This window comes from Anomaloglossus baeobatrachus, chromosome 5 (genome assembly GCF_048569485.1).
Source record: "Anomaloglossus baeobatrachus isolate aAnoBae1 chromosome 5, aAnoBae1.hap1, whole genome shotgun sequence".
Classification (NCBI taxonomy): Eukaryota; Metazoa; Chordata; class Amphibia; order Anura; family Aromobatidae; genus Anomaloglossus; species Anomaloglossus baeobatrachus.
The window spans coordinates 556,344,184-556,416,272 of record NC_134357.1 but is presented as its reverse complement, the minus strand read 5'-3'; the positions used below and the strand labels follow the sequence as shown (position 1 = coordinate 556,416,272).

At 46.5% G+C, this 72,089-nt stretch overlaps 2 protein-coding genes across 3 annotated transcripts; one reads left to right on the top strand and one right to left on the bottom strand.

Annotated features, from left to right (window-relative positions):
• Positions 1-24,991: 24,991 nt before the first annotated feature.
• Positions 24,992-36,087, bottom strand: LOC142312303 (uncharacterized). 2 transcript variants are annotated; one of them, XR_012754354.1, is made up of 2 exons: positions 35,911-36,087; positions 24,992-25,292 (listed from the first exon to the last, which is right to left on the bottom strand). XR_012754354.1 is itself a non-coding variant. In XM_075351235.1 (2 exons), exons 1-2 carry the CDS (start codon positions 36,032-36,034, stop codon positions 32,023-32,025), a joined length of 702 nt encoding a protein of 233 aa, XP_075207350.1. In that variant the 5' UTR covers positions 36,035-36,087; the 3' UTR covers positions 30,741-32,022. The 2 variants fall into 2 exon arrangements, 1 of the variants encoding a protein (XP_075207350.1); XM_075351235.1 differs by lacking the exon at positions 24,992-25,292 and adding an exon at positions 30,741-32,600.
• Positions 36,088-38,648: 2,561 nt separating this feature from the next.
• On the top strand, positions 38,649-61,588 carry LOC142312996 (uncharacterized). Its single transcript, XM_075351984.1, has 5 exons — positions 38,649-38,903; positions 38,985-39,108; positions 39,192-39,289; positions 39,489-39,579; positions 60,687-61,588. The coding sequence occupies exons 1-5, from the start codon at positions 38,649-38,651 to the stop codon at positions 61,586-61,588; spliced, it is 1,470 nt and encodes a 489-aa protein (XP_075208099.1).
• The last annotated feature ends 10,501 nt before the right edge of the window (positions 61,589-72,089 follow it).

The following is a 72,089-nucleotide window of genomic DNA, read 5'->3' as shown; positions in this document are numbered from 1 at the left end:
CAAGGGTTTACCTTCACAATTCCAGTGGCGGTAGAAAAGCAGTTCTAATCCACTTTTTTAATACACATGTATCATGAGATGCACGCTCCAAAGTAAGCCAATATCCAAGAAAATCCACAACAGGGAAAGAAAGGGCGGCTTGATTTCATTGTCCGTAAAAAACTTAACATTTTTTCCAAAAGGGTGTGCATAAAATAGGTAGTGGCGAGACCGGGTGTGGGGTCCACGAAGACTACGGCCATTTCATGCTCAGCATGTGCTTCTACGGGCCCATCAGGAGCTGCCAAATAGCTAATAGGTGGGTTGGGTTTTGATAGTGATTTCCGCCCCCCTGCTGTCCCTCCTCCTCTATATTTTATTTATGCTAATTCTATTATAGAAGAATTTTACTAATATGTTCATTAAGATGGCTCCGCAGTTGGCGTCTGCGCATAGCGCTTATCTCCGGCACCATATTTGTGAAGATAGTGTAGACAATCAAGTCTAAAAGATTTAGCAGCAAAAATGTTTTCTATAAAAAAGCACTGTAAGAGGTACTTTGCACACTGCGACATCGCTAGCCGATGCTAGCAATGCCAAGCGCGATAGTACCCGCCCCCATCGCACATGCGATATCATGGTGATAGCTGGCGTAGCGAACATTATCACTACGGCAGCTTCACATGCACTTACCTGCCCTGTGATGTCGCTCTGGCCGGCGAACTGAATCCTTACTAAGGGGGCGGGTCGTGCGGCATCATAGCGACGTCACATGGCAGGCGGCTAATAGAAGCGGAGGGGCGGAAATGAGTGGGACGTAAACATCCCGCCCACCTCCTTCCCTCCGCATTGGCGGCGGGAGCCGCGGGACGCAGGTAGGAGATGTTCCTCGCTCCTGCAGCTTCACACACAGCAATGTATGCTGCCACAGGAATGAGGAACAACATCGTAACATCAGTCGTTCCGAAATTATGGAAATTACCGACGCTACACAGATCGCCGATTTACTACGCTTTGCGATCGTAAATCGGCGCATCTAGGCTTTACATGTTGCGACATCGTTACTGGCGTTGGATGTGCGTCACTATCGATTTGACCCCGACGATATCACAGTAGCGATGTCGCAACGTGCAGAGTACCCCTAAGGGTATGTTCACAAAGGACTTTTTTGGTAAGTTATTGCTGTGTTTTTTATCTGCAAATTTGTCTTGGTTTTATGCAAATCCATGCTAATAAAACACTGCTTTTTACAGTATCAGTAAAGTCTATGATATTTCTGAAATCTCATGCACACAAACACCTGCAGATTTTTTTCCTGTTTTGTCAAATAATCAATTAGTCAAATATCTGCATTTTTGCTGCAGATTTCAAAGAATGAGCATATCAATTCTTTGCAGTGTTTTTGCAACGTTTTTTCATTGATACAACCCAATTAGAGAAAAACGCACAAGAAATGCACCAAAAACGCACATGACTGAAATGAGATTTCCTGCCACAAGATCAGGTTTTGGTCAGGAAAAACCTTACCAAAAAATCCCTGTGTGAACATAGCCTTAAGATCTAAGGAGTACTGGCCAGGATATAGACAGAATGCAAGGTAATATAATTATACCCAGGTAAATAGCTGATGTTACAGTTCGCGTATTCGCCTATCCCTAATCATGGATTCTTTTCAAGAAGGGGTGGAATCAGAATTAATTTGGATAAGAGGATTAGAATAGAAAAGGATAATATGGATAATTTAAATGCACTAGAAAGAAAAGCATTGAGGGATTTAAGAGAGAATGAAGGCCCAGTCACACACAATGACCAGCGATCTTGACCACGATACGATCTGATAAGGATCGCTGGTAAGTCGCTGGTGAGATGCCACACAGTCAGACCTACCAACGACGCAGTAATGATGAGCGACCTGTATAACAATCTCGGCGGATCGTTCTATATGTATAACGACTCTGTTAGGAGGTCGTTGGTAGGCGTCAAACACAGCGATGCGTCCTGCCCAGCAGGACATCGCCTTTGAAGAAAATGGTCCGGACCATTCGGCAACGACTAGCAATCTCACAGCAGGGGCCTGATCGCTGGTAGATGTCACACATAACGAGATCGCTGGCAAGATCATTGCTGCGTCACAGAAACTGTGACTCAGCAACGATCTTGTTAGCAATCTCGTTGTGCGTGATGGGGCCTTAAGGATTTACTCATTAGAAAATCTGATAAAGGATGATCCACTGTTGTATCAAATTCAGAATTATATAGAATATTAAATTTGAAGGATATTGAGAATAAGGAGATGTATCTTGAATTGCTCTCAGACCCCACTGAGAGATTTAAGAAAGAATTATCCATGTTACTTAATGAAGGTCTATATACAAAAGCAATAGATAAAAAATGATGTGATTATATTTTGGTAGAATATCCAATTGTTCCTGTATATCACTTCCTTCCGAAAATTCACAAGGACATCTTCCCCTTACCCTTTAGACCCATTGTGGCAGGGATAGGGGAGGGTATTGATCATTATCTCTAGCCCTTAATCAAATATATTCCCAGTTATATCCGAGATAGAAGTCCACTGCTCCGCTACTTGAAAATCTTATATGGAATAAGGAGTTTTTTTGGATCACGTGTGATAGGTTTATATCCATCGATACCGCATGATGTGGCAATCACCAGTTTAATATATTTTCTAGATATATATAGCAATTACGATGTTGTGGTTAAAGATTTTCTGATGGCATCAGTTATGTACCTTCTCAGCCATAATTCTTTTTCTTTTAATGGATGGTTCTATTTACAATTAAAAGGAGTTAGCATGGGTGCAATTTTCTCACCATCCTTGGCGAATATCATGATGGCGGTATGGGAAGAAAAAGTTTTATACAGTTCCACCAGCCCATTTTTTGATTCTTTATTTTGGATTGGGGAGGTACATTGATGATTTAGTAATAATTTGGAAGGGAACTGAATTGGAAGCTAACACATTTTTTTAATACATTGATATTAATAACCTTCAACCTAAAATTTACAAAAAAATATTCATAAAACAGAAATTAACTTTTTAGACATTAAACTTTCTGATTTAACAAGAAAAAATGAGTTATTTCGAGCAATTAGAATAATTTATTATAAATAGTGGAAAAGTACATATATAGAGAGGACATTTAAAGCAAAAGATTAGGGAATATACACCGGGGTCCCATAAACCACACTTACAGACATAGTACAGTTATTATGATGAGGTTTTCAAAAGCCCAAATCATTAGAGACATACAGTACAGACCAAACGTTTGGACACACCTTCTCATTCAAACAGTTTTCTTTATTTTCATGACTCTGAAAATTGTAGATTCACATTGAATGCATCAAAACTAGAAATTAACACATGTGGAATAAAATACTTAACAAAAAAGTGTGAAACAACTGAAAATATGTCTTATATTGTAGGTTCTTCAAAGTAGCCACCTTTTGCTTTTATTTCTGATTTGCACACTCTTGGCATTCTCTTGACGAGCTTCAAGAGGTAGTCACCGGAAATGGTTTTCCAACAGTCTTGAAGGAGTTCCCAGAGATGCTTAGCCCTTTGCCTTCACTCTGCGGTTCAGCTCACCCCAAATCATCTCAATTTGGTTCAGGTCTGGTGACTGTGGAGGCCCGGTCATCTGGCATAGCACCCCATCACTCTCCTTCTTAGTCAAATAGCCCTTACACAGCCTGGAGGTGTGTTTGGGTTCATTTTCCTGTTGAAAAATAAATTATGGTCCAACTAAACGCAAACCGGATGGAATAGCATGCCGCTGCAAGATGCTGTGGTAGCCATACTGGTTCAGTATGCCTTCAATTTTGAATAAATCCTAAACAGTGTCACCAGCAAAGAACCTCCACACCACCACACCTCCTCCTCCATTCTTCACTGTGGGAACCAGGCATGTAGAGTCCATCCGTTCACCTTTTCTGCGTCGCACAAAGACACGGTGGTTGGATCCAAAGATCTCAAATTTGGACTCATTAAACCAAAGCACAGATTTCCACTGGTCTAATTTCCATTCCTTGTGTTCTTTAGCTCAAACAAGTATCTTCTGCTTGTTGCCTGTCCTTAGCAGTGGTTTCCTAGCAGCTATTTTACCATGAGGGCCTGCTGCACAAAGTCTCCTCTTAACAGTTGTTCTAGAGATGTCTGCTGCTAGAACTATGTGTGGCATTGACCTGGTCTCTAATCTGAGCTGCTGTTAATCTGTGATTTCTGAGGCTGGGGACTCGGATAAACTTATCCTCCGCAGCAGAGGTGACTCTTGGTCTTCGTTTCCTGGGGCGGTCATCATGTGAGCCAGTTTCTTTTAGCGTTTGATGGTTTTTGCCTCTGCACTTTGGGATACTTTCAAAGTTTTCCCAATTTTTTGGACTGACTGACCTTTGTTTCTTAAAGTAATGATGGCCCCTCGTTTTTCTTTACTTAGCTGCTTTTTTCTTGCCATAATACAAATTCTAACAGTCTATTCAGTAGGACTATCATCTGTGTATCCACCAGACTTCTGCACAACACAACTGATGATCCCAACCCCATTTATAAGGCAAGAAATCCCACTTATTAAACCTGACAGGGCAGACCTGTGAAGTGAAAACCATTACCGGTGACTACCTCTTGAAGCTCATGAAGAGAAGGCCAAGAGTGTGTAAACAAGTAATCAAAGCAAAAGGTGGCTACTTTGAAAAACCTAAAATATAAGGCATATTTTCAGTAGTTTCACACTTTTTTGTTAAGTATTTCATTCCACATGTGTTAATTCCTAGTTTTGATGCTTTCAATGTGAATATACAATTTTCAGAGTGCTGAAAATAAAGAAACCTGTTTGAATGAGAAGGTGTGTCCAAACTTTTGTTCTGTACTGTAGGTAAGGCACCAATTATAGATTGTAATAAAGTTTGGCATGGAGACAGGCTGTAAGTCCTATAGCAGCATAATAACATGTATCGCAATAGCCCTATCCAATATCTATTAGAGAGCCTAATGATGGCCCTTACCTATATCAAAGGTGGTTCAGGTGAGCCAGCCAGACCAGAGGTCTCTAATGATTTGGGCTTTTGAAAACCTCATCATAATAACTGTACTATGTCTGTAAGTGTAGTTTATGGGACCCCGGTGTATATTCCCTAATCTTTTGCTTTAAATGTTTTCTCTATATATGTACTTCTCTACTATTTATAATAAATTATTCTAATTGTACGAAATAGCTCCTTTTTTCTTTGTTAAATCATATGTTTTTGGAGTGTGCAGTCTCTTGGCCATACTGGAGGGTTAATTCATACCCTTTACCAGTATGACCTATACGAGACTTTAAGGTATAACCATTAGGCTACTTGTTTGAACATTAAACTTTCTATAGTAAATAATAAAGTGACTATTGCACCTTATCGCAAGCCTCTTGCTAGTAACAGTACTCTCAATGCTAAATCCTGTCATCCCAGACAAGTAGTGAGGAATATACCTGTCGGTGAATTTATACACACAAAAATAAATAGTACGCAATTACAGTCATACAATAATGAAATTCACAAGATTAGCTCTAGATTAAGAAAATGGAATTATCCTATATGGCCTATAAATAGAGCAAAACATATAGTGGATGGTACAGGTAGAAATGAATTATTAAAATAAAAAGTAGAGGAATTCATACCAATAATAATAAAATCATTATTACTTTTTCTACGCAATATAGCGAACAATTTGAGTCAATCAAAAATATATTTTAAAAAATGATCATTACTTGATTAAGACCCTAAAATTAAAGAAATATTGAAAAACAATGAAATTAGATATGTTGCAAAAATAGCACTCACACTACATACTATCCCATCACCGAGTATGTTTATATCACAACAACAAAAAACTAAATCAAAAACATGGTTGGAACTCCCAGGTTTTTTCAAATGTGGAGCATCCCGCTGCAAATGCTGTAGTTGTGTATCTAAAAGTAAAGTTTTGTCTTCGTCAGTTAATGGAGATAAATATATTCATTCTTTTTATTAACTGTAATACAGAATACGTGATATACCTGATCGAGTGTGTAGTCTGTCATCTACAGTATGTGGGATGCACAATAGGTGCCCTTAAAAGAATCCGCAAACATCTATCAGACATACCTAGTACACAATTGATAGGTATATCTGCGGTTTCCAGACACTTCGCTACGGTGCACAAGGGGGTTGTCTCTTCATTTTAAATTAATGGGAAAAGAAAAAGTTCACAAACCAGCCAAAGGGGTAACCACAGAAAAAAAACTTTAAATCACAAGAGTAAATGGATCTTCATGTTAGAAACGTGGACCCCTGCTGGTCTGAACAGCAGGCAAGAATTAATAAAATGTTGTTACTGAGGTGTTTTTGTTTTTTTTTGGGGGGGGGGGGTCTCTTTTCTTAATGTTTATGCCTATATCCCATCTATAGTATATAAAATGTGTGGTTTTTGAAGTGATTTGTGGGTAATTATACTACTTATACCTCTTTGAATATAATGTTAGAATGTTTGCGATATAGATACAATCATTGCGGTTTCTGTGAATTTGTGATAATTTTGAAATTCTCTCTACTTATGGATTGATCAATATTTATTTGGTTATGTATATTTAAAATATTGCTAGAAAAGAATTATGCGATTGATTAAATCATAAATAATGTGGTATATCTGTGGTTTCGTTACATTGTTTATTTGCAATCTAATTGTGGTCTCTCCCACTTCGGATGGTGAATCTAATTAGTATGCTAATTGTGGGAGTGCCTACATGGTAGATATTTTCTTTTAAAAGTCTTTTTGTAACAATAGTTATTAGACCAGAAGAAGGCATTGCTGCCGAAACGCGTTGTTTTCACATGTAACCATCTATGAAGTTAATATGACAATGCCGGTATGATGAATAATTTTTAAAAAGATAACTATTAAAAGTTACATTTTATTGCTGCCACTGATTTCCAGCGGATTTTTTTCTTCATGTGGATCATTATACTGTGCGGCTGGCTATCCTATATCCTGCTTGGACCCGGTGGAGGAGATTACAAAGATTTATTCAGGCATATCTTTGTCATGTATATATACACCTCAAAAAGACTCCCTAAGGCGAGGAAGGCAAAAGACTTGCCTTTAAGAGTCAAAACACCGTATAAAAATAAAAAGATATTTTATTCACAAAGTGATTTAAAATTTACAATTAAAAACAATATGGAAGTAAAAAATTTAAAAAATGTAAATAGGGTGAATCTGTGGGACGGTTTATGCGAAAAGAATACCAGAGGGAATACTATAAAAAGGTAAATGGGCTATAGAATATCAAATAACAAAGCTCATAAATAGTCTAAAAAATTGCCATTATACTGTATATCACAGCTTATTCTTAATTAACCCCTTCAGCCCCTGGGCACTTTCCGTTTTTGCGTTTTTGTTTTTTGCTCCTTTTTTTCCGAGAGCCGTAACTTTTTTATTATTCCGTCAATCTTGCCATATGAGGGCTTGTTTTTTTGCGGGACGAGTTTTACTTTTAAATGAAACCATAGGTTTTACCATATATTGTACAGGAAAACAGCAAAAAAATTCCAAGTGTGGAAAAACTGCAAAAAAAGTGTGGTCACACAATAATTTTTGGGATGTTTTATTCACCGTGTTCACTATATGATAAAACTGATGTATCTATGTGATGCCTCAGGTCGGTGCGAGTTTGTAGACACCAAACATGTATAGGTTTACTTGTTTCTAAGGGGTTAAAAAAAAATAACAAGTTTGTGCAATAAAAGTGGCGCACGTTTTGCGCCATGTTCCAAAACACGTAGCGTTCTTATTTTTTGGGATCTATGGCTCAGTGATGGCTTATTTTTTGCGTCTTGAGCTGACGTTTATAATGGTACCATTTTTACGCAGATTCTACGTTTTGATCGCCTGTTATTGCATTTTGCGTAAAACTTGCGGCGACCAAAAAACGTAATTTTGGCGTTTGGAATTTTTTTGCCACTACGCCGTTTACCAATCAGATAAAATGATTTTATATTTTGATAGATCGGGCATTTCTTAACGCGGCGATACCAAATATGTGTATATTTATTTATTTTTTAACCCTTTAATTTTCAATGGGGGGAAAGGGGGGTGATTTGAACTTTTAGGTTTTTTGTTTTTTTTTTATTTTTTAAAACTTTTTTTTTATTTTACTAGTCCCCCTAGGGGGCTATAGCGATCAGCAATCCGATCGCTATTATCTATCTGCTGATCACAGCAATACAGCTGTAAACAGCAGATTCAGTCACTTTGTTTTTCCCTCTGCTCTCGGCCGAGGGAAAACGAAAGTGAAACCTCGTAGCTGCAGGCGTCATCACATGACCCTGTGCTACGATGGCAACCACCGATAGTCACGTGATAACACACGTGACTTCTGGTGGGGGCGGCGGTAAGTAAAAAACATGGCCGCGCGCATTTAGATCTTGCTGCCAGACTTTGGCAGCAAGATTGAAGGGGTTAATGGCAGCTAGCAGGCACACATGTCAGCTGTTGAAAACAGCTGATATGTGTGCCGATCCACGCCGCTTGCCCGCGGCAGGGGGCGGGGCTTAACGGGACACGATCCTGGACGGATAGATCCGTCCAAGGTCGTGAAGGGGTTAATATCTATGGGGGTAATGAAAATGAAGATAAATAGTGTTTCTAAAAAAGAATATAAATAGTCTTAATCCAGTTTAATTCTTATATTTATACCAAAATAAAGTGCCTAGTGCTTAATAAATATGAGAAGTGATGCTGTATCTTAGAATAGATATTATACCAGTGTAATCAGTGCAAATTGGGAGCATGTGAAATGCAAACTAGCTAGAAGCCTGGCTAATGCAAGTTGAAAGCATACAAATGAAAGCTAGCTGAAGGTATAACTAATGCAAATTAGAAGTATGGAAATAAAAGCCAGAATATAAGATACCTTGCTGTATAGTCCTTAGAATTTGCCTGCCGCTGCCCGATGCGCATTTCATCCTGCGTTGGACTCTCTCAAGAGAGGGTGATAGCAAGAGGTATATATTTTTGAGGTTTAAATATTTGCATGCAAACATTTAAGTTTTTTTTGGTTATTGATACCTTTGTCATGGTAAGCTTTTCTATATTATCTTTTGTTTTTCAACAAAAAAAATATTTTAAACTCAGAAATGTTGGTCTACTGAAATGTATGTACAGTAAATGCCTCAATACTTGGTTGGTGCTCCTTTTGCATGAATTACTGCATCAATGCAGCGTGGCATGGAGGCGATCAGCCTGTGGCACTGCTGAGGTGTTATGGAAGCCCAGGTTGCTTTGATAGCAGCCTTCAGCTTGTCTGCATTGTTGGGTCTGGTGACTCTCATCCTCTTCTTGACAATTCATTGATTCTCTATGGGGTTTAGATCAGGTGAGTTTGCTGGCCAATCAAGCACAGGGATACTGTGGTTATTAAACCAGATATTGGTACTTTTGGCAGTGTGGACAGGTGACAAGTCTTATTGGGAAATGAAATTTTCATCTCCATAAAGCTTGTCGGCAGAGGGAAGCATGAGGCGCTCTAAAATTTCCCAATAGAGAGCTGTGCTGACTTTGGTCTTGATAAAACACAGTGGGCCTACACCAGCAGATGACATGGCTCCCCAAACCATTACTGATTGTGGAAACTTCACACTAGCCCTCAAGCAGCTTGGATTGTGGCCTCTCCACTCTTCCTCCAGACTGTGGGACCTTGATTTTCAAATGAAATGCAAAATTTACTTTTATCTGAAAACAACAACTTGGACCACTGAGCAACAGTCCAGTTCTTTTTCTCCTTGGCAAAGGTAAGATGCTTCTGGTGTTGTCTATTGGTCATGAGTGGCTTGGCACAAGGAATGCAGCAGTTGTAGCCGCATTCCTTGTCCTCGATATATCTGTGGGTGGTGGCTCTTGAAGCACTGACTCCAGCAGTCCACTCTTTGTGAATTTCCCCCAAAATTTTTGAATGGCTTTTTCTTAACAATCCTATCACGGCTGCGGTTATATTGGTTGCTTGTGCACCTTTTTCTACCACACTTTTCCTTCCACTCAACCTTCCATTAATATGCTTGGATACAGCACTCTGTGAGCACCCACTTCTTTAGCAATGACCTTTTGTGGCTTACCCTCCTTGTGGAGTCTGCCAATGACTGCCTTCTGGAATCTGTCAAGTCAGCAGTCTTCCTCATGATTGTGTAGCCTACTGAACCAGACATACCAGACCCTTTCCATACCCGGGATGGATATTGCGCCTTAAATGAGTTACAGTACCCTGTGGCGACCAAAAACCTCAGGGGCGCCACAAATCAGCTAGCAGATCAAGCAGCCAAACAAGCAGCCATTTATGACATTCAAGAGGAAGTAGGAATCCATGTCATGACAAGACAGCAAAAGAAAGATGAACAGAACAAACAAGAAGATGTCTGAGGCATCAATTCAAGATCTTCCAAGACAAGGCTTTACCTGAAGAAAAAACTCAATGGAAAGAGAAAGGTGCCGAGCAAGACACAGACAGGATTTGGAGAAAAGGAAAGAAAGTCTGCCTACCAAGGAGTCTGTGTCATGCGGTATCACAGTGGGCTCATGGGATTACCCAGCGAGGAAGGAATCACACACTTTCGGCAATCACAGGTCTCTGGCACCAGGGATATCTTCAATCATTAACCAACTTGAAAAGGACTGTCAGATCTGTTAGACGTGTAATTCGGGAGGATCAGTGAAGACACCGGCTAAACATCTGGTCAAACCACTATACCCATTCCAAAAGATCCAAACTGACTATGTGCAGTTACCCAAGGCCGGGGAAAAATGAATATGTACTAGTGGTAACAGATATGTTCTCAGCATGGCCCGAGGCCTACCCCGTCTCCAACATTACAGCCAAATCAACTATCAAGAAATTGCTTACAGACTAACAGCCCCATCACACGCAACGACTTATCTAACGATATATCGCCGGGGTCACGGATTCCGTGACGCACATCTGGCATCGTTAGCGTCGTCGTTGCGTGTGACACCAACGAACGGCCGTTAACGATCAAAAATACTCACCTTATCGTTGATCGTTGACACGTCGTTCACTTTCAAAATATCATTGATTTTAGAGGTCGCAGGTTGTTCGTCGTTCCCGAGGCAGCACACATCGCTATGTGTGACACCGCGGGAGCGACGAACATCTCCTTACCTGTGTCCACTGGCAATGCGGAAGGAAGGAGGTGGGTGGGCTGTTACGGCCACTCATCTCCACCCCTCCGCTTCTATTGGGCGGCCGCTTAGTGACGCCCCTGTGACGCCGCATGAACCGCCCCCTCGGAAAGGAGGTCTGTTTGGCGGCAACAGCGACGTCGCTAAGCAGGTAAGTCCGTGTGATGGCTCCTAACGATTTTGTGCGCCACGGGCAGCGACTTGCCCGTGACACACAAACGACGGGGGCATGGACAGTCGTTTAATGGGGCCTTTAGTCTGCCGCTTTGGAATCCCAGAAGTGATGGAGAGTGATCAAAGCCCTGCCTCTACAGAAGATGTGACCAGAGAACTCTGGTCCCTAGTGGGAGCACACTTAGGTCTTCACACACCCTACCACCCCCAGAGTAGTGGCAAAATTGAAAGACTCAATGGGACCCTGAAGAATAAGATCCTAAAAGACAGCCAGGAACTGTCTCTTCCCTGGCCTGAGATGTTGCCCATAGCCCTGTACTCAGACAGAAACACCCTGCGCCAATCTACAGGGCTAACTCCCTATGAGATTCTGTTTGGGGGGCCTCCAAGGCTAGGACAGTGTACCCTGGCCAAGGTTCTTATGCCATTTCACATAGCCTCTGAGGGAGCAGGAGCCTCATGATCTACGGGTATAAATAGAAATAGAAGGGAAGTAGAAAATAATGAGAATCCTCTGGTCCTAAGAAATCCGAGTACAAAGGGGAGTGCTCCAAAAGGGATCATTAATCTCAATCCAGTGAAGACTCCACTACCCTCCCCGCTTGGGATTAGTCCAATTCAAAGGTAATTCAGGTAGGGATAGACTTAGGGAATCAGATAAAGTAGTTTAGGGGGGACTGTGAGAATATAAAATATTTTTCTATATGCTTTTCTACTGTGAGTACAATATATATATATATATAGTATTTTTTTTTCTATATGCTTTCTGTAACCATGTTTTCTTTTGTATATGAGTAGCAAGATGCAGTTTAAAAGCCTGCAGCTGATGTTTGATACAAGGAAGTGTCTGTAATCTGATTACTGCAGCATATTAGGAAAAGTATGTGTATACCAAGGTCACCAGCTGAAGACTGATACAAAGGAACAGAATGCAGATGTGGATAATAAAAGACTGACTGTGCAGCTATGTGCCAAAAACTCTGCGTGATAAAGACTCTTGAGTTATAGAGAGCAGAAGAGGAAGTTCCCAAATATGGATATACACTTCATATTATTATTATTATTTATTATTATAGCGCCATTTATTCCATGGCGCTTTACAAGTAAAAGAGGGTATACGTACAACAATCATTAACAATACGAAACAGACTGGTACAGGAGGAGAGATGACCCTGCCCGCGAGGGCTCAGAGTCTACAGGGAATGGGTGAGGATACAATAGGTGAGGACAGAGCTGGTTGCGCACTGGTGTACTGGACTGAGGGCTATTGTAGGTTGTAGGCTTGTTGGAAGCGATGGGTCTTCAGGTTCCTTTTGAAGCTTTCCATGGGAGAAATCGTGTACGCGATTGTGGGAAGAGGAGATAAGAGAGGAGTAGAGAAGGAGATCTTGTGAGGATCTGAGGTTGCGTGCAGGTAGGTACCGGGAGACTAGGTCACAGATGTAGGGAGGAGACAGGTTGTGGGTGGCTTTGTATGTCATGGTTAATGTTTTGAACTGGAGTCGTTGGGCGATGGGAAGCCAGTGAAGGGATTGACAGAGTGGCGAGGCTGGGGAATAGCAAGGGGAGCGGTGGATTAAGCGGGCCGCATAGTTCAGGATAGATTGCAGGTGTGCAAGAGTGTTGGAAGGGAGGCCAGAGAGCAGGAGGTTGCAGTAGTCGAGGCTGGAGATGATGAGAGCATGCACTAATGTTTTTGCTTTGGTTAAGGAAAGCACGGATCCGCTCATATGATTTTGCATGTGCTTCTAGTTTTACCAATGGCATACTGTTGGGAGTTTTTCTAAGAAACCAACCCGCCATTGAGATCTACAAAGACTTGTGTAATAAAAAAAAAAATAATGCACTCGGGTGTGCACCTCCTCATACTACTGAACGAGGAGCTTATACCAGCGACGTATTGTTTGGTCTGAACTCCTCCTTGCTAGCATTCAGTAACGCTTGATTTGAGATTTCAGCAGACATTCGCCGTTATAAAGGAGATTTCCGAAAGTTGTGGAATTTCTCCTTGACAGAAATAAACGCGGCTTTGCTCTGTACACGTCCTACACATGCAGCTCGGCTCCGTACACGTCCTACACACGCGGCTCTGCTCCGTACACATCCTACACAATGGCTCCACTCTGTACACGTGCTACACATGCGGCTCAGCTCTGTACACGTGCTACACATGCAGCTCGGCTCCGTACACGTCCTACACACGCGGCTCTGCTCCGTACACATCCTACACAATGGCTCCGCTCTGTACACATCCTACACAATGGCTCCGCTCTGTACACGTGCTACACATGCGGCTCCGCTCCGTACACATACTACACACGCAACTCCACTCTGTATACATCATACACACACAGTTCCGCACTGCACACGTTGTACACATGTCTCCGCTCACGTCAAACACTCGGCTCTGCTCTGTACATGTCGTACACGTAACTCTCCACCTCTGAACACTTTGTACACTTGCGGCTCTGTTCCTAACACGTTGTGCACACGCGGCTCTGCTACATCCACACTGTAAATCCCTCCTGACTCCACACATAACCTTCACCTCATCCAGCACCATGACACCCAGCACAGCAGAGTCCTGCATACACTGAGGAGCTGACCATGTGACCCTGACTCCTCCCCTCCATGTGACATCATCACAGGTCCTGGAAGCACAGAGCAGCCATATATCTAGTGTGGGTTGAGCCTAGAATGTACAGGCTGTAGTCATGCCCAGGAAGGAGCCTGTACATTCTAGCTGACTCACTACTGAAGAAGCTAGAATGTACGGGCTCCTTCCTGGGCCTGACTGCAGCCTGTACATTCTAGCTGTTTCACTACTGAAGACACTAGAATGTACAGGCTCCTTCCAGGTGTATATTACTGAGGATTTCAGATATACAGGCTCCTTCCCGGACCTGACTGCAGCCCGTACATTGCAATACACTCTTTACTGAAGAAACTAGAATGTACAGGCTCCTTCCAGGTGTATATTATTATTATTTATTATTATAGCACCATTTATTCCATGGCCATTTACACGTGGAAAGGGTATACATAAAAACAAGCACAATAATCATGAACATTACAAGACACAGACAGGTACAGGAGGAGAGAGCACCCTGCCTGCGAGGGCTCACAGTCTAATTACTGAGAATTTCAGATATATAGGCTCCTTCCAGGTCCTGACTGCAGCCTCCTGTACATTCCAGCTAATTCACTACTGAAGACGCTAGAATGTGCAGGCTCCTTCCAGGTGTATATTACTGAGGATTTCAGATATACAGGCTCCTTCCCAGACCTTACTGCAGCCCGTACATTGCAATACACTCTTTACTGAAGAAACTAGAATGTACAGGCTCCTTCCAGGTGTATATTATTATTATTTATTATTATAGCACCATTTATTCCATGGCCATTTACACGTGGAAAGGGTATACATAAAAACAAGCACTATAATCATGAACATTACAAGACACAGACTGGTACAGGAGGAGAGAGCACCCTGCCTGCGAGGGTTCACAGTCTAATTACTGAGGATTTCAGATATATGGGCTCCTTCCTGGGCCTGACTGCAGCCTGTACATTCTAGCTGTTTCACTACTGAAGACGCTAGAATGTACAGACTCCTTCCAGGTGTATATTACTGAGGATATCAGATATACAGGCTCCTTCCCGGACCTTACTGCAGCCCATACATTATAATACGCTCTTTACTGAAGAAACTAAAATGTACAGGCTCCGTCCAGGTGTATATTATTATTATTTATTATTATAGCACCATTTATTCCATGGCCATTTACATGTGGAAAGGGTATACATAAAAACAAGCACAATAATCATGAACATTACAAGACACAGACAGGTACAGGAGGAGAGAGCACCCTGCCTGTGAGGGTTCACAGTCTAATTACTGAGAATTTCAGATATATGGGCTCCTTCCAGGTCCTGACTGCAGCCCGTACATTCTAGCTGACTCACTACTGAAGAAGCTAGAATGTACGGGCTCCTTCCTGGGCCTGACTGCAGCCTGTACATTCTAGCTGTTTCACTACAGAATACGCTAGAATGTACAGGCTCCTTCCTGGGCCTGACTGCAGCCTGTACATTCTAGCTGTTTCACTACTGAAGACACTAGAATGTACAGGCTCCTTCCAGGTGTATATTACTGAGGATTTCAGATATACAGGCTCCTTCCCTGACCTTACTGCAGCCCGTACATTGCAATACACTCTTTACTGAAAAAACTAAAGTGTACAGGCTCCTTCCAGGTGTATATTATTATCATTTATTATTATAGCACCATTTATTCCATGGCCATTTACATGTGGAAAGGGTATACATAAAAACAAGCACTATAATCATGAACATTACAAGACACAGACTGGTACAGGAGGAGAGAGCACCCTGCCTGTGAGGGTTCACAGTCTAATTACTGAGAATTTCAGATATATGGGCTCCTTCCTGGGCCTGACTGCAGCCTGTACATTCTAGCTGTTTCACTATTGAAGACACTAGAATGTACGGGCTTCTTCCAGGTGTATATTACTGAGGATTTCAGATATATAGGCTCCTTCCAGGTCCTGACTGCAGCCTCCTGTACATTCCAGCTAATTCACTACTGAATACACTAGAATGTATACAGTGCCTACAAGTAGTATTCAACCCCCTGCAGATTTAGCAGGTTTGATAAGATGCAAATAAGTTAGAGCCTTCAAACTTCAAACAAGAGCAGGATTTATTAACAGATGCATAAATCTTACAAATCAACAAGTTATGTTGCTCAGTTAAATTTTAATAAATTTTCAACATAAAAGTGCGGTCAATTATTATTCAACCCCTAGGTTTAATATTTTGTGGAATAACCCTTGTTTGCAATTACAGCTAATAATCGTCTTTTATAAGACCTGATCAGGCCGGCACAGGTCTCTGGAGTTATCTTGGCCCACTCCTCCATGCAGATCTTCTCCAAGTTATCTAGGTTCTTTGGGTGTCTCATGTGGACTTTAATCTTGAGCTCCTTCCACAAGTTTTCAATTGGGTTAAGGTCAGGAGACTGACTAGGCCACTGCAACACCTTGATTTTTTTTTTCTCTTGAACCAGGCCTTGGTTTTCTTGGCTGTGTGCTTTGGGTCGTTGTCTTGTTGGAAGATGAAATGACAACCCATCTTAAGATCCTTGATGGAGGAGCGGAGGTTCTTGGCCAAAATCTCCAGGTAGGCAGTGCTATCCATCTTCCCATGGATGTGGACCAGATGGCCAGGCCCCTTGGCTGAGAAACAGCCCCACAGCATGATGCTGCCACCACCATGCTTGACTGTAGGGATGGTATTCTTGGAGTTGTATGCAGTGCCATCCAGTCTCCAAACGTCACGTGTGTGGTTGGCACCAAAGAGCTCGATCTTGGTCTCATCAGACCAGAGAACCTTGAATCAGTCTGTCTCAGAGTCCTCCAAGTGATCATGAGCAAACTGTAGACGAGCCTTGACATGACGCTTTGAAAGTAAAGGTACCTTACGGGCTCGTCTGGAACAGAGACCATTGCGGTGGAGTACGTTACTTATGGTATTGACTGAAACCAATGTCCCCACTGCCATGAGATCTTCCCGGAGCTCCTTCCTTGTTGTCCTTGGGTTAGCCTTGACTCTTCGGACAAGCCTGGCCTCGGCACGGGATGAAACTTTCAAAGGCTGTCCAGGCCGTGGAAGGCTAACAGTAGTTCCATAAGCCTTCCACTTCCGGATGATGCTCCCAACAGTGGAGACAGGTAGGCCCAACTTCTATCTATCTTTCTAGTTTTACACTGTATGTAACCCTTACGTGTTTTTGTGGTCTGCAAAAAAAAAGGCACACAGACCGTATATGGAATGGAACGGAAGGAATGCGCTTGTCACATGGATTTTCCAATGGATGCATCCGTTGAAACACAGGACCGTCGTTTGCAGACTGCAAAAACGGGACGGTCGTGTGAATGTACAGTACCCTAAGGTCCGGGTATTGGACTTGCTGCTCCATAACCTCCATTTTGTTGGACTGGATACAAAATTTTGGTTAGGGTTGTTGTCTTGTTGAAACACCCATTTCAAGGGAATTTGCTCTTCAGTGTAAGGCAACATGACCTCTTCAAGTATTGGGATATATGTAAACTGGTCCATGACCCCTGGTATGCGGTAAATAGGCCAGTATCATAGTAAGAGGAACATGCCCATATCATGATGCTTGCACCACCATGCTTCACTGTCTTCAGCGTGACCTTTATACGCAGAGATAAATCTTTGTCAGATCTGTGGTTGCAGTGAAATCATGGACATATTGTTCCATTCGTACACAGCCACAAACCTGGCACTGATTGTCCACAATTTCACTGCAACCACAGATCTGCCGCAGATTTATCTCTGTGTGTAAAGTGGCCTTTAGAGTTTGGGTGTCGTCTGACAAACTATCTGTGGCCCTTCGAGCAAAAAAGAACAATTTTACTTTCATCAGTCCACAAGATGTTTCTCCATTTCCCTTTATGCCAGTTGAGGTGCTCTTTGGCAAATTGTATCCACTTCAGTATATGTCTTTTTTTTTTAACAGTGGGACTTTGCAGGGGTGGCACACCTCAAAATTCCTGGCGTCACGAACAGGATATAAGCAGGACCCACTTACCTGGGTGATATGCGCCTTGACAACCGAAAACCGCACGTTTCCTGCCAATTCCGCCATCTTTTTGCCCCAAAACGCCATCTTCCCCTCGAAAGAGCGCAAAGCAGAAGCCCTGCCCTTCGTCCTGAGTGAGAGGCCGGAACCGGAAGTTTCCAGAGGGCCACAACATCGAGAAGAGTGCTGAGTGAAAACCAAGGGGGCGTGACGGCATGTAGCAGCAGCGGAAGAGAAGCAGGGACTCCAGTACTCTGCCATAACGTTCCTGGACAGCGCTGAGGCAAGATGGCGGAGCAGAGCTGGTCACCGGAACGTGTTGTTCCCGGGACCGCGACTTGGATCGAAGAAGAGATGGAGCAGCTGTGCAGGAGAATGCGGATGCAGTTCCTGTTTATACTGGACCACTTGAGGGAAAAGATGAGGAGCTTGGCGATGGCGGTGCGAGCCCATGCGATTGAGATCCCACGTGAAGAGAGGGTAAGCAGTTACCCAGTCCCTGTTGATTACCCCAATCCGGCCAATGCAGCTGTGGTATCCGGACCGCCCCCAATCCCCGTCCTCTGTGGACGCTGAGCTACTTACTTCCACCCCGGCAGCGCAATCATCAGCTCCTATATACGAAACTCCTGCTGCGGGAAACACGGTTCTGTCCCTTGACCAAGTCACGACAGCGGTCACCCTGACACCGGCCAGACCAGACCCGGCCGCGTTACCGGGACCGTCTTCAGAGGTGGAGCAACCGGACTCTGCAACCCCGGCTGCAGAGCAGTGGGTTCTACTGTTTAACAAGGCGGAAGTGGAGCCTGGAGAGCTACCGGTTCCACCGCCACGTGACATCTCTACGGCTGTTGGGGCCGCAAGAGTGCACCTGAAGCCAGAGCCAGCTAGGGAGCAGAGGCCGGATGCTGACGCCCCCTACTGGGAGCGAGCACCACTTTAGCCAATTGTCAACAAGCAGCCCCTGGAGATTGTGGCTCTGGACCATGTCAAATTGACCCCCAGCAGGAGTGGATAAACGTATGCACTCTTAGATAGTAGACCATTGCTCACGGTTCTTGGTGGTGGTACCCGTTAAAGATTTGACTGCCAGCACCGCGTTCCAGGCACACTTCTGTAGGCCGCATGGGTACCCCGATCGAGTCCTTAAGGATCAAGGCCTTGCATTCAAGGTGGAAATCTTCCAGGAGTTCTGCAGTCTGTACGGGTGCAAAAAGATACGCACCACACCCTATCATGCGCAGACGAATGGGATGTGTGAGAAGATGAACCACCTAGTGATCAATCTGTTGAAAACCCTTCCTCTTGAGCAGCGGAACCAGTGGCCTGAAAAACTACCAGACCTTGTGGACATCTATAACAACATCCCGGTGGGATCCACCAAAAGTACCCCAGCTTATCTGATGAGAGCTAGACCTGGAAGACTTCTTGTGGACTTGGAGATGGAGGTCGAATTGCCCGAAACCCACGTGCCCGGAGCGGATTGGGACTTGCGTCGCCAGATCCAGTACAAACAGATTCAGAAGTCTGTTGACAAGAGTTTGAATCAAACCCGGGAACGGCAAGAAAGAAACTTTAACAAGCAAGCAAAAGCAGCCACCTTCGCCCGTGGCGAGATTGTATTAAAAAGGAACAGAAAGCTGCACAAACTAGATGATCAGTGGGAAAAGGAGCCATATGTGATAGAGCCATCCAACTTTGATAACCAGAAGACCTACCTAATCAGCAAGGATCAAGGAAGGACCACATCTACGGTATCCCGAGACCATCTGAAGAAGTGCCCAGATCCCTTAAGGGTGGCAGATGAAACTCAGCCTCAAGTGGTGGAAGGAAAGAAGAGGATGATACGTACCATCCTAGGTGACTTTCCGGAAGATTGGCCTATGCAGAATGGAGCAGTAGTAGTCCCTGTGTTAACATTCCCACAACCCGTGGAAGAACTAGAACAGGAAAGGCTTACTGACACTGCACCCACTCCAGCACCTAGAGTAGCGCCTGTACCCTTGCCACGCACACGTAGGGTCCTACCAGCTACACCCAACACTGAGGGCGAGGAACCTGTAGAGGAGTATTGTCGTGCCACCAGGTGGGGGGGATGAGGGTGTAGAATTGAGGCGGTCAACCCGTGCTAACTTTGGTCAGCCCCCACGGAGGCATCGTGAAGAATGCTAGAAGTACCAGTAATGTTTAATGTAACAGAAATTGCTAGGTATCGGTGTTTTGTTATTTTACTAAGTTTTTTATTTTTCATGTAGAGATTTTTAGAAAATGAGTGTCTAATCAACAGGGTCTAAATGAAGAGAGTGAAAGTTACCTGATTTGCGAGAAGATTGGCTATAATGTGTACAACCGGTACATGGACTTCGTTAATTATATATAGTAAAAATGGACCACGGTCACAGGACTGGTTGTGACCAACACGAACTTGTGTTTTTGTAAATAGTTGCACCTCCTGTGCCCACCAGAGTCGTCTATTACAACGCCCGTGACCTTAACCTGGTCACGGACCCACAATAGGTTTGCAGGGGGTCAGGTTGTTTGGTTGGCGAGTTAATGGGATTCTGGACATTGGGCCTGGACTGTTGCAGGAAGAGGCTGCAACAGGGCAGGTTGAGCCTCCTCTACTACTGAAACCGGTAGTGTTCCACCGTTGGAGAGATTAACTCACAGTTTCCCGTAACGTTTAAGTAACCAGCCTCCCTAATGAGGGATGTATTGTGTAAATAAAAATGTTTCTTTTTTCTACTTCAGTTTAAAAAAAAAAAAAATAAATCTCTGATGTACTGTAGCTCGAGGACGAGCTACGTTTAACCAAGGGGGAATGTGACGCCCTGGCCAATCAGGTCGTCACAGGGTATTGTGCAATCTGCCCTTCTGTGCAATATCCACCTCCTCCTTGGTTATGGGTCTCTAACCAATGGTGTTGCCAAAACCAGCTAATCAAAATCCTAGGAACACTCTGCACCACACCCACCAGTGGACAGCATGACAAGAGGCACAGTATTGTCGTGGAGGAAAGTCGGCGGTCTTTTACCATTCCTGGGCTGGGACCCCTGCACAACGGGGTACGTGGACCCTAGGTCAGGGAGTAACTTCAGGCAACCTGACAATTCACCCGACGAGAACGGAGCCTTCAAGATCCGCTCTCCATCCGCTCCAAAATTGGCGTACTAGCGCAACGAGGGGGATAGGACTTTCCACTAAAACGGTGCAGGAAATCCCAAGCGTGAACCCTGAGAGCAAGCTCCCTCAGTTAGTCACACTGGGGAGCAGGTCACAGATCATCAGGCAACACCAGCAGAAACAGGACCCAAACGTGCTCCCCCCTCAGCGGCATCCAGAACTTTAGTCTACTAAGTTGTCGGTGTCAGCTTTATGGCCTGAGTGAGTACGCAAGTGCCCCCTACCTCCCCAACGGCACGTCCCGCCACCACAGAGTCCCGGGCATTCCCCCTACCCGTGGAGGGTTTAAACACCTGGCTGCCCACTCCATCGCCACCGGGTACTCCCAGCTGCAGTGGTGGTACTCCACCTTACCACACACCACGGGTGGCGTCACGAACTTTAAATACACCACCCCCTTTATTCGAGCGGCCGCGCGACCCCCAGGTCCGGACGCCCTCGTGCCACCGCGAATCCGAGCAGCCCGGCTGCTGACGTGGGGGCAGCTCAGTCTCCATCTGCCTCATTATAGTGAATTTTCAGTCAGGGGTTCTGTCTGAGGCCCGTGTTTCAGAGATTTTCACGGATTCTCCTGCTTAAGAGCTCAGCTCTGAGTTCAGGATAAATGTGTGCAGAGGCCTTTTGCAATCTTCGGGAGGAACAATGAACAAATCCACAGTAGGTCAATAATTTCTTTCTTTAGTTTTTACACAGTTCACTGTGCGGTATACATGATTAGACGTTGCAATTACACCAGTTATCGGATTTATATTGTGTGTCTTTAGATTTGGGTGAGAACCCCTTTTCTTAAAGAAAAAAAGAAAAATCCATTTTGCATCAAACTATTTTGAGAGCTTTCATTATTCTTTATGTCTATTAAAAGTCATCTAAGGCTGGTTTCACACTACGTCTTTTTAACATCCGTTGAAAACGTTTTTTTAACGGAAGTACGGATCCTGTGCAAATCCGTTTTGTGTTTAATGCATTTTCAATGGACTCGCGTCCACTTCCGTTTGCATTCGTTTGCGTCCGTTAGACGCAGGATCCGTCATTGTGCGTTAATTTAACATGTTTCAAAAACGCAACATGTAGCGTTTTTTGGCTTTGTCAAATTAACGTATGTCACAGGATCCTTGACATTGCGCCGCGAGCTGCAATGCATGTCAATGAGTGCTGGATCCTGCCTACGTAAAGTCGTACAGTTGCGTTATAACAGGATCCTGATTCTGTACTGAGCATGCCCGGTACAGGGTCGGTCTCTCTCTCTCTCTCTCTCTCGTGCACGCAGCCCGGCTCTGCTATGTGTGCACGCAGCCCGGCTCTGCTATGTGTGCACGCAGCCCGGCTCTGCTATGTGTGCACGCAGCCCGGCTCTGCTATGTGTGCACGCAGCCCGGCTCCTAGCAGCTGTAGACACTCGTAACCAAGGTAAATATCGGGTATCCAAGGCCAATGTTTACCTTGGTTACCAGCGTATGCAGCTGTCAGAAGCCTCCTCCCAGTCTAGCTCCCCTCAATCCCGATCACATGACTCCTTTGCCCGCCCCTAACATCCAGTGCAGGATCCTGCAAAATAACATATGCGTTTGCATACGTTATTTGCTGTAAAAGCAGGATCCGTACTTCCGCTAAAAAAACGTTTTCAGCGGATGTTAAAAAGACGTAGTGTGAAACTAGCCTAAGTGCTGTTTTCTGAAGCACTAGTTTACATTTTTATTGTAAACATTTACATGCACATACCATTTTTTAATTGCTTTATATTAAGATTTTTGTAGTAGGCAGAATGAACAAAAAAAAAAAAAACCAAAACATTAATTCAGGACTTTCACACCGTTCCGCGTGTGTTACAAGTAAGATGGCTTTATTCTCATGATTAAAGGGATACCGGGTTTGTATTGTTTTTGGTGATTTCGCACAATAAAATATACCAATATAAAAATAATTATTTTGTTCTATTCTATGAGCTGTATATTTAGTATTTTTCTCATGATAGAGTTGTTTGGCATCTTTATTTTTGCAGGACAATTAAATTTCTAAGATACCTTTTAATGCTGAAGGGGTTAAATATTTTTCCAGTTCTATAGTCGGCTTGTTCCTGATGTTTGCTGAACAAATATCTACTTTATTTTATTTACATAAATGTACCTATTTAGTGACTATTTATAAAAAGATTTCACTTTTTTTTAACTAAGTGGGACTTTAACTTTTATTACGCTCATTGCTGATATAATGTATAGCAATTAGGGATGATCGAATACTTCGATTATTCGGCTTTGCAAATATTTTCCAAATACCTTGCCGCTATTTGACCATTTGCGAATATTCGATACACAATGTAAGTCTATGGGAAACCCGAATAACTATTCACTACTATTCAGGCTTCCCATAGACTTACATTGCGCATCGAATAGTGGCGAGGTATTCGGAAAATATTCGTGAAGCCGAATATTTGAGGTATTCGATCATCCCTAATAGCAATGCTTCTGATTTGAAAATTATTATATCCGAGTTCCTCAATGACAAGCCTCTCAATACATGCTCTTGCCATAGTCCGAGAGGATTTCCATAGGCTGGTGACCTGGTGGTTATGAGGTCTCTTGAGGAGCGGCCAAAATACCTGTCGAGAGGCGCAGAAGTCTCATTAACAGTTACAGGAATGGTTTGATGCCTCGAAAGGTTGTGCAACAAAATATTAAGTTACGGGATCATCATTTCTGTCCAGGCGTGTATCAAAAGTTTCATTTTTTAAAATAATTCTGTGGAAGCAGAAAAGTAGTAATGTCTGACTGTCATTTGCTCATTTTCATAGATTATTATTTTTGTTAGGTTCAAGTTATTTCTGTGACCATGGTGGGTTTTACTTTAAATGAGGGGTACCAACAATTTTGACCATGTAGATTTTAAAATGCACTATATAATTAATCTGCTTTTTGAAAATTTAAAGAACAACATTTTTAATATGCTGTGAAAGTGGCTATAGAGGTGAGAAAGCGGCCGGATGCTGCATCGCAGGACTCTTCAGCACCACAGACAGCAGGAACAGGAGAGGAGAGTTTGTCCATGTGCAATCATGTATAACAAAGCACGCATGGCGGATTTCTAATGGACAACCCATGTGTGCCGTGAATCACAGCACACGGAGGGACATGTGCGTGTTTATTTTACACGTCTGAAAAATGTCTGTTTTTCACTGACGTGTGAAACAGTCCTTAGGTCGGTGTCACTTGCGATTGCCTCGCGTGTATCTCGCGGTGCATCACCCGTCACGGACTCGCACTCTCCTCACAGGAGCGGGACGGTTGCATGCATCTCTATGCAGCTCAGACACTCCTGTGAGGAAAGTGCGAGCCCGTGAAGGGTAATGCACGGCGAGACTCGCTCGAGATACACGCGAGGCAAACGTGACACCGGCCTTAATGATGTTTTTGCACGTGAACATCATTGTTACAAAAGTATTTTTCTTGTCCACTTCATGTTCTTATAAGGACCTTAGGCTTTACACAGATGCATCAAACTTCTCCTGCATATGCATGTAATTAAAATGTAAATTTCAATATGGAAACTAACACTGACCAATTTTATAACTACATACTGAATGTGTTAAAGGGGAAGAAGAAAAAAAAAAACCAAAACAAACATTTCCATCACTCGTCGAAATTTAGTAATTTTACTTTAAAAGATAAATTTGGCATAAACATTCACAGATTTAAAAAAAATAAACAGATTTAAATACAAACAGGACTAAATATTGTACAAATACAACTTTATTATAGTTTATCACAAATTAAACTTTTGTACAAAAATACATTTTTTTACATTGTAAACTGCAGACTTTACTGTTTTGTTTCTTATTTCTGATGCATTTAAAACTTACTTCAACTTCAGATATTAATGACACAAAAACAGAATCTCTTTTTAAAATAAACTTTTTTCCTGAAGAGTGAAACTTTATAACCCCCCCCCCCTCCAAAATTCATTACAAAAGCAATAGAGCAACAAACTCAGTATAAAGGCAACTGAATGGATAAAAATATGTACAGCCCCCCCATGTAGGACGCGTCATCCACACAAAGCAAGGAGTACGGCAATTCCATCATCAATTCTGCAGCAGATCGGTGTCAAAACCTGAAAGAAAATAAATTAAAATGATTAGAAGTGCATTTATTGTGTAATTATGGGTTTCTGGTGACTGCAGGGGAGCAAGAAAGGAAAACAAAAGTTGTATTATGAAGCAACTTATAACCCAAAATTGAATTTAACCCCCCAATAGACCTCTGAAATCTCTTAAAGGGTATGTGCGCACTAGGCGTTTTTTTCACGCTGCGTTTTTATGTGCGTTTTTGTCTAAACGCGGCAAAACGCATGCGTTTTGCCGCGATTTGGTGCGTTTTTTGCTGCGTTTTTACTCACTGCGTTTTTAATCAGTGCACAATGCCATTAAAGATTGTTGATGAAAAAAAAAAAAAAGGTCTGATGTCATTTCCTTCTTCAAAATGTTCATTGTATGCAGGAGAGCAGACAGCTGCAGAACTAGTGTATGCAGGAGAGCAGACAGCAGCTGCAGAACTACAAGTCTCAGCATCCTCCATTCACTAGTGTATGCAGGAGAGCAGACAGCAGCTGCAGAACTACAAGGCTCAGCATCCTCCATTCACTAGTGTATGCAGGAGAGCAGACAGCAGCTGCAGAACCACAAGGCTCAGCATCCTCCATCCAGGACTGTATGCAGTTTTTTACCCAAAAAGAAAAAAAAAATGACATGGGCTTCGCCATATTTTTGTATGCTAGCCGGGTACAGCAGGCAGGTACGGGCTGCCCCCAACCCCCAGCTGCCTATTTGTACCCGGCTGGGAACCAAAAATATAGAGAAGCCCTTTTTTTTTAATTATTTCATGAAATAATTAAAAAAAAAAAAAATGACGTGGGCTTCGCCTAATTTTTGAGTCCAGCCGGGTACAACTAGGCAGCTGGGGATTGGAATCCACAGTGCAGGGTGCCCATGCTTTCTGGGCACCCCCACTGCGAATTGCAGTCCGCAGCCACCCCAGAAAATGGCGCTTTCATAGAAGCGCCATCTTCTGGCGCTGTATCCAACTCTTCTAGCTGCCCTGGTGACGGGTGGCTAGCTAGGTAATAATGGAGTTAGGGCTAGCTGTATATTATCAGCTGGCCCTAAGCCCGAAATTCATGGTGTCACGCCAATATTAGACATGGCCACCATGAATTTCTAGTAATGATAAAAAAAAACAAAAACACAACACAGAAAAATATTTTTATTAGAAATAAAACACAACACAATTAGTGACTCCATCTTTATTGAAATAAAGAACCCCCCTCCGCAGTAATCCTGGGTCAGGGTCCCGCGCCGTCCAATCCGGATCCAATATCATCTGATCGGTTTGCTGGAAGGCAAAGCGATCAGATGATGTGTCAGGATCAAGCGCCTGAATCACATCACACATCAGCTGATTGTATAAAAGCCGATTATACAATCGGCTGATGCATCAGTAGAAAAAAAAAAAAATATAATACTCACTTATGTGCTGATTACCGGCAGCTCCTGGAGCGATCGATTGGACAGGAGTCTGATCCCGTCCGATCGCAGCAGGAGCTGCCGGTAATCAGCTGATGAAGTCCCCTGACGGCAGGATCAGCTGATAGCCGGCCGGGCGCGAAAAAGCCGGCGACACCGCGATCAGCTGATGCGTCAGGTGACTGCATCAGGTGATCCACCGCCAGGTCCTGCAAGCAAGGTCCTGCCCCGGGGAGACTGCACACAGCCAGAGCGGCGGTACCGGGAGGAGCTGGGAGCGGGCATGGCACCGGGACCCTGCGGACAGGTGAGTATATATGACTTTTTTTTCTACTGTTCACTTTGGTTTTCGCCGCTGCCTCCACCTCCCGCCCAGACATGGCGCCGCACGGAGCTGACATGGCACTGGACGGGAGGTGGAGGCAGCGGTGACGGTACCGGGAGGATTCATGCTTCTGTGTTTACCAACAGAAGGAATCCTCTTCCTGTACACGTCACTGTAGTGCCCACCCCTTGCCTTTATAGCTGCGTTTTTAGTCATAGAAACGCGGCTATATGCATTTTTCATTGCGTTTTTAACATCTCATTGAATTCAAAGAGTGAAAAACGCAGTGGAAAACGCAGAAATAATTGACATGCTGCGTTTTTGTGGTCACCACAAAAACGCAGCTAAAAAAAAAAACGCTGTGTGAGGACAGCACTTCTGAAAACCCATTGCCATTGCTGGGGAAGCAATGTCACTGCGTTTTCAGCACAAAAACGCGGTAAAAAACGCCGGCAAAAACGCCTAGTGCGCACAAGGCCAAATGCAGCAGCCAGCATCATAGCTCACTCAAACGCTGAACCGATGCCTCTACCCTGTGCCAGCTGCTGCCCGTCCGCTACAGAGTACAATCTAAAGTTCTCTCTCAACCACAGATAAGGAGGGGGGAGGGGGAGCCCCCCGGCACCGGACCCCCACCATCCCCAGCAGAGGACAGAGCCCCCCGGCACCGGACCCCCACCATCCCCAGCAGAGGACAGAGCCCCCCGAGGACCCCGGCACCGGACCCCCACCATCCCCAGCAGAGGACAGAGCCCCCCGAGGACCCCGGCACCGGACCCCCACCATCCCCAGCAGAGGACAGAGCCCCCCGAGGACCCCGGCACCGGACCCCCACCATCCCCAGCAGAGGACAGAGCCCCCCGAGGACCCCGGCACCGGACCCCCACCATCCCCAGCAGAGGACAGAGCCCCCCGAGGACCCCGGCACCGGACCCCCACCATCCCCAGCAGAGGACAGAGCCCCCCGAGGACCCCGGCACCGGACCCCCACCATCCCCAGCAGAGGACAGAGCCCCCCGAGGACCCCGGCACCGGACCCCCACCATCCCCAGCAGAGGACAGAGCCCCCCGAGGACCCCGGCACCGGACCCCCACCATCCCCAGCAGAGGACAGAGCCCCCCGAGGACCCCGGCACCGGACCCCCACCATCCCCAGCAGAGGACAGAGCCCCCCGAGGACCCCGGCACCGGACCCCCACCATCCCCAGCAGAGGACAGAGCCCCCCGAGGACCCCGGCACCGGACCCCCACCATCCCCAGCAGAGGACAGAGCCCCCCGAGGACCCCGGCACCGGACCCCCACCATCCCCAGCAGAGGACAGAGCCCCCCGAGGACCCCGGCACCGGACCCCCACCATCCCCAGCAGAGGACAGAGCCCCCCGAGGACCCCGGCACCGGACCCCCACCATCCCCAGCAGAGGACAGAGCCCCCCGAGGACCCCGGCACCGGACCCCCACCATCCCCAGCAGAGGACAGAGCCCCCCGAGGACCCCGGCACCGGACCCCCACCATCCCCAGCAGAGGACAGAGCCCCCCGAGGACCCCGGCACCGGACCCCCACCATCCCCAGCAGAGGACAGAGCCCCCCGAGGACCCCGGCACCGGACCCCCACCATCCCCAGCAGAGGACAGAGCCCCCCGAGGACCCCGGCACCGGACCCCCACCATCCCCAGCAGAGGACAGAGCCCCCCGAGGACCCCGGCACCGGACCCCCACCATCCCCAGCAGAGGACAGAGCCCCCCGAGGACCCCGGCACCGGACCCCCACCATCCCCAGCAGAGGACAGAGCCCCCCGAGGACCCCGGCACCGGACCCCCACCATCCCCAGCAGAGGACAGAGCCCCCCGAGGACCCCGGCACCGGACCCCCACCATCCCCAGCAGAGGACAGAGCCCCCCGAGGACCCCGGCACCGGACCCCCACCATCCCCAGCAGAGGACAGAGCCCCCCGAGGACCCCGGCACCGGACCCCCACCATCCCCAGCAGAGGACAGAGCCCCCCGAGGACCCCGGCACCGGACCCCCACCATCCCCAGCAGAGGACAGAGCCCCCCGAGGACCCCGGCACCGGACCCCCACCATCCCCAGCAGAGGACAGAGCCCCCCGAGGACCCCGGCACCGGACCCCCACCATCCCCAGCAGAGGACAGAGCCCCCCGAGGACCCCGGCACCGGACCCCCACCATCCCCAGCAGAGGACAGAGCCCCCCGAGGACCCCGGCACCGGACCCCCACCATCCCCAGCAGAGGACAGAGCCCCCCGAGGACCCCGGCACCGGACCCCCACCATCCCCAGCAGAGGACAGAGCCCCCCGAGGACCCCGGCACCGGACCCCCACCATCCCCAGCAGAGGACAGAGCCCCCCGAGGACCCCGGCACCGGACCCCCACCATCCCCAGCAGAGGACAGAGCCCCCCGAGGACCCCGGCACCGGACCCCCACCATCCCCAGCAGAGGACAGAGCCCCCCGAGGACCCCGGCACCGGACCCCCACCATCCCCAGCAGAGGACAGAGCCCCCCGAGGACCCCGGCACCGGACCCCCACCATCCCCAGCAGAGGACAGAGCCCCCCGAGGACCCCGGCACCGGACCCCCACCATCCCCAGCAGAGGACAGAGCCCCCCGAGGACCCCGGCACCGGACCCCCACCATCCCCAGCAGAGGACAGAGCCCCCCGAGGACCCCGGCACCGGACCCCCACCATCCCCAGCAGAGGACAGAGCCCCCCGAGGACCCCGGCACCTGACCCCCACCATCCCCAGCAGAGGACAGAGCCCCCCGAGGACCCCGGCACCTGACCCCCACCATCCCCAGCAGAGGACAGAGCCCCCCGAGGACCCCGGCACCTGACCCCCACCATCCCCAGCAGAGGACAGAGCAGGGTGGATTAAAATCTTGATTTTTTTAAAAAAAATCAAAAAAAATCAGATTTTTTTGATTTAAATCATTTGATTTAAATCAGATTTTTTAATCAAGTTGTACACAAGAAAAACTTTGTCTTTTTGCAAATCTAATTGTTTTACACAAATAAAAATATTAAAACAGTTGATTATGAAACCTAATAATTTTTATTTGCACTATTAAACACTCAGAATTGAACTACAGAGAGTAAAGGTCCAGTCACACTAAGCAACTTACCAGCGATCCCAACAACGATAGGGATCGCTGGTAAGTTGCTAGGAGGTTGCTGGTGAGATGTCACACTGCGACGCTCCAGCGATCCCACCAGCAACCTGACCTGGCAGGGATCGCTGGAGCGTCGCTACACAAGTTGCTGGTGAGCTCACCAGCAACCAGTGACAAGCCCCCAGCGCCGCGTGGAAGATGCTGCGCTTGGTAACTAAGGTAAATATCGGGTAACCAACCCGATATTTACCTTGGTTACCAGTGCACGCAGCTACACGTGTAGAGAGCAGGGAGCAGCGCACACTGCTTAGCGCTGGCTCCCTGCTCTCCTAGTTACAGCACACATCGGGTTAATTACCCGATGTGTGCTGCAGCTCCATGTGCACAGAGCAGGGAGCAGCGCACAATGCTTAGCGCTGGCTCCTTGCTCTCCTAGTTACAGCACACATCGGGTTAATAAACCCGATGTGTGCTGCAGCTACATGTGCACAGAGCAGGAGCCGGCAGCACAGGCAGTGAGAGCGGCGGAGGCTGGTATCAAAGGTAAATATCGGGTAACCAAGGACAGGGCTTCTTGGTTACCCGATGTTTACATTGGTTACCAGCCTCCGCAGAAGCCGGCTCCTGCTGCCTGCACATTTAGTTGTTGCTCTGTCGCTGTCACACACAGCGATCTGTGCTTCACAGCGGGACAGCAACAACTAAATAATGGCCCAGGACATTCAGCAACAACCAACGACCTCACAGCAGGGGCCAGGTTGTTGCTGGATGTCACACACAGCAACATCGCTAGCAACGTCACAAAAGTTGTTCGTTAGCAGCGATGTTGCTAGCGATGTTGCTTAGTGTGACGGGGCCTTAAGTACTTTTTAACAATAGCCTATCTCTAACGTTTGAAGTAAGCAAACATCTTCAGTGAATACATCAGTCCTTTAAGCCTACTGTTTATTTAGGACTTTTAATAGGAAAACCAGTTGTCCTGCTTTAGCAGTTCCTAAGCAGTTTCGGACTGTTGTGTGCACAAAACCAAATGAAGAAAACAATCTCTCTACTCCTGCGTATGAAGCCGATGCAGTCAGTAGCTGAGTAGCTAGATTTATTATCTTTGCTGGAAGAACAAGTGATTGCGACTTCCACCAGTCCAGTGGTTTTAGTTCATTGACGACGTTATCTGCAAACATGTATTTTTGAAATGGTGCAGATTCACACTTCAATTTCAGCACAGTTGCCACAATGTCATGGTTAGTATTGGCGAGCCACTCCATTGCAGAGTTGATTTCCGCCTCAGATAATTTTTTCCCTCTGTAGATGGGATGCAAGATATTGGCTAAATAGTGTTCTTCTTTTAATGCTTGGTCCTTGCGGTGCTGTATTGCAACCTTTACATTGTTTGAGAGGTTCAAGAGATCTAGAGAACCTTCTAAATCTTTCCAAACTTCTGTGGCATCAGCTATGGTTGCAGTATCTTTCTGCATTTTATCCAACACAATCGATATTGGCTTTAACCTTTCCAAAAGGTCCTCGGCATTTCTCTTCACACCAAGATTTAATACTTTGCTTCGTATATTAGCATCAATTTTATCCCGATGTGTTTCGCAAATGGACAGTAATTTTGACCAGTTGTTAATAAACAGTTCCAAGCAGTCAGCCAAGGTATTCCATCTAACATCTTGTGGTAGAACCAACTTTAGTCCTCCCATTTCCTTGTAGGTTGCATGTGCAAAATGATTATTGCGGAAATATTTAACAATTTCTACAACATGTTCCTTGACACCCAAAATATGCAGGTCTTTTGCCAAAAGATGCAACAAATGGGCAGAACAACCGTATGTAATGACATTTGTGTCATCCTGTGCCAGTTCCGCTCACATTTTTGCCACATTGCTTGCGTTATCAGTAATTAAGCTCCTTACTTTACATCCAAACTGTTCTTGGCATTGGTGAATTGAGTTCTTAGCAATTTCAAGTAAATATTCAGCAGTATGTGAATTTCCAGATGTGTCGATTGTGTCTGTAAGGCAAGTTTCACCATCTTCTGTTGTGACACAAGTGCAAATTATGGGGTCGTTGTGGATGTTGCTCCAACCATCCAAGCTCATGTTAACAACCTTGTCTTTCAAATATTTTGTACAAGCCGCTTTTTCTATGTCGTATACAGCCTGAAGATGTTTTCCTGAGATATCAAATCTACTTGGTGGTTTGTAGCCTGGTCTAATTCCTTCGATCATTTGTACAAACAATGGGTGCTCAACTAGTCGGAAAGAAGAATTGGTTGCAAATATGAATTTAGCAATTAATTCATCAAAATGTTCTTTCTGGCTCGTCGTAGTCTTTAAGATGAATTTTTCTACACTTTGTTGCACGCAAAGTTTTTTTTTGGGCTGCTTTGTTGAAGTTGTACCCAGATATTGATTGTCACGTGCAGCACAAGCCATATTTGACCCTGAAAGAACAGAAATTAAAAATATAAATCGACTGCGTATTTGAAGAAATATAACGAAAATATTGAAACAAACTTTTTGAACAATGTAATGGTCCTCGTCCTATAAGGGCTGTCTCAAAAGTTATGCTACTCAAGTTTTCCGGTGAGGTTGCTGTAATACTGGTAACTAATATCAGAGCCTCAGCAACTGAAAAAAATTATGTCACAAAAGTTTTAAAAATGTTTTTTTTTTTTAAAATGGTCAATTTGGCAGACTTCAAAAGTGAATTGCAGCCTACAATAAAAAAAAAATAAGCGTATACACACTTTATTTTTACTTAAAGGACATGTGCACCTTTATTTTTTAAGGTGCAGCCAGTCACAGTGTGCACATGTCCTCCCCCCGCAGCTCTCTTACCTCCGATGTCAGCGCTGCGGGGATCCGTGGCTTCGTTCTGCCCGTCCGCGAGCGCGCCTCCATTCATTTCAATGGAGCGTGCGGCCCGCTGACGTCACGCCGCTGGATCACTGCGAGTAGGCCGCAACCGGAGGACGGGATGCGGACGGTCAAAACGAAGCCACGGATCTCAGCGCTGCGGGGATCGGAGGTAAGAGCGCTGCGGGGGGGGGGGGGACATGTGCACCTTAAAAAAATAAAAAGGTGCACATGTCCTTTAGCGTTAATTTTCTGTGAAATATTGCCTTAACATAAATTTAAATTCTATACTCCAGAACTACCAGTGCTAGAAATTTTTCTTTTCATAGACTTTAACCATCCCAGTAAAATGTCTGTTAAAAAAATAGGTTGTAAATTAATTGCCAGACTTACCACTAGTACTAGGCTCCTGGTGCATAAGAAGCTGTGGGGGTTCATTGACATTAGTTGTATCACTATCAACATCTTCATTTCCCTTCTGGTTGCAGTTTTCATAATGTGATTTCAAACGGCAAACAAGTCCTTGGATATCCTTTTGACAGTATTTGCACTTTGCTCTTGCACCTTTCTTTCCAAGATCTGCTGCTGGCATCTCAACAAAATGAACCCAAATAGGGTCTCTCTTACGACCTGCTGCCATGGCTCACACAGATCACTTATGAAGTTTGATTGTTACTACAGCCTGAGCCAAGCACTGCTGATGTTACCACAGCCTGAGCCAAGTACTGCTGACTATCCAACAAGTTTGGGCATGTCAACTGAATGCAGGGAAAAAGAAACTAAACCAAAACTGAAACCAAGCTAGAAGTGTGGAATTAAAGGGGCAGTATGAACAAAATGTGGAGGCTATTAATAGTTTATACAATTAAGACATGCTGCTTTTAAACACCTACCTATTGCCATATAGTAAAACAAAAAAGATTTTTACTTACTTTGGGGTCCCCCCCTCACCCTGGCGTTAGATCGTTGCCCCTAGTTTCGTCCGTGTAACTATGGGCGCACATGCACACTGCTCTCACTTCTCATTTTAATCGTGATTTATATTAAAAAAAAACCTTTTGATTTAAATCAGTGATTTAAATCATGATTAAAATCATGATTTAAATCGATCCGATTTAAATAGAAAAAAATCTTTTGATTTAAATTGTGATTTAAATCATGATTTAAATCAGCGTGATTTAAATCAATCCACCCTGGGACAGAGCCCCCCACCGACCCCGGCACCGGACCCCCACCCTGGGACAGAGCCCCCCACCGACCCCGGCACCGGACCCCCACCAGAGGACAGAGCCCCCCACCGACCCCGGCACCGGACCCCCACCAGAGGACAGAGCCCCCCACCGACCCCGGCACCGGACCCCCACCAGAGGACAGAGCCCCCCACCGACCCCGGCACCGGACCCCCACCAGAGGACAGAGCCCCCCACCGACCCCGGCACCGGACCCCCACCAGAGGACAGAGCCCCCCACCGACCCCGGCACCGGACCCCCAGCAGAGGACAGAGCCCCCCACCGACCCCGGCACCGGACCCCCAGCAGAGGACAGAGCCCCCCACCGACCCCGGCACCGGACCCCCAGCAGAGGACAGAGCCCCCCACCGACCCCGGCACCGGACCCCCAGCAGAGGACAGAGCCCCCCACCGACCCCGGCACCGGACCCCCAGCAGAGGACAGAGCCCCCCACCGACCCCGGCACCGGACCCCCACCATCCCCAGCAGAGGACAGAGCCCCCCACCGACCCCGGCACCGGACCCCCACCAGAGGACAGAGCCCCCCACCGACCCCGGCACCGGACCCCCACCATCCCCAGCAGAGGACAGAGCCCCCCACCGACCCCGGCACCGGACCCCCAGCAGAGGACAGAGCCCCCCACCGACCCCGGCACCGGACCCCCACCATCCCCAGCAGAGGACAGAGCCCCCCACCGACCCCGGCACCGGACCCCCACCAGAGGACAGAGCCCCCCACCGACCCCGGCACCGGACCCCCACCAGAGGACAGAGCCCCCCACCGACCCCGGCACCGGACCCCCACCATCCCCAGCAGAGGACAGAGCCCCCCACCGACCCCGGCACCGGACCCCCAGCAGAGGACAGAGCCCCCCACCGACCCCGGCACCGGACCCCCAGCAGAGGACAGAGCCCCCCACCGACCCCGGCACCGGACCCCCAGCAGAGGACAGAGCCCCCCCACCGACCCCGGCACCGGACCCCCACCATCCCCAGCAGAGGACAGAGCCCCCCCACCGACCCCGGCACCGGACCCCCACCATCCCCAGCAGAGGACAGAGCCCCCCACCGACCCCGGCACCGGACCCCCACCATCCCCAGCAGAGGACAGAGCCCCCCACCGACCCCGGCACCGGACCCCCACCATCCCCAGCAGAGGACAGAGCCCCCCACCGACCCCGGCACCGGACCCCCACCATCCCCAGCAGAGGACAGAGCCCCCCACCGACCCCGGCACCGGACCCCCACCATCCCCAGCAGAGGACAGAGCCCCCCACCGACCCCGGCACCGGACCCCCACCATCCCCAGCAGAGGACAGAGCCCCCCACCGACCCCGGCACCGGACCCCCACCATCCCCAGCAGAGGACAGAGCCCCCCACCGACCCCAGCACCGGACCCCCACCATCCCTAGCAGAGGACAGAGCCCCCCCACCGACCCCAGCACTGGACCCCACCATCCCCAGCAGAGGACAGAGCCCCCCACCGACCCCAGCACTGGACCCCCACCATCCCTAGCAGAGGACAGAGCCCCCCACCGACCCCAGCACAGATGGTCCACAGCAGCATTGAGCGCCCCAAAAAAAAATCCAGACCAGACACACAGCATGAAGCTTCCACACACAGTAATAAAGATCTCCCGTTTATAACTATAAAGACACTGACCTTGGTCTGTGCAGGAAAGAGTCATCCATAGCGCGGAGTCCTGAGGTAGAGGCTGCAGCAGAAGCAGCGACCACACATGCCGAGAAGCAGCGACCACACATGCCGAGAAGCAGCGACCACACATGCCGAGAAGCAGCGACCACACATGCCGAGAAGCAGGAGGAAGTGGCGTCTCCTCGTGCATTGTGACATTAGACCACGCCCCTGACCACACCTCTAACACGTGACAGTAGTGACGTCATGCCGGGAAGGAGCCTGTACACTCTAGCATCTACCATCCAGTGTGCTGTGTGGCTCTGCAGGAGGAGGTGTGTGGAGATTCCCCATTACTGGGGCAGGGGGCATTAACCCCTTCAGCTCTTAGACTTTCTTGGTGTTTTTCTCTCGCTGATTTCTATGAATCGTGAGGTTTTTGTTCCTTTTCCTCTGATAGATACAAACGCCCCAACTATGAGAGGCCGGAAGTGAGGAAACCCGTCTGCCCTCAGTCCTCGGCCCCTTTCTGCCCTCGCTCCTCGGCCCCTTTCTGCCCTCGCTCCTCGGCCCCTTTCTGCCCTCGGTCCCCGGCCCCTTTCTGCCCTCGGTCCCCGGCCCCTTTCTGCCCTCGGTCCCCGGCCCCTTTCTGCCCTCAGTCCTCGGCCCCTTTCTGCCCTCGCTCCTCGGCCCCTTTCTGCCCTCGCTCCTCGGCCCCTTTCTGCCCTCGCTCCTCGGCCCCTTTCTGCCCTCAGTCCTCGGCCCCTTTCTTCCCTCGGTCCCCGGCCCCTTTCTGCCCTCGGTCCCCGGCCCCTTTCTGCCCTCGGTCCCCGGCCCCTTTCTGCCCTCGGTCCTCGGCCCCTTTCTGCCCTCGGTCCTCGGCCCCTTTCTGCCCTCGGTCCTCGGCCCCTCTCTGCCCTCGGTCCTCGGCCCCTTTCTGCCTCCACACAGTATAATGTTCCCCCAGAATGTTCTCATCATATGTTTCCCCTTATTCTCTCCAGTAATTGTATTATTACAGCGGATTCTTTATGATGTTACATCGTCATCTTCTCCCCATTCAGGTCCCTACAATATCGGATCCTCTCAGTGGAGATCTTCTATAGAAGAGAATTCTCCTGATTGCCCCGTGAAGGATGGATATGGACAGGGACAAGATGGCGGAGAGGACATTACACCTCACCCTAGAGATCCTCTTCCGGCTTACTGGAGAGGTGAGAGATTCTGATGACGTCACATTACACCATTCTTATCTATGAGAATAACACAGGGGTGGGCAATTAATTTTCCCATGGGGCCGCATGAGAAATTGGGATTGGTTTAGAGGGCTGGACTAATATAATTACCTCAGTTCTACCCAATATACTACACCTGTATTCTACTACACTCCCTCTATATACCTGTAATATACTACACCCCCATATACACCTGTATTATACTACACCACTATATAATACACCTCCGATATACTACATCATTACACCCCTATATACTACACCTGTAATATACTACACCTCCATATAGTACACCTGTAATATAATACACCTCCATATAGTACACCTGTAATATACTACACCTCCATATAGCACACCTGTAATATACTACATCACTACTCCCCTATATAGCACACCTGTAATATACTACACCTCCATAGAGCACACCTGTAATATACTACACCTCCATAGAGCACACCTGTAATATACACCTCCATATAGCACACCTGTAATATACTACATCACTATACCCCCATATACTACACCACTATATACACCTCCATATAGCACACCTGTAATATACTACACCCCCATATGTCACACACCCTGCTCCCCATACAGCCTGCACCCCCATATCACACACACTACACCCCCATATGTCACACACCCTGCCCACATATCTCACCCTGCCTGTACCCCAACTTACCCCTCTCAAACACTCTGCACCCCTTCACATCCTTCTGTCAGTCTGCAGCCCTCATATGCCACTCACCCTGCAACTCCATCTTCCCTCATATGCCACTCACCCTGCAACTCCATCTTCCCTCATATGCCACTCACCCTGCAACTCCATTTTCCCTCATATGCACTCACCCTGTAACTCCATCTTCCCTCAAATACCACTCACCCTGCAACTCCATCTTCCCTCATATGCCACTCACCCTGCAACTCCATCTTCCCTCATATGCCACTCACCCTGCAACTCCATCTTCCCTCATATGCCACTCACCCTGCAACTCCATCTTCCCTCATATGCCACTCACCCTGCAACTCCATCTTCCCTCATATGCCACTCACCCTGCAGCCCCCCTCCCCCTCATGTCCCCTCTTTTCTCATTACCAGTCATCATGTGTCCACATCTCCTTCAGGATTCAGTATCTTTGCTTTCTGCCCGGCATCCTGTGTCTCCTCCCACACAGTCAAATGGGCGTGACATCATCGCAGGTCCTGCAAGATGAATTATTCCGTCTGCTGTGCTGCTCCTTCTCCTGCCCGGCGGGAACTTTTGAAATGACACACGCAGCGTAGTACTGACAACGTCAGAGCGCGCGTGTGTCACTGACAATTAGTGCCGGCAGGGAACAGAGGAAAGACTCCTGCGTTCCGCTGCCTGCACTGACTGTGCGGCGGACCTGCACAGGATCTCTCCCTGCTCGGCACGCTGCAGCCCGGCTCCACTGCACCGGCTGAAGACGGGCGTGCCGGTCACAGAGAGCAGGCGGGCCGGATGTGGCCCGCAGGCCGCCCCTTGCTCAGGTCTGGAATAACAGATGGACAGAACTGGGGAGGTGAGGACTCTGGAAATGTCTGGAGTGAGATTTCTGACTGTGTCTCTCCATAACCAGGATTACACAGTAGTGAAGAAGACCTCTAGTGAGCGCTGTCAGGCCCCTGTGTCTGAGGGATGGGGAAGACCCCTGAGCCCAATCACGGGGCCTCCACCTCACACCCCGATACATGAGGACATCAATGACCAGAAGATCCTAGAACTCACCTACAAGATGATTGAGCTGCTGACTGGAGAGGTGACACTGCTGGGAATGCTGGGACATTATACAGTAACGCTATGGAGGGATCGGGGGTGATGGTATCATTGTATGTGTCAGGTTCCTATAAGGTGTCAGGACGTTACCGTCTATTTCTCCATGGAGGAGTGGGAGTATTTAGAAGGACACAAAGATCTGTACAAGGACGTCATGATGGCGGTTCCCCAGCCCCTCACATCACCAGGTAATAGACAGGACTAAATACACACGGCCTATAATTATCTGTATGTAAGGAATGAATTCAGTCCCTGTATGTGTCTCCTCCAGGTCTATCCAGTAAGAGGACAACACCAGAGAGATGTCCCCGTCCTTTTCTCCCACAGGACTGTAAACAAGAAGATCCCGATGTTCCTCAGGATCATCAGGTAGATGGAGAGAAGGGGCCATGAAATCTCCCTATGATGTGTAGACGGCTGTGAAGGTCTTGTGCTCAGTCTTGTTTTATCCTCCAGTATTATATGTGTGTTATACTTGTGTAATGAGAGCGGTGGAGATGGCAGGATTAGAGCTGATCATAGATGGGACTTCTCCATCTGTCTGTGACTTTTAGAATATTTATTTCAGGGTGAAGATCTGCCCCATATTAATACTACAGAGACATATGTGAGGGGTGATGAGCGGAGTAACAAGGAGATTCCTACAGATAACCGCCCAGGTGAGTAGTGACCACTAAATGCAGAGAAGTCACAGATTCTTCTCAGTCACCGGCTGTGGCTGCTTTATCAGGGTTGTAGTCCGGCCATATCAAATGGTCACCATGCTGCTGCTAGACCACCACATGCTCCTCCACCCAAAACTGCCCCCATTATTTTGGGCATTGGACGCCCTTCTGTTGGAGTGAGATCTGTTTCAGACAGATCTTACAGGTAGGATCCACCCTATCCCCTGAAATTAGAAGATGTTAACCCTTAGCTACCCAGATCTCTAATCTGCAAAGTCAAATGACAGCGTACGTAGAATGTACACAACAACTTAGAAAATCATGGGAAGAAGAATCTAATCTGTATGGTGGACCCCTAAGAGAAAGCGGAGGGTAATGATGCTGGTGACGTCCTAGATTCTTAGGGTATGTGCGCACGTTGCTTTTTACCTGCTTTTTACCTGCTTTTTTGCTGCTTTTTCTTCTGCGCTGTTTAATGCCAAAATGGATGTGTTCTTCTATTCAAGCAAAGTCTATGGGAATTTGGGTTTCTTGTTCACACTATGTTGTTCAAAATGCTGCCTTTTTGTGGCAGAACTTTGGTCAAAAACTCAGCTTTGCAGTGCAAAACCCAAATGGCAAAAACAATTGACATGTTGCTTCTTTGAAAAGCTGAGTTTTTGACCAAAGTTCTGCCACAAAAAGGCAGCATTTTGAACAACATAGTGTGAACAAGAAACCCAAATTCCCATAGACTTTGCTTGAATAGAAGAACACATCCGTTTTGGCATTAAACAGCGCAGAAGAAAAAGCAGCAAAAAAGCAGGTAAAAAGCAACGTGCGCACATACCCTTAGGGGCACTTTGCACACTGCGACATCGCAGGTGCGATGTCGGTGGGGTCAAATTGAAAATGACGCACTTCCGGCATCGCATGCGACATCGCAGTGTGTAAAGGCTGGATGATACGATTAACGAGCGCAAAAGCGTCGTAATCGTATCATCGGTATAGCGTCGGCGTAATTCATAATTACGCCGACGCAATGGTCCGATGTTGTTCCTCGCTCCTGCGGCAGCACACATCGCTGTGTGTGAAGTCGCAGGAGCGAGGAACGTCTCCTACCGGCCTCACTGCGGCTTCCGTAGGATATGCGGAAGGAAGGAGGTGGGCAGGATGTTTACATCCTGCTCATCTCCGCCCCTCCGCTCCGATTGGCCGCCTGCCGTGTGACGTCACAATGACGCCGCACGACCCGCCCCCTTAACAAGGAGGCGGGTCGCCGGCCACAGGGACGTCGCACGGCAGGTGAGTGTGTGTGTGAAGCTGGCGTAGCGATAATTTTCGCTACGCCAGCTATCACCACATATCGCTGCTGCGACGGGGGCGGGGACTATCACACTCGGCATCGCAGCATCGGCCTGCGATGTCGTAGTGTGCAAACCCCGCCTTAGTTTGGTGCCGTGTTCGCCAGTTGGATAAAGATTGATTGTTCTCAGTGGGAGAAACAAATAATAATCTTGTAGTTGATGAAGAGACCTAAGTAGTCTGGAAAGCTTGCTTTGTAACATCATTTATTTTATTTTTGTTCACTGTTAAAAGGTATCATAACTACAAGATTCTTATTGTTTCTCCCACTGAGCGCAATGAATCCATCTTCCTAGAATCTCGGCATCTTATTGATGGATCTTCCTTCTCTCCCTTCTGCTGAATGTGCTGATAGGGGCGTTTATATCCAAAGTTCGGAACAGGGTAACTGTAGCCTGTGAGGGAGGTTAGAATTATCCCACAGTGGGTGCATGGGGGCCGGGCAGCCCACCCACATGATATCCAAGATTTATTTAGAATAAAAAAAGGAAAGTAATAACACATAAAGTTCTGTTATTTTTATTTTCAAGAGCCTGAAAGAAATGTTCTCTACAAATGTCCATTATATAAGAACTTGTACTGGAGCCGTCCATTGTTGAGTCCGAGAGGCAGAAAATAAATATCTAATATTTCGTCAGGAAACTCGTCTGACAGAAAATATTGGCCCCCTACAATAGTTTGGATTGCCGAGAGCCACCGAGCCGCATACTCTAATTACTCCCGATGTGTCACCTCTAGTTACTAAATCACTGACGGTGAGGACCGTCAGGATGGAGGGCGATCATTTACTAGATGTGTTATTGTCTATAATCACAGTTTTCTCTATAGTAGTTAGTACCAAAGCCGCTCTTATTTCATGGCTTTCCACTGCAGCCAGTTTTCTGCTCTCAGGGCCAATTTCTCCAATCTGACATCTGTCACTTTAAGTCAGGGGTGGGGAATCTTTTTTTCTGCTGGGGGCCATTTGGAAATTTCTACCAACCTTCAAGGGCTGCACAAAATGTTCAACTTTAAAATTACCCTAATATATATATAATTTGGTGAAACAATAATTTAGCTCCCCCCTACTGTAGTGGCTGGAGCAGCTTCTCTAGTGCAGCTGTGATGTTCTGTGATATTGATCATGTCGCTTCTCACAACTGCTTTTCCAGGTTTGTCTCGGTCTAGAGCGCAGTCAACTTTGTGAAATTAAGATTGGTAAATCATATACATCACATAGGAGACACTGTACATACACACACAGTCCTCACACACTGGCCATATACCGCACACAGCCATGACACAGTGGCCGTATACCGCACACAGCCATGACACAGTGGCCGTATACCGCACACAGCCATGACACAGTGGCCGTATACCGCACACAGCCATGACACAGTGGCCGTATACCGCACACAGCCATGACGCAGTGGCCGTATACCGCACACAGCCATGACGCAGTGGCCGTATACCGCACACAGCCATGACGCAGTGGCCGTATACCGCGCACAGCCATGACGCAGTGGCCGTATACCGCACACAGCCATGACACAGTGGCCGTATACCGCACACAGCCATGACACAGTGGCCGTATACCGCACACAGCCATGACACAGTGGCCGTATACCGCACACAGCCATGACACAGTGGCCGTATACCGCACACAGCCATGACACAGTGGCCGTATACCGCACACAGCCATGACACAGTGGCCGTATACCGCACACAGCCATGACACAGTGGCCGTATACCGCACACAGCCATGACACAGTGGCCGTATACCGCACACAGCCATGACACAGTGGCCGTATACCGCACACAGCCATGACACAGTGGCCGTATACCGCACACAGCCATGACACAGTGGCCGTATACCGCACAGAGCCATGACACAGTGGCCGTATACCTCACACAGCCATGACACACTGGCCGTATATCACATACAGCTCTGACACGCTGGCTGTATACAGCACACAGCTCTGACACACTGGCCGTATACCGCACACAGCTCTGACACACTGGTCGTATACAGCACACAGCCCCGACACACTGGCAGTATACAGCAGACAAAATTGACACACTGGCTGTAAACCGCACATTGTACCCACACACTGACCGTATACCACACACAGCCTTGACATACTGGTTATATTGTATTCCACACACGACACACACTGGCCATATACAGTACACATCCACTGGACATACTGCATACTGTACACAGCACTCACAGATGCCGTACACAGCACTCACTCCCTGTATACAGCACTCACTCACTGGACATATACGGCACACATACACTGAACATTGAAGTCACTAATACATGAGATATATGGTGGTATATATTAGATATAAACACACTTAGCTCAGATATAAGTATCTGCTGTTTAGTTGCCATCTGTATCATCAGCTGTAGCACAAGTTCCTGACTGACGCTCCCTCCTCATGTAAGATGGATACAGCAACTCAGATCAAGGGTTACAGTAGAAAACAGCCGGAGACTGAGTGGTTAATGTGTGGCCAATCAGCGCTGGCTTCATCGTTTCCTCTCTCCTTAGCGGTGTTAGAGCTGAACATCTCAGAGGCCTGAGTGCGCAGGACGGGAGGGTGAGAGGCTGAACACATGGCACTATGCAGCCTCCTCGGTGCCGTGCAGGCCCCTCCCCATCACTCTGCTTCTAACTACAATCCGATAGGACAGCGTGCAGGAGCCAGAGGGAAGGAAGGAAGTCCCCCCCCCCACTGCTGGCCGAAGCCCTGTGTCACTGCGCAGCGCGCAAATAGCTACCGCCGGCCGCTTGCAACGTATATGGCGATTTAAAGGGCCAGTAGCCGACAAGAGGAGCGTCTGCCTGAGCACTGCGGCCTCCGGGAATCTGCCCACCAGGCACCTTCCTTAAGGGGAGAATGCCTTAAATACCTAGTGCCTCTCAGCTGTAGGCTGAGAGGCACTTCCGGGTTATGGGACGCTGGCTCTTTAAGAATAGGTGTGCCAATGCCGTAAGCATGCTCCCAGGAGACCTGCATGTCATGTGCAGGCCCTGGGAGACGATGGCAGGGACTGAGGAAACTGAAGTCATTGCTGGGCAGCCAGGAGGGTAAGTGTGCCAGCGTCTCCGCTGGGGAAAGGGTCAGGACCGTGTAGGAATGCCAGTAACAGCCTTACAATGTTACATTAATGTTCTCCTTGGGCTCCCATGACCTCTGCTTGGGACCAAACCCCATACAATCAACCAAAAAGAGAGTTTTACCTTTCACTTTTTTCATGGGAAGGAAGCCTTTTGCCTCAAAGATGTCTTCCACACTTACTGGTGAAAGCAAGGTACCGGGATTTCTGAAGTAGAGGCTCAGGATGACAGGCTTGAGGAAGGACACATGAAAGGAGTTGGGGGTTTCGCAAGAAACCAAAAAGCTTCAGCTTATAGGACAAGTGTTGATCTTTTGAAGCACCTCGGAAGGACCAATAAAGCGGGAACCCAACTTGAAGGAAGGCATCTTGTAGCGGACATATCTAGAAGAGAGCTACAACTTGACTCTAGAACAAAATGAAGGAGGATACAGGCATCTTTTTTCTGCATGCCTTTTCATCCCGTTGGAGGAATTCTTCTGAAAGGCCTTGGTCTTCACCTATACTTGGAGAACCCCTTGACAAGAACATCGGAGGCAGGGTTGCCGGAGTTAACCACAGGGACAGTATTTTTGGGCTGCTGTCCATATATGATGAGGAATGGAGAGTTAATGAAGGACTCACATGATTATTATAGGAGAGCTGTGCGCATGGTAGAATCTTTACCAAATCACTATGGTGTTCATTGACAAAGTCCCACAGGAAATTTATCAGAACTGAGATGTGAATTAGACTCTTCTATCGGACATAATGTGGACAATAAGGCTGTGCAGGCAGAAGATGTGTTGGATGAAGTGCTCAGCGAGCACAGAAGCAAAAGGAAGACCGGACAACGGAGTGAAGTAGGCCCTTTTAGAGAACCTGTCTACTACTACCCAGATGATGAAGCAACCAAAGGACACCGGCAGGTCATTGATATGTGTTGCAAAGAAGTAGAGGTAGTAGTCGCCCAGCTGGAAGCTTTTTAGGGGTCTTATTACGCGCACACAAGGGACAGGCTGAAACAAATTCTACGACATCTTTTACACAGCATTGTCCACCAGTAGTGCTGCGAGATAAGCAGTTATCATCTTCTAACTAGAGTGACCGGCCAGCTTAAAGGAGTGACCCCACTGCAAGACACGCTTTCTGTCTGCCTCCGTCACAAACGGTTTTCTGTATTGTACCCGAGACATGCTGACTGGACCTACTGTGAGCATCTTCAAGGGCTCAATAATGTGTTAAGGCTCTTCTTCCTGGTTGGCTGACATAAAAGACATGGATAGTGCATCCACCTTGACATTCTTTTTGACCAGCTGGCAATGTAAAGTCAAAATGAGTGAAGAACAGCAAGCATCAGGCTCGACGCGGATTCAGCCTCTCAGCCAACTGTAGGTAGGTCAATTTTTTTGAAGTCAGATGCTGTTGCGTGTGACACCTATGAGCGATTTTGCATCGTCGCAAAAACGTGCAAAATCGCTCATCGATGACATGGGGGTCCATTCTCAAATATCGTTACTGCAGCAGTAACGAAGTTGTTCCTGCGGCAGCACACATCACTCCGTGTGACACCGCAGGAACGAGGAAGTTCTCCTTACCTGCCTCCCGGCCGCTATGCGGATGGAAGGAGGTGGGCGGGATGTTAGGTCCCGCTCATCTCCGCCCCTCCGCTTCTATTTGGCGGCGGTTCAGTGACGCAGCTGTGACGTCGCTGTGACGCTGAACGAACCGCCCCCTTAGAAAGGAGGCGGTTCGCCGGTCACAGCGACGTCGCCGGGCAGGTAAGTACGTGTGACGGGTCTGGGCGATTGTTGTGCGGCACGGGCAGCGATTTGCCCATGTCGCACAACAGATGAGGGCAGGTACCCACGGTAGCGATATCGGTACTGATATCGCAGCGTGTAAAGCGGCCTTTACAGCCAATGAAAACTCAAAAGTGATTAGCTCAGAAAATTAGAATATTGTATAAAACAAACTGAAAAAATGATTTTAAACTCAGAAATTTTGGCCTAATGAAAAGTATGTACAGTAAATGCACTCAATATTTGGCTGTGTCTTCTTTTGCATGAATTACTGAATCAATGTGATGTGGCATGGAGACGATCAGCCTGTGGCACTGCTAAGGTGTTATGGAAGCCCAAGTTGCTTTGATAGCAGCCTTCACTCGTCTGCATTGTTGGGTCTGGTGTCTCTTTTATCTTCCTCTTAATAATTCCCCATAGATTTTTTATGGAGTTGAGGTCAGGCAAATTTGCTGGCCAATCAAACACAGTGATATTGTGTTTAGTAAAACAGGTATTGGTACTCTTGGCAGTGTAGACAGGTGCCAAGTCCTAAAGGAAAATTAAGTTTCCATCTCTAAAAACTTGTTGGCAGAGGGAAGCATGAGGTGCTTTAAAATTTCCTGGTAGACGGCTGTGCTGACTTTGGTCTTGAGAAAACACAGTGGAGCTACACCAGCAGATAACATGGCTCCCCAAACCATCACTGATTGTTGAAACTTCACACTAGAACTCAAAACACCAAAAATCAGCCTTGGTAAGATATGAATATTATGGGAATTAAATATAGTAAGGTGGTCTCCTAACATAAGGAAAAAATACCACCACCCACTTATTCATAAATATAATGGATATTTTGATCTATGTCAACACACAAACCAACTCACAAAAAGATCAGATAGCAAAAATTAGTATAAGAAAAATCTTTATTTAACAATAAAAAATGTAGAAGAAAAAGAGGGGGTGTAGTAACAGGGAGGATACACAAGATGGCATACCAGAGCAGCTGAGAGCAGAGAAGTGTGCAACGTTATGGAGAAGCCACAAAGCAACCTTGTTAAGAAGTAAGCACACATACTCACAGTTGGAATGGCGCCAAGTCCCATCCGACGCGCGTTTCAGCGTCAGCCTTTGTCAGGGAGGGGGGCGTCAGATGGGACTTGGCGCCATTCCAGCTGTGAGTATGTGTGCTTATCGCTAATACTTGATTGCCACCATTTGATGCCCTTTGTATCATTTTGTCTTGGGACTCTGCCTGAATATAATTCAATAATACATGCTGGCTTCCCCTTTACTTCTTAACAAGGTTGCTTTGTGGCTTCTCCATAACGTTGCACACTTCTCTGCTCTCAGCTGCTCTGGTATGCCATCTTGTGTATCCTCCCTGTTACTACACCCCCTCTTTTTCTTCTACATTTTTTATTGTTAAATAAAGATTTTTCTTATACTAATTTTTGCTATCTGGACACTAGAACTCAAGCAGCTTGGATTGTGGCCTCTCCACTCTTCCTCCAGACTCTGGGACCTTGATTTCCGAATGAAATGCAAATTTACTTTCATCTGAAAACATTACCTTGGACCACTGAGCAACAGTCCAGTTCTTTTTCTCCTTGTTCCAGGTAAGACTGTTGGTCATGAGTGGCATGACACGAGGAATGCGATTCTTGTAGCCCATGTCCTGGATATGTCTGTGTGTGGTGGCTATTGAAGAATGGACTCCAGCAGTAGTCCACTCCTTGTGAATCCCCCGAAATTTTTGAACTGCCTTTTCTTAAAAATCCTATCAAGGCTGCGGTTATAACGGTTGCTTGTGCACCTTTTTTCTACCACACTTCTTCCTTCCACTCAACGTTTCATTAATGTTTATTGGATACAGCACTCTGTGAACAGCCAGCTTCTTTAGCAACTACCTCTCGTGGCTTACCCTCCTTGTGGAGTGTGTCAATAACTGCCTTCTGGACATCTGTCAAGTCAGAAGTCTTGCCCATGATTGTGTAGCCTACTGAACTAGACTAAAGTGGGCTTTACACGGTAGCGATATCGGTACCGATATCGCTATTGTGTGTACCCGCCCCCATCGTTTGTGCGACACGGGCATATCGCTGCCCGTCACGCACAAAATTGCGCTCCCCTTTCACACGGCTTACCTGCCCTGCGATGTCGCTCTGGGCGGCGATCCGCCTCCTTTCTAAGGGGGCTGGTTGTTCGACGTCACAGCGACGTCACACGGCAGGAGTCCAATAGAAGCGGAGGGGCGGAGATGAGCAGGACGTAACATTCTGCCCACCTCCTTCCTTCCGCATTGGCGGTGGAGGCAGGTAAGTAGATGTTCCTCGCTCCTGCGGTGTCACACACAGCGATGTGTGCTGCCGCAGGAACAAGGAACAACATCGCTAATGAGAGGTAAACGATTTTTTGTTTTAGGACGACTTCTCCGTGGCAAACGATTTTGGCCGCTTTTGAGATCGTTTTAGGTCGCACATAAGTGTCACATGCTGCGATATCGTTAATGACGCCAGATGTGTGTCACTAACGACGTGACCCCGACGATAAAACATTAACGATATCGTAGCGTGTAAAGCCCCCTTTAGTGACCATTTTAAACACTGAGGAAGCCTTTGCAGGTGTTTTGTGGTAATTATAATTTTTTGAGATAAAGACTTTTGGGTTTTATTGGCTGTAAGCCATAATCAAGAACATTAACCCCTTCACCCTCGGGCGATTTTTCCATTTTTGTTTTTTTCCTCCCCTTCTTCCAAGAGCCAAACCTTTTTCTTCCAACAATTTTGCCATATAAGGGCTCTTTTTTGCGGGACCAGTTGTAATTTTAAATGAAACCATTAGTTTTACCATATAGTGTACTGGAAAATGTTAAAAAAAATTCCAAGTGCGAAAAAATTGCAAAAAAAGTGCGACTGCCTGATTGCTTTGGCATATTTTATTCACTGTGTTCACTACATAGTAAAACTGATGTGTAGGTGTGATGCCTCAAGGTCAGTATGAGTTCGTAGACACCAAACATGTATAGGTTTACTTTTATCTAAGGGGTTAAAAAAAATTCACAAGTTTGTCCAAAAAAATGGTGCACTTTTTGTGCCATATTTAGTGATCCGTAGCGTTTTCATTGTTTAGGATCTATGGCTCAGTGACGGCTTATTTTTTGCGTCTCGAGCTGATGTTTTTAACAGTACCATTTTTGCACAGGTGCTACATTTTGATCGCCTACTATCGCATCTTGCGCAAAATTTGTGGCAACCAAAAAACTTAATTTTGGCGTTTGTTTTTTTGCTGCTACGCCGTTTACCCAACAGATTAATTGATTTTATATTTTGATAGATCGGGCATTTCTGAATGCGGCGATACCAAATGTGTTTATATTTTTTTACCCTTTAATTTTCAATGGGGGTCATTTGAACTTTTATTTTTTTTATTATTTTTTTTTAAACTTCTATTTTACTAGTCCCCCTAGAGGTCTAACTATAAGGATCAGCAGTCTGATCTCTCATTCAATTCTGTAGATCAGAGCAGCATTACTCTGATCTGCAGAAAAGCAGCTCTCCTCTAACACGGCAGTCTGCCGACTGTAAGAGGAACTGACTCATGATAGCGACAGGAGTCATCACATGACCCTGTGCTACCATGTCAACCATCGGATCCACGTGATCACATCACGTGACTTCCGATGGCGCCGGGTAAGTGCTTACTGCGGCGCGCTGTTTCATCTCACTGTCACATTTTGACAGAATGATGCAAGGGGTTAAGAGTCCTGGACCCACTTGTGTCTGATAGCCGCACATGTCAGCTGTTCAAATCAGCTGATATGTGCAGCGATCGCTGCCGACTGCCCGTGGCAGCCAGCAGGGATTAACCTGACACGATCCATGACATACCCAGTACGTCATGTGTCTTGAAGAAGTTAACAGAAATAAACACTTGAAATAGATCACTCTAATGACTCTATATAATATATGCTTTTCCCTTTTTGTATTAAATTACTGAAATAAATTAACTTTGATATTCCAATTATTTAGATGCTCTTGTATACAGTATATGGACACAGGATGTCAGGATTAGGATTTGCAGCTGAATTGCCAAGATGTTCACAGGGTCCTAAAATGGAAAGGGTTAACCCTGACAGAGAACTCAATTCACATCAGGGAAGAAAGAATGAAATATCAAAGAGCAACTTGCGCTGCAAAACACAGCGAACTTCTGCAGCCGGACAACACAGGGTTGTCTATCAAACGTGACAGTATCGACACACCTCTACAGCTATCTTGATCGCCAACAGTTCTTGGTCGTTAATTGACTAGTTGTGCTGAGGAGCAGAGAAGGTCTTGAAGAAGAAGCAGGTTAACCTCTTAACTGAAGCTAACTTCTGCATGAGGATCAAAGCATCCTTTTCCCTGGAGGACAAAGCATCCTTTTTCAAGAAGAACTGTCTGTTAATCTCCGGCCTATGCAGTGTCGGAGCCAATGAGAATACCTACATGAGGGCGAAAAATGCACTCTCCCCTTCAGAATTCCACATCTTAGGATTCACCTCCTTGCGAATCAGGGCTGTGTTAAGAAGAATCTGGGGCAAGAATTGCAGAATTAATTGGCAGTAATGATTGGTGAAACCCAGGAACCGCTGAATCACGTTCACTCTGTCAGGACAAAGCCACACTTCAGAACCGCTGACACCTTTTCCAGATTCATTTTAAAACTGGTGTCTGAGATTATGTAGCACAGAAAGAAAAATGAAGTGCATTCAAAAAAGTACTTCTCAAATTTGGCATATAATAGATCCTCCCTCAGGCTATGCATAACCTGGCCAACATTCCTCCTGTGCGTTGTCAGAATGGGAGAGAATACAATAATGTCATCCAGATATACCACTGCGCAGGGGTAGAGCAGATGTCAGAAGATATGGTTCACAAATTCTTGGAAAACCGCTGGAGCATTGCTGAGCCCGAATTGCATTACCCAATAGTGGCTGTCGTCATGGTTATTAAACGCAGTCTTCCCTTTGTCTCCTAACCATATACGGACAAGGTTGTATGCACCACAGAGGTTGAGCTTGGAAAAGATTCTGGAACCTTGGAGACAGTCGAACAATTCCGGCATAAGCAGCAGCAGATGCTTATTCTTTACCTTGATTTGGTTGAGAGCTCTATAATCTATACAGGGGTGCAGGGAACCATCCTTTTTCTTTACATAGAAAAACCTAGCTCCGGCCAATAAGGAGGACATCTGGATAAATTCCGTTGCCAGATTCTCCTTGATTTTCTCTGAAGAGAAAAAAAACTGGAAAACAAAAGGCGCAATAGGGTCTTATCCTTCAACAAAACCAGGGTAGAAATAAGTTAAGCACGCTCACGTGTTAAGGTTGTGAGAGAGTCATAACACCCAAAAGCAAACTCAATGAACCAGGCTGCAGCAGTGCTCTGAGATATCAAATGTAGACTGGAGGAGCAGAAGGAGATATTACTGCGCTGCCTGTGTTAGGATGTATTTTTCCCGTCAAGGGCAGCGCAGTAATACCTCCTTCGGCCTTGATTTACTCTGGCATGGCTTGGGTTTCCACCTGAGTAAGAGGGTAGATATGGTCACTGGGAGGTGCGAAACCAGGAAGTATGTTGATATTGCAATCATATGGCCTGCATGGAGGTAGAGTCTCAACCTCCTTCTTGTCAAAGATGTCAGCATAAGCCCAGCATGCTGATGGCAGACCCACAAGATTTGAGGGCATCACTGGTCGTCAGGCAAGACAGACTGGAATGAGACATTTTTCTTGACAGGACTGACCCCATCTGAGCACATCTCCAGATCTCCAGTCCAAGACAGACTCGTTATTCTGAAGCCACAGCAGACCCAGTAGCAGTGGGTGCGACGGCCCTGCAGATTTATAGACTGCAATCTTTCTTGAGTGCAGCATTCCCACCCAGAGTTCAACTTGCTCAGTGACGAACAGGATAGCCTCCGACAGATATTTTCCATTAATGGATGAAACTGCTATGGTAGCTTGAAGTCATTGGATTGGAATCTGTTACTTATCTACAGTGGGCTGTTGTATGAAGTTCCCGGCAGAACCAGAGTCCAGATAGGCCAAATCAGTGAATCAAGTGCTGCCACAGGATACGGAAACAGATATGATAACGGACAGAGGGGACTTGCTCTCACCTAGGTTAGCCTCTCCGACGGACCCTAGGCTTGGAAGTTTCAAGCTTCAAAGGACAGAAACGTATGTGACTGTTGCGATGGTTCACCAGACGAGGCTTTGCCAGGTTAACACGATCTACCTCCATGTACTTAGAGGAAGCAGTAGGAACCGCAGATCACAACATGATGGGTCTCTGGAAGTTAGGCCAGGGCGTCACAGAACCGTGATCGTTGGCCCTGACTTCTATCAGGTTATCACAGGGTATTGTGCAATCTGCCCTTCTGTGCAATATCCACCTCCTCCTTGGTTGTGGGTCCCCAACTGAATGGTGTTGCCAACAGCAGTCAATCAAGTCCTAGGTACACTCTGCACCACATCCACCAGACACACCAGTGGACGGCCTGAGTGGAATAGGGCCGCCCACTTGGAGAGTTGGTGAAGGGGAGGTCAGGAGTGTCAGGAGCAGGGCAGTGAGAGTTTGGAGTTTGAGAGAGGAGGACAGGAGCTGGACTCCTTAGAGAAACTAGGTGACAGACGGTGGTCTGGGCCTAGTAGGAGCTGGACCCCCGGTCGCAGGGGATCGTGGCAAGGAGAACGGACCTGTGGAGGAGGACAGCTGGCGGCCTTGCACCATCACCGGGCTGGGACCAGGGTACGACGGGGTATGTGGAACCTAGGTTAGGGAGTAGCTTCAGGCAACCTGACAATTTACCCGACGAGAACGGAGCCTTCAAGATCCACTCTCCACCCACTCCAAAATCTGGGTACTAGCGCAACGAGGGGGATAGGTGTTGTGAATCTTAGTTATGTTTTGGCTGCTGGGATGCTCCCTCTGGTGGCCAGGAATGGTTTGGACTTGGACCAGATGTGTTGTGCAATGGGCCTTTCCTTTACTAACTCTCTGCTTATTTAAATCCTGGTCTAATAGCAGGCTGTGCCGGATGTCAATTGTTCTTTGTATCACCAGCCTGCTTCATTCTGCTCCACACCACTTCTACCCCAGATAAGTGCTTGCTCTTTATTTATTGTTTGGTTCTTTTGCTCTTATCTGGGTTTGTCATTTGCTGTGGTTGTTTTCAGTTTATTTGCATGCAGGGATTTCCCCCCTCAGTTGCTTGGCTGGGGAACTCCCTGCAGTTCTGTTTGGAGTATAGCTCCTTTGGGTCCATGTGTTTGTGGCTTGTTGAATTTATGATTCTTGTTTTCTGTTCATTGGTATGACAAGAGCACCTGGTATAGGACGGAGTTCAGATCGTGCGATCTGAGGGCCTTTTTGTACTATCAGGAATTTGGATTTTTGTAGGATTTTGTAGCAGCGCCTCCTGACCCTGTTTTGGTACAAGGGGATCTGGAGTATGAGTTGAAAAGATTCTGGATTCCCGTCGCAGTAGGCGTCAGCTTCAGTACCTTGTGAAATGGAAGGGTTATGGGCAGGAGGATAACTCTTGGGTTGTGGCTTCTGACATTCATGCGGACAGGTTGGTTCACGCCTTCCATCATGCTCATCCCGAGCGACCCGGTGGCGTTGGTGAGTGTTCGGTGACCCCTCCTCAAGGGGAAGGTACTGTTGTGAATGTTAGTTATGTTTTGGCTGCTGGGAGGCTCCCTCTGGTGGCCAGGAATGGTTTGGACTTGGACCAGGTGTGTTGTGCAATGGGCGTTTCCTTTGCTAACTCTCTGCTTATTTAAATCCTGGTCTGATAGCTCCTTTGGGTCCACGTGCTTGTGGCTTGTTGAATTTGTTATGATTCTTGTTTTCTGTTCATTGGTATGACAAGAGCACCTGAGGGCCTTTTTGTACTATCAGGAATTTGGATTTTTGTAGGGTTTTTCTCTGGCCACCATCAGCCCCTTTCCTGTCCTTTCCTATTTTAGTCAGTGGGGGCCTCACCTTTTGCTAATCATGTCATCTATCTGTGTATTGTGTTTTTCCTATATCACCGCAGTCTTTGAATGTGGGGGGCTTGCTATTCTTGTCTATTTTCTGAGGCAGAGAGTTATTCATCTTTCCTTCCTTTAGGATAGCTAGTTCTCCGGCTGGGTTCACGGTGCACAGGATGTTAGTTCACCCTTCGGCTACTTCTAGTGTTGATGGTTAGTAAGGGGATGGCGGCCAGATTAGTTGCCAATGCTCTTGTCACCTTTTACCAATGATTTGTGGCAGCGGTGTCCAGAACTTTGGTTTACCTCGTTGTCAGTGCCCAATTTGTGGACTGAGTGAGTACAAAAGTTGCCCCTGCGCTTCCCACGGCACCACCCAACACCATCACCGAGTCCCGGGGCATCCCCCCTACCCGTGGAGTGTCCTAACACCTGGCTGCCCCACTCCATCGCCCCCGGATACTCCCAACTGCAGCGGTGGTACTCCCAAATTACCACAAACCACGGGTGGCGTCATGAACTCTTAACACCCCCCTGTAAATAACCCCCTTCGTTCGAGGAGCCGCACGACCCCTGGATCCGGAGACCCCTCGAGCCACGACAGATCCGGATCCGAGCAGCCCGGCTGCTGACACCCTCGAATTAACTTGGTGTCATGAACAGGATCCGAGCATGACCCAATTACCTGGGTGACGTGCGCCTTGAAGAACGAAACCGCGAGTCAAAAGCCCCGTTTTCTACCATCTTCCGACATCTTTTGGTATCAAAATGCCGTCTTCTTCCCTGAAAGCGTGCAAAGCCGAAGCCCCGCCCTTCGTGTTGAGTCAGCCCGGAACCGGTAGTTCCCAGAGGGTCACACCAGAGAGAGAATGCTAAGTGAAAACCGAGGGGGCGTGACTGCATGTAGCAGCAGTGGAAAAGAAGCAGGGATGCCATGACTCTGCCATAATGTTCCTAGACCCCGCAGAGGAAAGATGGCGGCTGCGCGAGACTGGTCACCGGAATGTGCTGTTCCTGGGACTGCGACCTGAATTGAGCAGGAGACGGAGCAGCTGTGCAGGAGGATGCGGATGCAGTTCCTGTTTATATTAAACCACTAGAGGGAAGAGATGAGGAGCCTGGCGATGGCGGTGCGAGCCCGTGAGATTGAGATCCCACGTAAAGAGAGGGTAAGCGGTTACCCAGTCCCTACTGATTGCCCCAATCTGGCCATTGCGGCTCAGGAACCTGGACCGTCCCCGCTCCCGGTGAGAATTCCACCGCAACTAACACTGTCCTCGGCGGACGCCACGCTGCCTACCCCCACTATGGCAGCGGAACTTTCAGCCCCTGTATATGAAGCCACAACTGCAGAACCCCCGGTTCCGTCCCTCGACCCTGTCACGACAGCGGTCATCTTGGCACCAGCCAGACCAGACCCGGCCGCATCACCGGGCCCGTCCTTAGAGGTGGAGTGCCCGGACCCTGCAACCCCGGCTGCAGAGCGATCGGTACATCTACCCGGAGGTGGAGCCTAAAGAGCTGCCGGTTCCACCACCGTGCGGCATCCCAACGGCTGTTGGGGCCGCAGAAGTACACCTAAAGCCAGAGCCAGCTAGGGAGCCGAGGCCGGACACTGACACCCCCTACTGGGAACGACACCACCAGAAGTAACAGATGGAGATAACACGAGACCGGCGACGATGGGGCCTTTCCACCTGCAACCAAGAAGAAAAGGAGCAAGTGAGGAGCGCTGCTTCACGAGTTAGAGGGCCACGGTGCCGTGGTCTAGTGGATCGATTTGACTCCGTGCAAGGGCGGGGGTTCATCCGAGAGGCAGGACTCACAGCTGGGGTGTTCGTGTCACAACGGGACGTGGCACAGCACCTTTCCAGGGGACACCCCGAACGAAATCTGCAGCCGGAAGACATGGTCACCTACACCCGGCATTGTGGAGAGCGGGGCTGGTATGCCCTGGAGGTGACCAAGCATGTAATGATGGAGGAAAAATTCATGCCGGCGTTGGTAGTACGTAGTTGCAAAGAAGCATGGCTACGGGACCCGGTAGTTTAGAGTGTATTGAAGCATGCTGATGGTACCAGTAAAAATGTGATGTGTAGTACATGTATCTGTGTTTTCGGTTATTGTTTTTCGCAGTTTATTATTTTTCACGTAGCATGTAAAAGGTAAAGTCTAATCAACAGGGTTGAATAAAAAGAGAAAGGATACCTGATTGTCGAGAAGATTTGTTATAATGTGTACCCCGGTGCATGGACATCGTTTAATTATGCACCAATATATATATATAGTAAACATCGACCACGGTTACGGGACTGGATGTAACCAACACAAACTTGTGTTCTTGTAAATAGTTGCACCTCCTGTGCCCACCAGAGTCGTCTTTTGCAACACCCGGGACCTTAACCTGGTCACGGACCCCAATAGGTATGCAGCGGGTCAGGTTGTTTGAGTGGCGGGTTAATGGGATCCGAGACAATGGAACTGGACTGTTGCAGGAAGAGGCTGCAACGGAGCAGGTTGAGTCTCCGTTACTACTGAATCCGGTAGCGTTTCATCGTTGACCTGATGAACTCATAAATTAAGTAACGTTTAAGTGTCCAGCCTCCCTAATGAGGGACATATGTTGTAAAAATAAAAATGTTTCTTTTTCTACCTTTCCAGTTTTTAAAAAAAAATAAATCTCTGATGTCCTGTAGCTCGAGGACAAGCTACATTTAACCAAGGGGGAATGTGATGCCCTGACCTATCAGGTTGTCACAGGGTATTGTGCAATATCCACCTCCTCCGTGGTTGTGGGTCCCCAACTGAATAGTGTTGCCAACAGCAGTCAATCAAGTCCTAGGTACACTCTGCACCAGACACACCAGTGGACGGCTTGAATGGATAGGGCCGCCCACTTGGGGGATTGGTGAAGGGGAGGTCAGGAGCAGGGCAGTGAGAGTTTGGAGTTTGAGAGAGGAGGACAGGAGCTGGGCTCCTTGGAGAAACTAGGTGACAGACGGTGGTCTGGACCTAGTAGGAGCTGGACCCCAGGTCACAGGGGATCGTGGCAAGGGGCACGGACCTGTCGAGGAGGACAGTCGGCGGCCTTGCACCATCACCGGGCTGGGACCAGGGCACGACTGGGTACGTGGACCCTAAGTCAGGGAGTAGCTTCAGGCAACCTGACAATTTACCCGACGAGAACGGAGCCTTCAAGATCCGCTCTTCACCCGCTCCAAAATCGGGGTACAAGTACAACGAGGGGGATAGGACTTTCCACCAAAATGGTCCAGAAAATCCCAAGCGTGAACCCTGAGATCAAACTCCCACAGTTAGTGATACTGGGGAGCGGGACCCGGCTAGTTCCACACTACCGGGACCAACAGAGAAGTAACATAGTGCCAGGAGGCAGGTCACGGATCACTAGGCAACACCAACGGGGCCAGGACCCAAACTAGCTCCCCTCAGCGACAGCGGTGTCCAGAACTTTGGTTTGCCTGGTTGTCGGTGTCAGATTTGTCGACTGAGTGAGTACAAAAGTGGCTCCTGCCCTCACCACGGCACCCCCCAACACCATCACCGAGTCCCAGGGCTACCCTCCTACCCATGGAGGGTCCTAACACCTGGCTACCCCAATACATCGCCTCCGGGTACTCCCAACTGCAGCGGTGGTACTCCCAAATTACCACGAACCACAGGTGGCGTCACAAACTCTAACACACCCCCCTGTAAATAACCCTCTTCGTTCGAGGAGCCGCACAACCCCTGGGTCCGGAGACCCCTCAAGCCACCCCGGATCAGAGCAGCCCGGTTGCTGATGCGGGGGCGGCACAGTTCACCTCTCTGAAGTATTCTTGGAACCTGAGATCAATGCAGATAGCCAGAGATACCAAGTCGTCCAGGAAAGAGGGTACATTACGGCCGGCCAGTTCGTCCTAGCTTCTGCCTGACAGAACCTCCCAGAATGAAGCCACCAACGCCTCATTATTTCAGCCTAGTTTGGTAGACAAGGTGTGAAAATGAATGGCATAGTGGCCTATGGTGAGAACTCCATGGCACTCTCTAAGGAGTGAAAATGCTGCTGAGGAAACTCGACCTGGTTCTTCGATTATCTTGCAGAATTCCCACTGGAAGGTTTTCAGATCCATGACGACAGTTTCAATTTTCTATTAAAATGGATTGATTTAAGCAAGGGACTCGCCGTTTATGTTGACACCATAAAGGCCACTTTGGACCAGTCCAAAATGAATACAAGTTCAAAGTACAGAGAGCACTGGTTTCTGAATCTCCCTTCATTGCTTGGGGTCGCCGTCAGACTGCAGAGGAGCAGACAGATGAGGACTGAAGCTTTGAGCTGGATTTGCTGCCGAGGTGGCGACTACAGCTGGGACAGGATCGGTGTGAAAGCTTGCAAGCAGGTGTCCACTGACTGCAAGTAGATCAGGATTAAGTCTTGTTGTTCCCATTGATGGGCAATCTCTTGCTGTGAGATGAGAAACTCTGGAGCCAGTGGGATCTGTGGCCTAGGCAAGCTGTTACACTTGCAGGTGGGAGTGGGCCCACTGTTCCACAGTTTTGTCTCAACCAGGGAGAACATAACTAAGCAGCTACCTTGGCTTCACCTAGAGCCTTTGATGATGAGGATAGGCTTATGCTGAAAGTTAGATGCCAAGCCAAGGGCTACTCCAGGGAGTCCTGGTACTGCAACAGCTCACCCCATGGGTCAGGGATTGGATACTGACAGTCGCTGATGTGGTCGGGTGCGTAAGCAGGTGCAACAGATACAGCTGATATGACAGGTGCAACAGATATGCCTGACATAACTGGTATAGATAGATACAGTCAGGGCCAGAAATATTTGGACAGTGACACAAGTTTTGTTATTTTAGCTGTTTACAATAACATGTTCAGAAATACAATTATATATATAATATGGGCTGAAAGTGCACACTCCCAGCTGCAATATGAGTGTTTTCACATCCAAATCGGAGAAAGGGTTTAGGAATCATAGCTCTGTAATGCATAGCCTCCTCTTTTTCAAGGGACCAAAAGTAATTGGACAAGGGACTCTAAGGGCTGCAATTAACTCTGAAGGTGTCTCCCTCGTTAACCTGTAATCAATGAAGTAGTTAAAAGGTCTGGAATTGATTACAGGTGTGTGGTTTTGCATTTGGAAGCTGTTGCTGTGACCAGACAACATTCAGTCTAAGGAACTCTCAATTGAGGTGAAGCAGAACATCCTGAGGCTGAAAAAAAAGAAAAAATCCATCAGAGAGATAGCAGACATGCTTGGAGTAGCAAAATCAACAGTCGGGTACATTCTGAGAAAAAAGGAATTGACTGGTGAGCTTGGGAACTCAAAAAGGCCTGGGCGTCCACGGATGACAACAGTGGTGGATGATCGCCGCATACTTTCTTTGGTGAAGAAGAACCCGTTCACAACATCAATTGAAGTCCAGAACACTCTCAGTGAAGTAGGTGTATCTGTCTCTAAGTCAACAGTAAAGAGAAGACTCCATGAAAGTAAATACAAAGGGTTCACATCTAGATGCAAACCATTCATCAATTCCAAAAATAGACAGGCCAGAGTTAAATTTGCTGAAAAACACCTCATGAAGCCAGCTGAGTTCTGGAAAAGTATTCTATGGACAGATGAGACAAAGATCAACCTGTACCAGAATGATGGGAAGAAAAAAGTTTGGAGAAGAAAGGGAACGGCACATGATCCAAGGCACACCACATCCTCTGTAAAACATGGTGGAGGCAACGTGATGGCATGGGCATGCATGGCTTTCAATGGCACTGGGTCACTTGTGTTTATTGATGACATAACAGCAGACAAGAGTAGCCGGATGAATTCTGAAGTGTACCGGGATATACAGCCAAAGCTGCCCAGGAGTTCATGAGTGCAAAAAAGTGGAACATTCAGCAATGGCCAAGTCAATCACCAGATCTTAACCCAATTGAGCATGCATTTCACTTGCTCAAATCCAGACTTAAGACGGAAAGACCCATAAACAAGCAAGACCTGAAGGCTGCGGCTGTAAAGGCCTGGCAAAGCATTAAGAAGGAGGAAACCCAGCGTTTGGTGATGTCCATGGGTTCCAGACTTAAGGCAGTGATTGCCTCCAAAGGATTCGCAACAAAATATTGAAAATAAAAATATTTTGTTTGGGTTTGGTTTATTTGTCCAATTACTTTTGACCTCCTAAAATGTGAAGTGTTTGTAAAGAAATGTGGACAATTCCTACAATTTCTATCAGATATTTTTGTTCAAACCTTCAAATTAAACGTTACAATCTGCACTTGAATTCTGTTGTAGAGGTTTCATTTCAAATCCAATGTGGTGGCATGCAGAGCCCAACTCGCGAAAATTGTGTCACTGTCCAAATATTTCTGGACCTAACTGTATGTGCAGCAGGTATGGTAGGGACTGCTGGTATAGATAGATGCATCAGGTTTCCCGAGCATAGCGGATACTAAGATACAGGCACATGTTCTCACACACAGCATAAGACTCAGCAAATGGAACAGGAACTGAACTAGCAATACTTCTCTAAGGATAGACCATGTTGCCTAGGCACCTCCCATAGGGGGAGGATGCATTAAATACCTAGTGCCATAATTTGAGAGGCACTTTCAGGTTAAGGTACGCTGGCCCTTTAAGATTAGGTGCATGTATGCCTTAAGCACACTTGAAGGAGACCTGCATAGCATGTGCAATTCATGAAAGATGGCAGCATAGACTGGGGCCATGGAAGACATCGTTGGACGGCCGGGAAGGTAAGTATGCAGGGATGCCGGTAACAACATTAGAAGTGATCTTATATGTTATATCCTTAAATTTGTGTATGTTATTAAAACTAATTGTTATTCTTGGCAGATAACTATACCAGGAGATTAGCGGCACAACTGACATCTTCAATTTTTAAATTAGATGACCTTGATATCACACAAGATATAACTGAAGTGAATGCCTCTATTCCAGAGATACCATCATCCCTTCACAGCAAAGATCTATCATCTGATTCTTTTAAACAAGTCCAATCTTCTGATTTATCACAGACTATTAAGAAAAATAAAAGTCAGAAAAGAGGCATTAAAAATCAAAGTGCTCTTACAGCAAAGAAGCCGATTTCAACATCAGAATATGGAAAGATTCCTAAAAAAATTCACACAGGGGAGAAAAGATTTTCTTCAGAGTCTGATATGTTCCAGAGAACTCACACAGGGGAGAAGCCATTTTCATGTTCAGAATGTGGTAAATGTTTTAACAAAAAATCACATCTTGTTATACATCAGAGAACTCACACAGGAGAGAAGCCGTTTTCATGTTCAGAATGTGGGATATGTTTTGCACATAAATCACATTTTGTTACACATCAGAGAATTCACACAGGGGAGAAGCCATATTCATGTTCTGAATGTGGGAAATGTTTTAAACAAAAATCACATCTTGTTAAACACCGGAGAACTCACACAGGAGAGAAGCCTTTTTCATGTTCAGAATGTGGGAGATGTTTTGTAGGTAAATCAAGTCTTGTTATACATCAGAGAATTCACACAGGGGAGAAGCCTTTTTCATGTTCAGAATGTGGGCAATGTTTTGCAGATCATTCAAGTCTTGCTAAACATGAAAGAATTCACACAGGGGAGAAACCCTTTTCATGTTCCGAATGCGGGAAATCTTCTTCAAGTAAATCATGTCTTGTTAAACATCAGAGAACTCACACAGGGGTGAAGCCATATTCATGTTCAGAATGTGGGAAATGTTTTGCAAATTAATCAGGTTTTGCTAAACACAAAAGAATTCACACAGGGGAGAAAATATTTTCTTCAGAGTCTGTTATGTTCCAGAGAACTCACACAGGGGAGAAGCCTTTTTCATGTTCAGAATGTGAGAGATGTTTTGTATGTAAATCAAGTCTTGCTAGACATCAGAGAATTCACACAGGGGAGAAGCCTTTTACATGTTCAGAATGTGGGCAATGTTTTGTAGATCATTCAAGTTTTGCTAAACACAAAATAATTCACACAGAGGAGAAATCCTTTTCATGTTCAGAATGCGGGAAATCTTTTTCAAAAAAATCACATTTTGTTAGACATCAGAAAACTCACACAGCGGAGAATCCTTTTTCATGTTCAGAATGTGGAAAATGTTTTGCAGCTCAATTAAATCTTGCTAAACACCAAAGAATTCACACAGGGGAGAAACCCTTGACAAGTTTAGAATGACGGAAATCTTTTACACACAAATGGCATATTTTTCAACTCACAAGGGTAGAAGGCATTATCATATCTAGAAGGTGAGAAATGTTTTACTTGAAAATTATAATTTGTTGATCAATAAGAAAAATTCACATCGGGAGACACCATATATATACAGTCCTGCTCATCGTTATTGGCAGCCATGAAATTTAAGTACATAATGTGAAATATCTCCTGGAAAAAAATTAATCAATTGAAACTTTTTTGTATAGAGCACTTGTGTTAAGTACAAATGAGCAAATGATAAACAACAATTTAAAATAAAAACCAATAGGACTCAAAAATCAAAAAACCTAAAGCTGCTGTGACACTATTATCGGCACCCTTTACATTAAATTGGTATGGAAACACATTTTGACTCACCTGTGATAAATTGTTGGTGCCCATGTGACATGAATTAGCCAATAAATGATGACGTCAGAGTTTTAAAAAGCAACATGTTAGGCCCTGTTCCATTGTTACATTGGTGAAGACAAAGGAGCTGTCTGAGAACATCTGAACTACTATTATTAGCAAACGCGAGATTTCCAAAGGGTATAAGGCCATCTCTAAAGACCTTGGTATCCCAGTTTCAATAGTGCACAATGTTATTAAGAAGTTAGCCAAGCATGGGACCATCAAGAACCTCCTTAAATTTACAAGAGATGTCTTTGAAGGTTGGTGCTAATGGTGGAAAAACCACCACATAAAACATTCAAAGACCTGAAGACCAACCTGGAACAATCTGGAGATAATGGTTTCAACAAGTACTATTCGCCACACAGTAAATCAAGCAGAGCTTTAAGGCCAAGGAAGTAACCATTGCTTATGAAATAAACATAAAAAGGAAAGACTGATCTTTGCCAAAGAGTATATTGACAAACTACACTGCTTCTGGGAAAATGTTCTGTGGACAGTTGATACAAAAATATACCTTTTTGGCATTGAAAAGCAACAGTTTTTTACAGATTGTGCAATGAAGGTTTTAAGGAAAATAACACCCTACCAATCGCTAAGCATGGTGGAGGATCCATAATGCTGCGGGGTTGCCTTTTTGCGTCTGGTACTTGAGGCCTTGACCATATCACAAAAATCATGAAATCAGAGAATTATCAAGAGATTTTAAAGCAAAATATCCTAGCCAGTGTAAGAAAACTTGGGCCTTCCAGCAAGAAATTGACCAAAAAGCACACATCCAAATGTACACAGGAATGGTTGAAAAAGAAAAAAATAGACTTTTAAAATGGCCAGCAATGAGTCCTGACCTCAATCCCATTGAAAATCTTTGGGGTGAGCTGAAATCTGCTATTGGGAAAAAGAACCCGCAAACATTCAAAAGCTTGAACAAACTGCAAAGGAAAAGTGGGACAAAATACCAGTTGAGGCCCGTTTCACATGTCCGACACTTTACCAGATCCAGCACATTCCAGCACAGTGCAATACAGTACAACGGCATTGCGGCAACCTCCAGTCACATGCTGTCATGTGACCGGAGCATGTGATTGGAGCTTGCCGCAATGCCATTGTACTGTATTTCACTGTACTGCAGTGTGCCGGATCCGGCAAAATGCCAGATATGTGAAACGGGCCTGAGAAGTACAAGAAGCTTATAGATTGCTACAAGAAACTTTTGGAGGCTCATCATTGCCAAAGGGTGTGCAACCAAGTATTAATTAGGGGCCTTTATTGTTGCACATGCTGTAAATTCTGTTTCTTTTTTGAAATTGCAACATGTAAGTGACAATACTGTATTTTATTGTATTACTTTGGACCAGTAATTAAATAAGTCATAGGATATAACTTTGGTACATTTCCATTTATTTCTGAAGATACTATACAATCTTTGAAAAAAAAATGAAACAGTGCCAATAATAGTGAGCACCACTGTATATGACAAACTGAACGAGAGAACACAAAAGACAAAGTAAAGGCAAGAAAGTAAAGAAGAAAGTGAAAGCATGTTAGACGTTACATTAGAATTATAAAATATACAGTTACTAATAGACATCTGTGACGCCCTGGCCTATCAGGTCGTCACAAGGAGGCCGTGCAATCTGCCCTTCTGCATGGTACCCGCTCCTCCTTGGTTATGGGTCCTGTCAATTTGGCGTTGCTACCAACAAGTGTACATAAATCCTGAGGAACACTCTGCACCACACCCACCACTCAGCCATTGGGCAGCCTGAGGGAAATAGGGCCACCCAGATGGAGGATGGAAGAGGGAGCGCAGAGATGTTAGTAGTAGAGTTGAGCTGTGAGGCAGTGGTGACAGTGCAGGTCACGCTGTGGAGCTGGGCTCCTGTACCCGTCCCAGGTGCCAGACGTTGGCCTGGCCAGAAGGAGCTGGAACCCCGGTCGCAGGGGGTAGTGACAGGGCACGGTTCAGAGAGCAGGCCGGCTGCCTTGTGCTACAACCGGGCAGGAGCCAGGACATGACAGGGTACGCGGACCCTAGGCTGGGAAGTAGCTTCACGCAGCCCAGTAATTCACCGATGGGAACGGAGTCTTCAGACACCGTTCCCCACCCACTCCAGAATTGAGGTACTAGCTCAACGAGGGGGATAGGACTTCCCAAAATTATCCAGAAAATCCCAAGTGTGAACCCTGAGAGCAGGCTCACCTTGCTAGCCACGCAGGTGAGCGGGACCCGAGTAGTCTTAGGCGAAAGGGATCCACCAAGTTACACACAGTGCCAAGGGACAAGGCTTCAGACCAACCAACAACACCAAAGGGGCACGGACCCAGCGTGCTCAACCAAGAGAAGCAGAGTACTCAAGAGTTTGGTTTACCTGGTGTCAGCGTCAGTGACTTTGGATTGTGTGAGTACCCCGACTTCCCTTCACCCCCCGACGGGTTCCTCACTCCATCCCATCACCGGTCCCCGGGACACCAAACTCCCTACCCACGGAGGGGTTAAACATCCTGCTGCTTCAACATCATCACCGGGCTCACAAACAGCAGCAGTGGTCTCTCCCATTACCACACACCGTGGGTGGTGTCACGAACATTATCCCATCCACCGCCCCAAACACAAAAATCCCCCTTTTTATTTCCGAGGTAGGTGCGTGACCCCGCCTCGGGTCCAGAGACCCCTCGAGCCACTGCGGATCTGGGTCCGAGCAGCCCGTCGGCTGTCGCGGGGCGGCACACATCTGTTTTCTAAAAATCAAATAAGCAATATTCCATGTGCATTGAACATTTCACATTGTTATATAGTTATATGTTCACTATATGGACAAGAGTATTGCAACCCTCCCCCTAAAATACCCAACATTCCTCCTCCCTCTTCTTCCTAACTCCCAATCTCAGCGATCTGCCATTCATTACAGTTACTTTCAGCGCACAATCTCCATGTCTGAGCAATGTCTGTAACTTCTCTATACTACAATAATAAACATTCTCATATTGCAAATTACTATTTCCATCTACGATCCATTCCTTCTTTGTGGGAACATCTGCTGTGATCGAGTTTATAAAATCACTTTCCGCTAAGTTTAGTAGTTTTCGCATCATCATTGGGAACTGACTCCCTTCTCTATTCCCAAATACACATATTATAGGTTCTAAGGGGACTTTGTAAATTCTTACTAAATTGTCCCAGTAACCTGACAGCCAAAACAATTTTTTTACAATAAAGTTTGAGTATCTAAACTAATGTTCTTCATTTCGTCTTCCTCCATTCCCTTTTTGCTGGAGCAGAGGTCGCCCAACCTGTTCCCTCATTATGGCATTAAATATCTTGGATACAATACTCTTATTACTGCAATTTCTCACTAACAAAGCTTTATCTTTTTAATTTTTCCAGAAGTATATCCATTTTTCCTCTGTAAGGCCTGACATAGCAATTTAAGCCTATAATCTTGGGCTTTTTTTTTTAGACAATATGACCTCTTCGTCCTTTTCCATCCTTTCCTCGGTTGTTTACTTCTCCACATGATATTTTAAATGCTTTTTAATATCCAAATGTAGCTTTGAGTCCACATACAAAATGGTGGGAAAAAGAATCATTATTATTTTTTTTTAATTAGATAATTCTATTTTTTTTAAGAGAAAGGACAATAAAATCCCTCCCTTCTTTCCACTTTCACCTTTTCCCAATCCTGAATGCTGGGGTAAGATTATCTACGTCATGTACAGAAATATTAGGGCTACAGCAACATCACATATGTTATACAGAAGAATAGCGCTATGTCCATAGCTCTTTATACAATGACTTATAGGTCAGACAAGCTCCTCATATTTCGGCAGTTTCTATGTTACTCAGATGCTTTTTATATGAATAAGATCAGTGAGTCTCATTATACCGAGTAGAGAAGCTCCAGGGACAAAGACCTCGTCTCGTACTGACACATTGGAAGCCTGAAGTCTCCAGCCCCGGGGCCCAGATTCTCTCATTTTTGGCTCTACGTTTCTTTTAGAATAAATCCCCTTCTCATACTGTCCTGTCGTAATGGCTTTGGTAACATTTAGATGGATTCATACGACCCTCCGACAAAACGTGATTAACAATTTATGTGTAAGAAACAATAATCGCCCTACCGCAGTTTTCCCACGTGTGTCCATTGTCCGTTCTTCTATAATCCCCTATGTAAAACCTTGGTGTCTCCGACCAAACCTGCGGATTATCATTTTATAATAACTTTACTCCAAAAAAGTATTTATAATCCGCAGCCTGTGTATAAGATCAGCAGCTTCCGCTAAGCACTTCCCACCTTTGGCCTCTGTACGTATGTCGACCTTGTGGAGGAACAGAGGGTCATATATCCCCTATGGATGATTTATAGTTCTGATAATCTACAATGTCCACTAGGGATATACACTGAAGATCAAAATTAGAGAACAACACACAATTTCCTAAATGTTACGGTCATTGTGTCGTCCTATGTGATTATATACTAACATGAGGAAACTCGCAGTATTTTAAGCTCATTTCATAATTTGAATTTATTCCAAAGCACAGAATAAAAATGTAAATAAGATACATGAAAAAGAACACTGTTCAAAATTAGAGAACACATTCAGATACCTGCAAGTTATTAAATATCAATTGAATGACATGATCCATATTTCATTAAGAAGCTGACAGAAGTTCCTCAAATTGCATATGAACCTAAAAATGACTTGAGTCTATCCATAATGCTGAATAAAGTCTAAATACACAATTGTATTAAAAAATTGTATACATTTTTATTGTAGACGCTAAAACACACAGAATAGCACACAGAGTGCTATAAAAACACAAAGGAAAAAACAGGGCAATGTGATCACAATGGGGTCAGAGAAACATGATATGGGTGCATCTCAACAAATTAGAATATCATCAAAAAGTTAATTTATTTCAGTAATTCAATACAAAAAGTGAAACGCATATATTATATCGAGTCATTACACACACAGGGATCTATTCCTATATATTATATAGAGTCATTACACACTGAGTGATCTATTTCAAACGTTTATTTTTGTTATTGTTGATGATTATGGCTTACAGCTAGAGCTGATCGAATGCCCAAAAATCCGGTACCGTAGGATCACTGCCAGATTTTAAAAAGAGTCCACTCCACTCCGGAATCTGGTGCCCATAGAAGTCAATGGGGACTGGAATCCGGAGGTTAAAAATGTTTGTGGAGGGGATAGGGGGTAGGAGCGAGCGCGGCATAGTCACCGAGGCGCTGTCATGGCGGCACACTCCTTATGGGTCACGCTATTCCCTTCCGGAGCCGACAATTCAATATTCATTGTTTTGCCCGCCCACTGGTGTGTAATTGGTTGCAGCTAGACGCGCCCCCACCCTGAGTGTCAGCTTGTCAGCCAACTGCAACCAATCACAGGCGCCAGGATGGCCAGTGGGTGGGGAAAGTAGTGCAAGTGTCTGCCGGTAAGCATGGTGGTAAACAATAAACAATCGTCAGCACAGATATAGCTCGCGCTGCAGTCCCAGCTGTCGGGCTGTATCTTTGCTGTGTATCCAGTCACACGTCCGAGGTTTTGCCGGGTGATGCCATGGCAGACTCGCGCGAGTCCCTCGCATGTGTGATTCCGGTGAAACCACATGCTGCTTTTTTTATTTAAATAAATAATAATAAAAAAGCAACGTGTGGTTCCCCCTAATTTTCATCCCCAGCCAAGATAACGCCGCCCGGTATTGCCACATCTATTACATGTGACAATCCCTGTACGAAACCGGCTCTTCCCGGTGGCTTGATGTGGTGCCAATCGGGGTAATAGCAGGGGTTAATAGCGGCGCACAGCTGCTACTAAACCCTAGGTTTGTGATGGCACAGGCGTCTATGTGATACCTGCATCACAACCTGTAAATGAATGTAAATAAACAAGACAGAGAAAAATCCTTTGTTTGAAATAAAGTACAAACACCCCCTCCTTCACCACTTTATTAAACCCCCAACACACCCCTCCAGGTCTGATGTAATACACAAGAGGTCCCACGCTGCATCAGCTCTGCTACATCTGAATATCACAGAGAGAGGCACGACCGACTGCTCTCTGTAAGCTCCAGAGAATGAATGAGCTGCGCATTGAGTGGTGACGTCACTCAGGTCATTTGCGGTCATAATTGGAGGTTCCCACGGTTCTTCATCTGTGATCGCAGGTAACCTGACCTCAGGTGGAGGTCACAGAGTTCACAGACCTGCATCTCCTAGCAGAAAAATCGCAGCTTTTTTGGCCAAGAGATGCAGATTTTGGCAAAAAAACGCAGTTTTGACGCATTTTTTTTGGCCCGGTAATTTTTTTGTTTCGATTTTTGCTGCATTTATTTGCTAGGAGGTGCACATTTGCAGCTGGAGTCATCTGCACCAGCTTTCAGCACCGAATTTCCACTTGCTGGCAGATTTTTTTTTTTATTATTATTATTTTTGGGCCAAGGGATGCAAATTTGGTGCTGAAACCATATTCCTGCATCCAATCTACACCTCCTGGCAAAAAAACGCGGTGTTTTGACACATTTTTTTGCTGCGGTTTTTGCCTCGGTAATTTTTCCGCGTTTTTTTGCCCGGAGGTGCACATTTGGTGCTGAAATCGTCTGCACCAGATTTCAGCACCAAATTTACACCTGCTGGCAGGAAATATTTTTCTTTTTACAGCCTGCCATTCTCTGAACATGAGCGTGCATGTACCTAGAAATACATGCACGCTCCTGTCAGAAGAGTGCTGCTGTGTCGGTGATGTCAGACTCGTGAGGGTCTGCCAAGCATGACATCACCCGACACAGCCTGCCATTCTCTGAGCATGAGCATGCATACAGTTAGGTCCAGAAATATTTGGACAGTGACACAAGTTTTGTTATTTTAGCTGTTTACAAAAACATGTTCAGAAATACAATTATATATATAATATGGGCTGAAAGTGCACACTCCCAGCTGCAATATGAGAGTTTTCACATCCAAATCGGAGAAAGGGTTTAGGAATCATAGCTCTGTAATGCATAGCCTCCTCTTTTTCAAGGGACCAAAAGTAATTGGACAAGGGACTCTAAGGGCTGCAATTAACTCTGAAGGCGTCTCCCTCGTTAATCTGTAATCAATGAAGTAGTTAAAAGGTCTGGGGTTGATTACAGGTGTGTGGTTTTGCATTTGGAAGCTGTTGCTGTGACCAGACAACATGCGGTCTAAGGAACTCTCAATTGAGGTGAAGCAGAACATCCTGAGGCTGAAAAAAAAGAAAAAATCCATCAGAGAGATAGCAGACATGCTTGGAGTAGCAAAATCAACAGTCGGGTACATTCTGAAAAAAAAGGAATTGACTGGTGAGCTTGGGAACTCAAAAAGGCCTGGGCGTCCACGGATGACAACAGTGGTGGATGATCGCCGCATACTTTCTTTGGTGAAGAAGAACCCGTTCACAACATCAACTGAAGTCCAGAACACTCTCAGTGAAGTAGGTGTATCTGTCTCTAAGTCAACAGTAAAGAGAAGACTCCATGAAAGTAAATACAAAGGATTCACATCTAGATGCAAACCATTAATCAATTCCAAAAATAGACAGGCCAGAGTTAAATTTGCTGAAAAACACCTCATGAAGCCAGCTCAGTTCTGGAAAAGTATTCTATGGACAGATGAGACCAAGATCAACCTGTACCAGAATGATGGGAAGAAAAAAGTTTGGAGAAGAAAGGGAACGGCACATGATCCAAGGCACACCACATCCTCTGTAAAACATGGTGGAGGCAACGTGATGGCATGGGCATGCATGGCTTTCAATGGCACTGGGTCACTTGTGTTTATTGATGACATAACAGCAGACAAGAGTAGCCGGATGAATTCTGATGTGTACCGGGATATACTTTCAGCCCAGATTCAGCCAAATGCCGCAAAGTTGATCGGACGGCGCTTCATAGTACAGATGGACAATGACCCCAAGCATACAGCCAAAGCTACCCAGGAGTTCATGAGTGCAAAAAAGTGGAACATTCTGCAATGGCCAAGTCAATCACCAGATCTTAACCCAATTGAGCATGCATTTCACTTGCTCAAATCCAGACTTAAGACGGAAAGACCCACAAACAAGCAAGACCTGAAGGCTGCGGCTGTAAAGGCCTGGCAAAGCATTAAGAAGGAGGAAACCCAGCGTTTGGTGATGTCCATGGGTTCCAGACTTAAGGCAGTGATTGCCTCCAAAGGATTCGCAACAAAATATTGAAAATAAAAATATTTTGTTTGGGTTTGGTTTATTTGTCCAATTACTTTTGACCTCCTAAAATGTGGAGTGTTTGTAAAGAAATGTGTACAATTCCTACAATTTCTATCAGATATTTTTGTTCAAACCTTAAAATTAAACGTTACAATCTGCACTTGAATTCTGTTGTAGAGGTTTCATTTCAAATCCAATGTGGTGGCATGCAGAGCCCAACTCGCGAAAATTGTGTCACTGTCCAAATATTTCTGGACCTAACTGTATACCTAGAAACACATGCACGCTCCTGTCAGAAGAGTGCTGCTGTGCCAGTGATGTCAGACTCGTGCGGGTCTGCCAAGCATGACATCACCTGACACAGCCTGACGTTCTCTGAGCATGAGCGTGCATGTACCTAGAAACACATGCACGCTCCTGTCAGAAGTGTACAGCTGTGCTGCGATGTCAGACTCACGGGAGTCCCTCGCATGCGGCTTTTTTATTTCAATAAATAATTTTAAAAAAAAACGACGTGCGGTGCCCCCCATTTTTCATCCCCAGCCATGATAATGCCGGCTGGGGGCTGGCATATTTTCAGCTCGCAGCCGCCCGGTATTGCCGCATCTATTAGATGTGACTATCCCAGTGCAATACCGGCTCTTCTTGATTGCCCTGGTGCGGTGGCAATCGGGGTAATATCAGGGGTTAATAGCGGCGCACAGCTGCTACTAAACCCTAGGTTTGTGATGGCGCCTATCGGATACCTACATCACACAAACCTGTAAATAACAGTAAATAAACAAGACACAGAGAAAAATCCTTTATTTGAAATAAAGTATGAAATGCACCCTCCTTCACCACTTTATTAACCCCCAACATAGCCCTCTAGGTCCAGCGGAATCCACAGGAGCTCCCACGACGACAATCCAGCACTGCTACATGTCAGTATAAAAAAGCAAAAAATAAAATATCATTACTTACAGCAAGATGGAATTGCAGCTGTATATTGCTCAGGCCAAAAGACTACTACTACTCCAGCAGGATACAGCTAAACCCCCACTAGGTGGAGGCAACACAGGTGCAGGTGGAGCCATTCACACTCACTTCCAAATATGGAGGAGGTGATGGCTGGATGGTAAAACTGCACACTGGTGGCTTGCATAGAGCACTGTTCACACTAGCAGACGCACAGTCACAAACCCGCAGCCTATTAGGTGACGCCCATACTATTAGATCAGGCGGGCTGCCAAGCCGTACCCCCACTGCGCGCTACGTAGGGACAGAAACTCTGATAGCAAGGCCTAACAAAAAGGGGCCTGGCTGTATCCTGTACAAAAAAGTTTGAGGTTTTTTGTTAGCGTTATGGCCATAAGACGTAAGCCTACAACCCTCGTCACGGGAACCTCAT

Excerpts from the sequence above, each read along its gene's own strand:
- LOC142312996 (XM_075351984.1), top strand. The coding sequence starts at position 38,649 with ATGGACAGAACTGGGGAGGTGAGGACTCTGGAAATGTCTGGAGTGAGA. Across the intron at positions 39,109-39,191 it reads CCAGCCCCTCACATCACCAG|GTCTATCCAGTAAGAGGACA; the intron begins GTAATAGACAGG and ends TGTCTCCTCCAG. Across the intron at positions 39,290-39,488 it reads ATGTTCCTCAGGATCATCAG|GGTGAAGATCTGCCCCATAT; the intron begins GTAGATGGAGAG and ends TATTTATTTCAG.
- LOC142312303 (XM_075351235.1), bottom strand. The coding sequence starts at position 36,034 with ATGTGTGGTCGCTGCTTCTCGGCATGTGTGGTCGCTGCTTCTCGGCAT. Across the intron at positions 32,601-35,910 it reads TCTTTCCTGCACAGACCAAG|GGTCAAATATGGCTTGTGCT; the intron begins GTCAGTGTCTTT and ends CTGTTCTTTCAG.